At 46.8% G+C, this 72,089-nt stretch overlaps 1 protein-coding gene across 1 annotated transcript; it reads left to right on the top strand.

Moving 5' to 3' along the window:
• The first annotated feature begins 26,160 nt into the window (after positions 1 to 26,160).
• Positions 26,161 to 54,213, top strand: LOC115083874 (oocyte zinc finger protein XlCOF6-like). The gene is made up of 3 exons (XM_029587926.1): positions 26,161 to 26,414; positions 26,696 to 26,822; positions 51,560 to 54,213. Exons 1-3 carry the CDS (start codon positions 26,268 to 26,270, stop codon positions 53,467 to 53,469), a joined length of 2,184 nt encoding a protein of 727 aa, XP_029443786.1. The 5' UTR covers positions 26,161 to 26,267; the 3' UTR covers positions 53,470 to 54,213.
• Positions 54,214 to 72,089: the final 17,876 nt, after the last annotated feature.

Here is a 72,089-nt window from a genome sequence, read left to right as displayed (position 1 = left end):
CATCTCAAAAAAGATATAGTTGCGATGGAGAAGGTACAGAGAAGGGCAACCAAAATGATAAAGGGGATGGAACAGCTCCCCTATGAGGAAAAGCTGAAGAGGTTAGGGCTGTTCAGCTTGGAGAAGAGATGGCTGAGGGGGGATATGATAGAGGTCTTTAAGATCATGAGAGGTCTTGAACGAGTAGATGTGACACGGTTATTTACACTTTCGAATAATAGAAGGACTAGGGGGCACTCCATGAAGTTAGCAAGTAGCACATTTAAGACTAAGTGGAGAAAATTATTTTTCACTCAACCCACAATAAAGCTCTGGAATTTGTTGCCAGAGGATGTGGTTAGTGCAGTCAGTATAGCTGGGTTCAAAAAAGGTTTGGATATGTTCTTGGAAGAGAAGTCCATTACCTGCTATTAATCAATTTTAGTTAGGGAATAGCCACTGCTATTAATTGCATCAGTAGCATGGGATCTTCTTGGTGTTTGGGTAATTGCCAGGTTCTTATGGCCTGGATTGACCACTGTTGGAAACAGGATGCTGGGCTTGATGGACCCTTGGTCTGACCCAGCATGGCAATTTCTTCTTATGTTCTTATGTTTTTGAAAGGAGATCCAGGAGTAAGAAGTTTGTGACAGCTGGAGACCCCCTCACCAGAGTCTTTGCCTTGGACACAGGGCAAGGACAATTTTTTTGAAGATCTGGAGTTCACCTGTTTGGGGAAGGGATCCCACTGCACTTAGGATACCGCACCCACCTGGGACACTTATCTCTCCAAACCCTGGAGGGTAAGAATATCCCAGGACCCAGTGCTGAGTGTCACTTTTACAGAGAGAGAGAGCGGGGAAAAGTTTAAGGAAATACCCCAGTATGGAACATGGAGGTAACTGGGAACAGCTTTGTGCAAATCCATTAAATTGAATTAATCACATTCAAGTTTTAATTTGGAACACCCAACGTGCCTGTTCTGCCTGCTCAGTTTACTCCACCCCCATTTAAGTAACATCAAAAACATGCAATGAAGAGGTTTCCACCCTTACACTTTGGGGGTTTGGAGGGTCAGCCTCCCCCTAATCGAGAGAATCCACACCCCGGGGGGGGTGAAAGGACAGGTGACTGTGAATTCGGACTTAGCCCCGGGACTGAGTGTGACTCCTGCACATTTCAGACAGCACCCTGAAATGGGGGAGGGAGGGGAGGGGGCGACACTGGGTTAAGAGGGTCTGATCCCAACCCCCTTCATATACCTTGCAAATAAAGTCTGGTTAAATTCCCACCACCCTCCGCCCCCACCTTGAACCTTTTAAGGCACTTAAATTTTGGCACTCACTAAACCTTGGGCAAGTCACTTTACCCTCCGTTACCTCAGGTACAAACTTAGGCCTGGGTTCATCATTCCTCTATAAGGATAGCCATGGCCGGAAAAGGGGCGGGGGAGGGGCGATAGCGTGCAGCTGGCCGCGTCGCAGCGCTGCGTTTTTTTCCCCTTGCCGCGGTTGTGGCTGCACCACGCACTATAACGTGTAAAGCATTGTCGCCTGCAGCAGCACTGTCAATAACATTTTATCCCCACCCAAACCCCGGGCCTTTCCTTCCTTTGCACGGTAAAGTTGCGATGTGGTGGGTATCGCAGTGCGTTCGGGCGTTATCCCGTGTGATAATGGCATATCGCGTTTTAGACTGTGAGCCCCCTGGGGATAGGGAAATACCTGCGGCACTCCAGGAGAGAGGGGGAGGTGCCAGCATGGCCATTTGGCTAGGGCCTATAATGTTCAAGGGGCCTACTTTTGTTGGGAAAAATTTTAAAAAAAGCTAAATATATCTATTTCTAACATAAAAATTTCAATTGTAATTGAAGAATTTGCTAACAAAAAAGCTCGTAAAGCCTTCTTAAATAAATAAAAATTATATGGGAAATTTAGAAAACTATTTCTCTTATTATCACATCAGAACCTTACATCGGGGCCTACTTTTCTTAGCTGCCACGGGCCTGATTTCTGCTCTCTCCCGCCCTGACCTGCAGTATTTGGATGTAATCCAATCTGAAGTGCCAAAAAGCAGAATATAAGATATCTAAATAAATAAGCCCTTTTGGATATTGACCTCATTGGCTTTTAGGGCTCTATAAATATAAGCCAACATGGATCCTCAGACAGCCAGGATTCATTCATGCCTTATCTTGGCATACCAAATTGTTGGGAGCTCAGTACATTATCTCTGCTCTTGGTCTTTTCAAACCCACAGTGCCAGCATTTGGTGCAAGAGAGAAAAATACTTTTCACCCGTTGTTTCCACCTGGTACTGCCAAGTTATGCACAGACAACCTGGGAGTTGATTAAATATTCTAGTCAGAGCCATCGACGGCAGGAAGCTTGAGCAGAATTTCCATAACGTCGTTAGCGAACCAAATGTGATGGGTGGAACAGATTGCACACATGAAGCTTTTATTATGCCATCTCACGAAAGTAAAAGATGCTATAGGAACAGGGAAGCCTTCGGTTCTGTAAAGTTTCAATGGTGTGCGTGTGATGCTCACAAGGGAATACTGAAGATGGTGGCTAAAATGCCAGGTCCTTCTAATCATCAGCGGAGGCCCCCCTCCACCCCCCCCCCAATGGATTAATAATTTATGCAGAGGTCTCTCCCCACGGGCAAATGACTTCAGCCAGAAGTTCCCTCTGGAACCCTTTTTCCAGATGTTATTGTAATCCAGAATTTCCCTTGGGAGAGCAGGGTGCCGATTGCCGCGAGGGCAGTTTCCCAGGTCTTCAGGGCTTCAGGTAATGTGTCAGATACAGGTATAAGGATCTGAACGTCATCCGCATATATAAAGTGCGGAAGGTCTAGCTCAGAAAGGAGATGGCAGAGCGGAAGGAGGTGTATATTAAATAGGGTGGAGGATAATGAGGAGCCTTGTGGGTCGCCTTGTGTCAGGTTAGTTGGTTTGGATTCACAATTTCCAATTTTTACTCTGTATTGTCGATCGCTAAGGTATGATTGAAACCAGCAAGTGCGATGCCGGAGATGCCAATTTCTTTAAGGCGTTCTATTAGTATGTTGTGGTTGACTGTGTCAAATGCGGCAGATATGTCTAGGAGGGCCAAGATGTATGATAGGCCTTTGTCCAGGCCTTTCAGGATGTGGTCAGTAAGGGATAAGAGGAGGGTTTCGGTGCTGTGGTGTTTTTGGAATCTGTATTGGGAAGGGAAGAGGATGTAATGCTTGTCTAAGTAGTCTGTAAGTTGTCGATTTATAGATTTTTCTAAGATTTTTGTTATAAAGGGTAAGTTGGATATGGGGCGAAAGTTGGCAGGATCGGCAGGGTCAAGGGTAGGTTTTTTAAAAATGGGTTTTACTGTGGCTTGTTCAAGTTGGTTCGGGACTGTACAGAGTGAGATGGATCTGTTGATGATGTTGGATATAGGTTTGGAGATGATGTTGGGGATGGTGAGGAGGGCTTTTGTAGGATGGTGTCTGAGGGGTGTTATGAGGGTTTAATTTTCTTTAGTATGGATTCTATTTCTGTTGGAGTGGTGGTCTCGAATGAATTAAGTACACATTGGGGTTGTTTGTTTGGGTTTTGGTGAGCGTGGTTGTGGCCGAGAAGCATGACATAATTAGGTCTATTTTTTTGTGGAAGAATATTGCAAGGTCTTCACATTTGGCCTTGTCGTCCGTATCTGGGGTGGGGGTAGGGATAGTTTTAGTTAAGTTTGTAACTTATTCAAAGAGGGCACGGGTATTGAATTGGAGTTGGTGAATTCTTTGGGCATAGAAGTCCCTTTTAGTTCTGTTTATGGCTTCATGATAAGTGAGGAGATAGGATCTAAACTTAGCCAAATTTGTAGGAGATGGATCCTTGTGCCAGCTTTTTTCTAGCTTTCTTAAGTTGTGTTTCATTGTTTTCAGCTCAGGTGTGTACCAAGGATTTTTCTTGCTATTTAATGGGTTAATTTCTCGAGATTGTGTGGGGCAGATATTATTGGCAACAGTGCTAGTGAGTTGAGTCCAAGAGGAGAGTGCAGTGTCGGAGTCTGTTAGGTCAAGTTTGCAGAGTTTGTTAGAGAGGGCTGTGATGAGGTCATCTCTTTTGCAAGGTCTTCTGAAGTGAATGGTTTTTTTTGGTGCATGGAGGAGAAATAGTATTTTTTATGGTGCACGTGGTTTCGATACGGAAATGGTCGGACCAGGGGATGGGATTGCATGTAGGAGGGTCTGGTCGGATTAGGGAGTTGGTAAATATGAGATCAAGAGTGTGGCCTGCTTTATGAGTGGGCTTAGAGATTATCAGTTTGAATCCTAGGGCATTAAGTGAGGCTAGAAGGGAATAGCAAAAGGTTGAAATAGGAACAGCGTCAACGTAGAGATTGAAGTCTCAGGAGGTGTACCATGGGGCTTTGTATTTTGTGGCTGGTTTGATTTCTTTCTTGATGATGGGCATTTGTTATCTGCTATTTATTTATTTTATTTATTTATTTATTTAACACTTTTTCTATACCGGCATTCATAGGACACATCATGTCGGTTTACAATTAACTGAGAAAGGAAAGGAAATTACAATGAACAGGGGAGGGGGTTAACTGGAGGATATGCAAAAGTACAGGAGAGGAGAGTCATCAGGCAGCGTTGCAGCTATTTACATTCCATTAGCATTAGATATACAAAAAAGGAACTAATATACAAATTAAGGTGCATGTGCACTTGAGACACTTAACATATGAAACTTATTTACAGTGAGGGAGGGGGCAGGTGCACGTAAGTGCGGTTAGCATTTGGTGTAGGGGGGGGTAGGGAGGGAGGGAAGGGGGTAAGGAGAGGAGGGGGTGGAGGGAACTGAGTACATAGGGTGAATGTATTTTCAGTGAGAAATTGAAAGAGGGGTGAGGGGGTGAGGTAGGGGGAGGCTAGGGGCGCTAGGAGAGGGTGCAAGGGGGGGGAGGAGGGATGGTCGAAGGGGGGTGCGGAGGAGGGGAAAGAAAGGGAGGGAGTGGGGGGTACTGGGATGGTAAAATGAGGTCGGGGAGAAAGGAAATAGGCTAGGTTGGGACTGAAGCGGTTCCAGGAGGACATTGGTTAGGATTGGGTGGAATTGGGGTAGGCTTGTTTAAAGAGCCATGTCTTGATTCCTTTTTTGAACTGGCTCAGGGACGGTTCTAAGCGGAGTTTGACAGGTAGGGAATTCCAGAGGGTAGGGCCCGCAATGGAGAAGGCTCTGTCCCTAGTAGCGGTGAGGTGCCCAATTTTAAGTGAAGGGGTAAGGAGAGTGCCAGCAAGGGAGTTTCTGAGGTAATGGTGATCCAGGAGTTTATGGCAGAGTTTATGTCAGTCTTATTTAGGGTTTTCAAGATGTCCGGTAGTATTTCAATTAAATCATCACTGGAACAGGGTTTGAGAAATTCAATGTATTTATTTTGCTTATTTTGCTCATTGTGAGTATATTCCAGCTGTAGTTTTGTTTATATGAGTTTATGGTCTGACCAGGGGAGTGCAGAGGCTGATGGTGGGTCCTTATTTTCAATTTTGTCATTGATGAATATGAGGTCCAGAGTATGACCTGATCTTTGGGTGGGGGTGTTCACTATTTGTTTGAAGCTGATGGCTGTCATGGAGTCCAGTAGGAGTTCACTAGTGACTGAGAGAGAAGTTTTATCGACGAGTAGAAGAAGGGCAACCAGAAAGGTGGAGGGTCTTCGTCGGATGTCATACGAGGAGAGATTGAAGAATCTAAATATGTACAACCTGGAGGAAAGGGGGAGCAGGGGTGATATGATTCAGACTTTCAGATACTTGAAAAACTTTAACGATCCAAAGACAACAACAAACCTTTTCCATCAGAAAAAAATCAGCAGAACCAGAGGTCACGAGCTGAGGCTCCAAGGAGGAAGACTAAGAACCAATGTCAGGAAGTATTTCTTCACGGAGAGAGTGGTGGATGCCTGGAATGCCCTTCCGGAGGAAGTGGTGAAGTCCAAAACTGTGAAGGACTTCAAAGGGGTGTGGGATAAACACTGTGGATCCATCAGGTCTAGAGGACGCGTATAAAGAGGAGGCAGCAAAACACTGCATGGAGCGGCAGTAGCCACAGAGGCATTCATGGAGCGGGATGCCAGTGGCCAGTGATTGGTGTTCCACCTTCACGGAGCAGAAGGATGGAGGGCTGCCATCTCCCAATTAAAAAACAAAACAAAACAAAACAAACCAAGAATGGGTTCATGGGCTATAGGTATTACCAATTATTAGGCTTATTCAATTACCAGTTATTAGGCTTTTCAATATTTGATGATAATTAATGTGACTTTCAAGGCATACTTCACTTTCAATGCATATCCAGCATAGCTCTCTGCTTCAACGACAGGGGAGAAGAAAAACTAATACTTCACGCATATCCAGCATTGCTCTCTGATTCAACAGCAGGGGAGAAGAAAAACTAATACTTCACGCATGTCCAGCATTGCTCTCTGCTTCAACGGCAGAGAGCTATGCTGCCGCTTATCTAACTAATCAAACTTAATATTTCACTTGGAAGCAGCTCCATCACTGCTCTCTACATTAATGGTGGGGGTGAAAAGGGAAATAGAACCTAAGGTTACTAAGAGCCAAGAGAAACAGATAAGTATGAGAAAAAAGAAGTGTGAAGCTTGCTGGGCAGACTGGATGGACCGATTGGTCTTCTTCTGCCGTCATTTCTATGTTTCTATGTTTCTATGAGTAGGTTAAAATCTCCTAAAATTATTGCAGGGATGTCCATGTTAATGTTGTTTATTATGACTTCAATTAGTAGAGACAGGTTGTGTTCAAGGAGCCCTGGTGGGGCATAGAGTAGAATGATTTGTAAGTTCTTTGATTTGTAAAAACCAATTTCGAACGGGGGAGGTAAGCTAATATTGTGGATTCTAAATTTGTATTTTTTTAAAGCCATAAAGAATAGCCCGTCTCCTTTTCTTTTTGGTCTGGGCAGTGAATAGATATCATAGATTGATTTGGGTAATTGGTTTATTAGTGCTATATCTGAGTCTTTTAGCCAAGATTCGGTTATACAGCAGATTTCTGGGCGTGAAGTATTGGTATTTTTTTTGCCACTGATTGAACATTGAGAAGGATCAAGGTTAGGACCATTAGTGCTGTCATGTGAATGTTGGGGTTAATAGATATTGTAGTAAGGTTTTGTGGTCTGTTTGGGCTTATTGTTTTTCCTTTTATATTATTTCTCTTTTGGATCAGTATTGGAATTTTGTTGTTCTGATCCATGTTGTGGGTTCTGTGATGGGCGGTTGTTGATTTGGAAAGTGGATCTATATGGTGTTGCTCTTGGGGGATGGAGTTGCTGGAGTCATCTAAGTATACAATTACAGATGATTGGAGCATATCCCAGAAGACCTCATTCATGAGGATCTGGAAAATCGCCTGGCGGCAGGCGCCCCCTGAATCCCTTCAGAGGGCTGTACCTATCCTGCGGCAGGCCAAGGGTCCACCTTCAGTGCAACAGGTTGCCGAGGCCATGGACTCGGCGGAGTCCTCCTCCTTGCAGGCTATTCCAGGCCTGGCTACAAGTGTCCGGGAGCAGCAGCAATACCTTGAGGCATTGGCCACCTCGGTGGAAAAGATAAGGCCACAATTTGAAGAGTCCACCTGGGACTCTTACCAGTAGCACTTCTTCTGGTTCGTCGCCCTCACGGGCACCGCTGGACCTCCCAGCTCCTCCCTGGTACAATGGGGATCCTCGTCTCTGCCAAGGATTCGTGAACCAGTGTTTCATGCAGTTTGCGCTACAACCTTCTTCGTTTCCGGACAAAGTGACAAAGATCACTTTCATCCTCTCATGTCTGGAGGGGAGAGCCCTGGCATGGGCCTCCTCACTCTGGGAGCGTTCTGATTCCCTTCTACAGGAGCTCCCTCACTTCATATCGACGTCCCGCTGTACCTTTGATGACCCAGGCCGGCAGGTGGTCGCTGGACATCATCTCCTCCATCTCCGCCAGAGGTCCCACTCTCTCACAGAATACACCATTGAGTTCCGGACCTTAGCCACGGAATTGGCATGGCAGAAGGACTGCCTGCGGGCACTCTACCTTGACAGGTTGTCTTCTCCCCTGAAAGACGAACTTGCAGCCCGCATCGTTGGAGGACCTCAGCTCTCTGGTGGGGCAGATCAACCGCTGCCAACAGGAACAGAATCGGGAGTTAAGAGCCGTATGAAGAGTGGTCTGGGAACCATCCCAGTCAGCCAGTCCCAAACAAAGGGCACCACCGGCGGCTCCTCCGCCGACGAACCAATGCAGATCAACCACGGACGCCTTATTCCGGAGGAACGCCTCCGAAGGTGGAAGTATGGTCTCTGCCTCTACTGTGGAGGTCCAGGCCACCATATCCAGACCTGTCCGGTGCGTCCAGGAAACTCCAAAGCCTGAGCCTGGCGGGGGTCCCAAGCTTGGGCACTACAGTTACAGGTCCTCAATTATTGCTTCAAGTCTCCCTCTCCCGAGAAGCACTCACATTCGCCACCACCACCCTTGGGGATACAGGAGCTGGTGGTTTTATTCTTGAAGAACTAGTAAACTTACTCCAGATCCCTACTCGACCTATTGAGGTTCCACTGTGGATAGCCTCCATCTATGGAGAACCATTACCTGACCGCATTACTGATAGAACCATTGCCATTCGGCTGACCGTAGGGTCTCTACATGATGAAGAAATCTCCCTTTTGGTCCTGAAACGGTCAGTGCATCCCATTGTTCTCGGCCTACCCTGGCTGCAATTACATTCCCCACACTTTGATTGGGATTCGCTCCAGCTCACCGAGTGGATTCCTCAGTGCCAGAAGCATTGTCTACGACGGGTGTCTCCACCCATACCTCTCTTAACATCCATGACTCTTCCTGGGCTTCCTATGCCCTACGCAGACTACCAAGACCTTTTCTCAAAGACACAAACTGACATCTTACCACCTCTCTGGAAGTTTAACTGCCCGATCGAGCTGTTACCTGGTACCACACCTTCCAAGGGAAGGACATACCCACTCTCGCTTCCTGAGACCCAGGCTATGTCAACCTACATCAAAGAGAACCTAGCCAGAGGGGGGCACGCTGACGTCACACACCAAGATGGACGCATAATTCAGGAGCTCCCACAATCTCCCGCTATATGTAGCAGTATCTACACCCATCCGAGGCAGCACGCGTTTTAATTGTGCATTGTTGGCAGCGTGAACTACCAGCATGACCGCCAAAAAGAAAAATGTGGATCTTCAGCGTTTTTCCTTTTCGAAAGACGGAGCCCGCACCCTTTCAGCTATGCCTGACCGCGAGGTAGGGGATCAAGATGGCGCCGAGCCGGGCTCTCCTGACTCTGACCTAACTGGCGGCCCAGGCGAGTCGCTGCCTGCTCTCGATTCGGCCCACCCCACCCGTGCGGAATTCCGCGAGTGGTTCTCCCTCCTCCGTGCCGATATTAAAACCTACCGTAAGGAGCTGTACGAACGGATGGAGGAGATGAGGGAAGACCTTACAGGCCTTGGGCGCAGGGTGGACGAGATGGACACTCGCATGGAGGGTCAGGCCGAGATAACCGCTGCCAATAAACAATCCTGCGCTACCTTGAGCTCTGAAACCCTGGCTCTCACTACTAAGATAGCGGACTTAGAAAACCGTATGAGGCGCAATAATCTCAGATTCAGGGGATTTCCTGAGGCCGAGGGCCCCGAGAACTGTGCGGATTTAATTATTAAATTCTGCTCTCATTTATTGATGGAGTCAAACCGCTCGGATGACTACGTTCCCCCAGCCATACGACTCGATCGGTTGCATAGGGCCTTGAGAGCTCCGCAACCGAATCGCTGCCGGGATATCATTGTGTGCTTTGCAGATTTTACCATCAAGGAACAAATAGTGCAGGCGGCCCGGGAGCGCAACGCATGGGCCTGGGAGGCACACGATATCCTTATCTTCCCGGACCTCTCCGCCGCCACCTTGCAAAGCCGGCAGTCATTTCGCGAGATCACCACCTTCCTACGCAGCAAAAACACCAAGTACCGCTGGCTGCACCCCTTCGGTTTGTCCTACACCATGGAAGGCATAACCCATAAATATATTCACCCGTCGGAGGCCGTACCCCACCTTTCCTCCTGTGGGTTTGTTGCCTCCTTAACTTGCCCAAGTCATCTGGAGAGCGCTCTTCTCGGCTGTCTGTACCAGCATGGCAGAGAGTGGGCAAACGCAATAGTAGGCTCCGACGCCACTCTGGGAGCTCCCACTCCCGCCAAGATCCAACCTGATGCTCCTGCCTCCTTTTACTGAGCCATCTTACTGCAAGTGCTGCAGGATCACCTAAAGTCATTGGCTCATCAGTTTTTCCCTTTTGCGCTTCTCAATAGCTGTACTTTTTCTACCAAAAGCGTATTATTGGGTTTACATATCGATTTCTTCATGTTTGTATGGGTGTGCTGATTACTATTTTTGTTTTACCCTATGAGATCCGCTGTAATAGCAGATGCGGGAGAGGGTGCTGCTCCTTCTCCTCATTTTCTTTTGTTTTCATTTTTCTTTTTCAGAATCTGGTTGTGCCGTTATCCCCCCCCCACACAGGGGGTGTTTTACACCTACATGGAGGATAAGGCAGGTGTTTGTTCTTCTTCGAGGACACCTTTTAGTCCTCAGGGGTGTCATGCTACTCAAATTGTTTCTTTTGTACAGTCCCATGTCAGGTATTGCTTGCTGGATGTGCTTACTCCCTATGCTCTGCTGCACGGATGGCTTACCATCTCCTGTTGTCAGTGTTCACTTATTATGTTGCGCCATGTATTGGCGGGGGCTACCATTGATGGTATTCCATTTCAGTTTCCTTATTATGGGCGCTTGCATTCCGCGCTATGCCCCTCTCATCTCAGGTTATGGCGAATCTAAACCTTCTCTCAGTAAATACTAAAGGTTTAAACTCGCCACAAAAACGAGCCTTGTTTTATAGAGAATTGGCTTCTTCTAAACCTGATGTAGTTTTTATACAGGAGACCCACCTTAAGGCCCGACATGAATCCCTTATGAAGTCCCACCAATTTAACCATCAATACTACTCCCCGGCATCTAAAATTGCTAAGTATGCTGGTGTTGGCATATTATTTGCCTCTCATATTGCGTTTGAATGCAAATTCTGTCTTCGAGATCCTGGGGGTCGATACCTACTGTTATGTATTACTATTCATGATTGTGATTTTACATTGGTTAATATCTATGTACCAACACGGGAGCAGGCTGCTTTTTTCCAAGCTTTACGCCCCCTCCTCATTCAACATACAGTAGGTCACCTAGTGTTTGCAGGTGACTTCAATGTTAGTATATCTCCTTCCCTGGACAACTCTAAGGGCCACTCCCACACATCCCCGATTCATACTAGAGCTCTTAAGGATCTGATGGAGGCTCATAATCTGATCGACCCTTGGAGGGTGACATACCCTCATTCTCGTTCATACTCCTTCTACTCTACAGCCCATAATTCATACTCCCGTATTGACCATATCCTCCTGGATAAATCTTTATATCATGTGGTTACATACTCTGATCTGGGCATCATTTCCTGGTCAGACCACGCCCCCATACGCCTCACTTTGAGACTGCAGGGGGATGATCACGGCACCCGTTTTTGGAGATTAAACGACTCCATCTTACAAGACCCATTATATATACAGTCCTCCACGCAGCTTATTCTGGACTACTTTCAGGATAACATACACTCGGTACAATCCCCAGTCCTCCTTTGGGAAAGCTTTAAAGCCTTCATCAGAGGCCACTTTATTTCCCGAACCTCCTATCTCAAAAAGCAGAGAGAAGTGGCCTGCTCCACCCTTCAGGATCGAATCGCTGTGCTGACCGCCCGACATGTCAGTGCAGGTACTCCCTGGATTCTTGCTCAGCTCACCAAAGCCAGGGAGGATCTTCATAGGTTGGAGGTCGACCATATAGCACACGCCATGAATATTACCCGCCAACGTTACTTTGAGGGTGGCAACAAAGCTGGGAAACTGTTAGCACATCAGCTAAAGAAAGTCTCCTGTCAAAATCACATTCTTAAGATAAAGGATGCTCAGGGTTATTTGCAAACTACCAACAAAAATATCACGACCCAATTTCTTAATTTCTATAAAAAACTATATGCAGCTGAAACACAAATCCAGAGAGCAGATATCGAACAATACTTGCAATCTATTGATCTCCCCTCCCTGACCCCGGAAATGCGGGACTCTCTTAATGCTACAATTACGAGTCCCGAAATTCTACAGGCTATCAAAAACCTCACGGTGGGCAAGGCCCCGGGTCCCAACGGCCTCACGGCTAAATTTTATAAACTCTATGGTCCGGCTGTGGTCACATACCTTCAGAATCATTTTAACTACCTTCATGAAGGGGGAGCCCTATTACCCGAATCCAATAAGGCCGGTATCTCCATCATCGCTAAACGGGTCGTGATCCTACCTTGTGCGCCTCATACAGACCCATCTCCCTGATCAATTTAGATCTCAAACTATTAGCCAAAATCCTCGCCGACCGCATGAATGGTTTTATTGGCCAGATCATTCATCCGGATCAAGCCGGCTTTATACCTGGTCGCATGGCCAGCGACAATGTGCGCAAGATCATGGATATTCTTTGGGGCGTCTCTAAACAGGATCAGGCTCATGTACTTTTAGCTATTGACGCCGAAAAGGCATTTGACATGGTCCACTGGCCTTTCCTGTTTGGGACCCTCACTCATATGGGATTCGGCTCTTTTTTCTTTAATTGGATTCAGGCTCTCTATTCCTCCCCCTCGGCCTGTCTAAAAATCAGTGGTACTTATTCAAATTCCTTCGTAGTTCAGAGGGGAACCAGACAGGGGTGCCCCCTTTCTCCCTTGTTGTTTGCCATATTTCTCGAGCCCATGGCCATACGTATTAGACATAACTCCCGTGTTCAAGGGTACTCCTTAAATTCTCATCAATATAAGTTGTCATTATTTGCTGACGATATTATGTTTACTGTGAGTGATCCCCTGAGGTCCCTAAAGGAAATTGAAGACGAACTGGCCCGTTTTAGTATTGTATCTGGTTTCAAGATAAACTGGGATAAGTCCGAAATTCTTAATATCTCTTGCTCTCCGGATTTGGTTCAGACGCTCCAAAGTTCCCATCCGTTTAAATGGGCCCCTGCTAAATTAAAATATCTAGGCGTTAATATTGGCCGGGACCTCTCTAATTTATTCCAGCTTAATTACCTACCTCTTATCCAAAAGATTGATCACGATTTTATCCGATGGAACTCCCAGCCCTTGACCTGGCTGGGTCGTCTTGCCACCCTCAAAATGAATGTTCTCCCCCGATTCCTGTACCTCTTCCAAACATTACCTATACCGATCCGCCCGGATATCCTGAAAACCTGGCAACGGAAGCTGTTACGGTTTTTATGGAGGAGCAGACCCCCTCGCGTGGCACGAACGGTTTTGTACCAGTCCAAAGCGCAGGGAAGTTTGGCTCTGCCCAACCTACTCTGGTACTACGGGGCTGCCCAACTGCGGCCTCTTATTGATTGGCATCGCCCACTCGACGACAAGCCCTGGGTTCAACTCGAGCAAGCTTGGCTATCTTCTATGCCATTGTCGGCGTTGATTTGGCAACCCAATAAAACCTGGAGGTCGCCTGTGACCCTTACCCCCTGCGCCCGACAAACTCTCAACGTTTGGCGTCAGTGGAAATGTCAGCTGGTGGGTCCGGAGCTCTACTTTTTACAGAGTTCTCTCTTCCATAACACTCTCTTTCCACCGGGTCTTCCACGTCACGCATACCTAACCTGGAAAACGAGAGGTATCTCCACATTCTCCCAGGTACTCCACCACGGCGCAATTCTCTCCTTCACTCAATTGCAGGACATTTTTCACCTATCCAGTGCCGAATTCCTACCCTACATGCAAATGCGCCACTTTCTACTTCAACTACAATCCCAGGGGTTGTTATCGACTCGGCGCTCCCTCTTTGAAGGCTATTGCTCCACTACTCAGCTACCAAGGGGATTTGTCTCTAAACTTTACAAGCTATTGGCGTCCCGCCCTACGACCAAACCGGCGCACCTAAGAGCTTGGGAAGCGGACCTGGGTAGGTCCCTCTCTGATGAAGAATGGGACATTGTCTTTCTTCGAATGTCACGGGGTCTAGTCTCCGCTCGGATATCGGAGGCTAACTACAAGCTCCTATATAGGTGGCATTTCACCCCTCTGCGTCTCCACCGCTTCTCAACCAATCACGATCCCAACTGCTGGCGCAATTGCCGTCACTTAGGCACTTTCTTTCACATGTGGTGGGACTGTGCCCTGATACAGAAAGTGTGGACCTATGTTTCGCAGATGGTCTCTGAGATCCTGGGCCGAACAATCGCTCTTCAACCTGCTCAGGCCCTTCTTCATCTCCCAGATGAGGACCTCCCAACGCCGGCGCAGACATTTATTCAGCTGGTGTGCACGTCGACTGCTATGGAAATTGCCTACTCATGGAAGAGGGCTCAACCGCCTACGCCCACTGAGATACTGTCACGTTTGGATAAGACGTGTACTTTGTATCGCCTAACTGCGTTTAAATGTCATCGCCTCGCTAAATTCTATCACATATGGAACCCCTACATTTCGTGGAGGCCGCTCCCGCTACCGCCACTTTTCTACCATTCCTGACTGCCTGGCTGGATGCTGCACGGCCTGGAGTACACTGCCATCCTTTCCATCCTCAACGCAAGCCTGTTTTTTCGGACTTTTTTCGGACTTTTTTCCTTTCTTGTTTTTACTTCTACTTTTCATTTCACATATATATATATATTTTTTTTTCTCTTATGATACTGAGTAGCATGACGGGGGGGAGGGGGGGAGGGTGACCATTGTAACTTTTGTAAATCATGCCATGTACCCATTGTTCTTGTACTTCTTGTTTTCACATTGTTCTGTTGTTTGGATATGGCAATAAAAATTATAAATTAAAAAAAAAAAAGAGAACCTAGCCAAGGGGCTCATCAGACCCTCTACGTCCCCTGCTAGCGCCGGTTTCTTTTTTGTAAAGAAGAAGGACGGCTCCTTAAGGCCATGTATAGATTACAGTGGCCTGAACGCCGTTACCCCGCAAGGACCGGTACACTCATAAGTGAGTTGTTCGATCGGCTCCAGGGGGCCCAGATTTTTACTAAATTGGACCTTCGTGGGGCCTACAATCTCATCCGTATTTAACCTGAAGACATCTGGAAGATGGCGTTCAATACGCGAGATGGGCACTACGAATACATAGTTATGCCCTTTGGGCTCTGTAATGCCCCGGCCGTTTTTCAACAAATGATGAATGAGATCCTCCGAGACCTCCTATACTCCTTTGTCGTAGTCTACTTGGACGACATCCTGATTTTTTTCTAAAGACTTGGAATCCCATCGCTCTCACGTCCGGACTGTTCTTCAGCGGCTTAGGGACCATCATCTCTATTCCAAGCTTGAGAAATGCCTTTTCGAATAGCCCAGTCTCCCCTTTCTGGGCTACATCATTTCCCGCCAGGGATTCACCATGGACCCAGAGAAACTCCAAGGAATTTGTGACTGGCCCCAGCCTGTTGGTCTACGAGCCCTGCAAACGTTCTTGGGATTCATGAACTATTACCGTCACTTTATCGCAGAATACTCCACGCTAGCAGCTTCACTCACCGCCATGACTAGGAAAGGATGTAACCTCTGGGAGTGGAGCCCTAAAGCCCAGTCTGCATTCCAGGCACTTAAAGAGGCCTTTTGTACTGGTCCCTGTCTCCGCCATCCGGACCCAAACCACCCCTTCATCGTGGAGGTCGACACATCCGCTATTGGCGCAGGGGCGATCCTTAGCCAATACTCCTGTTGCGTCCGTCGGTATCAGACGGCTTCAACCTATATGCCTCACCTTTCTTCCTTCTCTCTCCTCAAGCCTTGGGAAGATGGCTGCTGCTGCGTCTTCAAGCCGCTCTCTCTGGTGTCCCCGGATCAGCAACGGCGATGGTGTTCACCATGATTTTCCTGAGGGCCTCCTAGGGCACGCGCAAGCACGCCACCCACGTCTATATTCACATCATGGCAGGAACCTCGGAGGCATCCCCTCCGAGTGACGTTATCCCAGTCAGATATTTAGCCTGCCTTGCTTTTGCTAACAAACCGAGTTAGCAAGGATTGGACTGCTCCAGTCTAAGCTGCTCTGCCACTTCCTGCTATTGCTGGAAGCCTTCTCTGCCCTTCGGGGTAATCTCTCTAACCTGGGTACCCGCTCCTCGGGGGCCCTTCTTCTTTATTTCAGTTACCTATCCTGGGACACCGGGTACTCGCTCCTCGAGGGCCTGCTCTCCCTATTCTGGTGCCTGCCATTGAACAACTTCTGCCTGACTGGAAATCTATCACAGCTTCAGCTTCAGTGAGTACTAACCTTCTCAGTCTGTCTTCAGCTTCAGCTCTCCGCTCTACATCCGGGACCTGTTCCTGCTATGCCGCGCTGCCTACCATCTACTTGAGTGTGAGACTGGTCTCCTCTACTGAGAATCACTGGACTGCTTCACTGGGTTACCTCCACTGCTGCCCACTCCCCAGGCAGTGCCATCAGCTGTATAATAAATTTAACTTCTCTGTGTTGTCATGTCTTGAGTCTAGCCTAGTACTGTGGTTCCTCATGGGGCTCCTCCCCGTGGGAGTGGCCAAAACCGTGGTACCCAAGAATCCATTCCAACACCTCAAAACCACAACAGATTGCTAACTCCAAGGATTCGGCTCAGCTCACCGCTTTGCAGGCCATTCTGAGCCTGGCCCAGCAAATCTCCGAACAGCAGAATTTGTTGGACAATTTGACTGTTGCCTATAACCAGTTACACGCACAGATGAATACACCAACTACCTCAGGTAAAGAAGTTACACCACCAGAAGTGACGGTCAAGTCTACAGTACCTCTATCTGCTCCAACACGCTTCGCGGGTGAAATTTGGAAATGTAGAGGATTTATTAATCAATGTTGCATGCACTTCTCTCTGCAACCTAATAATTTCCCTACAGCGTATGCCAAGACCACCTATATCCTTTCGTATCTGAACGAAAGAGCGCTGGCTTGGCCCTCACCGCCGTGGGAGCGTAATAACCCTATCCTGAATGATCTTGCCGGGTTTCTTGAACTGTTTAAGTCAGTATTTGATGACCCAGCCTAGTACTCGACAGCCGGATCAGCTCTGGTTCATCTAAAACAAGGCAACAAACCTTTACCAGACTTCGCCATTGAATTCAAGACGTTGGCTTCTGAATTACATTGGGACCCTAGGTGCTTGAAAAACCTATTTTTTGAAGGCCTGAACTCCTGGTTGAAAGATGAGCTGGTGGCTCCTGAGATGCCCGAGACCTTAGCTGAACTTATGAAGTTGGCAGCAAAGAATGATCGCCGAATTCATGACAAAGTTCAAGAGGTCAAGAGTCCCAGAAAACCACTCCAGGGAGAGACTCAGGTCAAGTCTGTACCCAGGCCTACACCCCCAGGTCCTGCTGCTGGCAAAGAAGAACCAATCCAATTAGGCCAAGTCATTTGACTTCAAAAGAGAGATGATTCCAAAAGAGGTCGGGACTATGCATGTATTGTGGACAAGCTGGTCCACTGGCAAGCTTGTCCTATATGTTCGGGAAACTGGTAGACCTAAGTCCTGTGGGAGGACTCTTCTTAGGTCTAACCGCACCCTCTCCTCCACTCTCTCTCCCAGTATCTTTAATCTGTGGGCCTTTGGAATTTCAGACCCTTGCCTTAGTAGACTCTGGGGCGGGGGGAACTTCATTTTTAAACGTCTAGTGGAACACTTGTGGATCCCTACCACTACTAGGATGCCTCCATTACTGTTGTCCTCTATTCATGGAGATCCCTTACCAGGTGAAGTAACTTTGCTTACAGAACCAGTGAACTTACGTACCGGTGCTCTTCATATAGAGACTATTTCCTTCTTCGTGCTAGAGAAGGCCATGCACCCTTTGGTAATTGGGTTACCGTGGCTGCAGAAACATATGCCACAATTCAACTGGACCACTTTGGAGCTTTCACATTGGGGTCCAGATTCTCATGGCAAATGCTTAATGGAAGTCTCTCCAATACCCTGCATGCCAACTACCCCGTTGTTGCCTGGGTTGCCGCCTCAATATGCATCTTACCAAGATATATTCTCAAAAGAAGCTGCTGATGTGTTACCTCCACACAGATCCTATGACTGCGCAATTAATTTGAAGCCAAATACGGAGCCACCCAAAGGAAGGGTCTATCCCCTCTCCATGGTGGAGAATAAGGCAATGTCGGATTACATCCAGGAGAATCTCCAGAAAGGCTTCATAAGATCTTCTAAGTCTCTTGCTGGCACAGGATTCTTCTTCATGGGGAAAAAGGATGGAACACTACGTCCATGCATTGACTACAGAGGTCTGAATGAGATCACCATAAAGGACTGCTACCCTTTACCACTCATCTCAGAGCTATTTGACAGGTTACAGGGAGCCAAGATATTCTCCAAGCTTGACCTCAAAGGAGCGTATAGTTTAGTTCACATCCATGCTGGCAATGAATGGAAGACGGCTTTTAATACCCGGGATGGACACTTTGAATACCTGGTGATGCCCTTCAGCTTGTGCAACGCCCCGGCTGTCTTCCAAAACTTGATGATCGACATTCTGCATGATCTACTCTACAAATATGTCATTGTCTACTTAGACGACATCTTGATATTTTCTCAGGATCTGCAATCCCACCAAGAAGATGTCAAAAGAGTTCTGCAGAGACTTCGCGAGAACCGCTTATATGCCAAGTTGTCTAAATGTGAATTTCATAAAGAATCCGTACCCTTCTTAGGATACATTGTCTCAAACAATGGTTTCCAAATGGACCCTCAGAAGCTTGAGAGTATTCAAAAATGGCCACAACCCATGGGCCTAAAAGCTCTAAGACGATTTCTGGGATTTACCAATTACTACCAGAGCTTTATCAAAAATTACTCTTCATTAGAGATGTGAATCGTGTGATCGATCGTCTTAACGATCGATTTTGGCTGGGGGGGGAGGGAATCGGATCGTCGCGGTTTTGTTTTTTTTAAAATCGTGAAAATCGTAAATCGGGGGAGGGTGGGAAAACCGGCACACTAAAACAACCCTAAAACCCACCCCGACCCTTTAAAATAAATCCCCCACCCTCCCGAACCCCCCCAAAATGTCTTAAATTACCTGGGGTCCAGTGGGGGGGTCCCGGTGTGATCTTCCACTCTCGGGCCACGGGTGCGTTAATAGAAATGGCGCCGGCGCTACCTTTGCCCTGTCATATCGTATCGTATTGCCGTATTGCAAAATGGCGCCGGCCGTATGGCCGTATTGCAAAATGGCACTGGCCATATGGCCGGCGCCATTTTGCAATACGGCAATATGATTCGAGTGCAGGAGGTCGCTCCCGGACCCCCGCTGGACTTTTGGCAAGTCTTGTGGGGGTCAGGAGGCCCCCCCAAGCTGGCCAAAAGTCCCTGGGGGTCCAGCGGGGGTCCGGGAGTGATCTCCTGCGCTCGTGACGTCGGGGGACAGGAACCAAAATGGCGCCGGCGCTACCTTTGCCCTGTCATATGACAGGGCAAAGGTAGCGCCAGCGCCATTTCTATTAACGCACCCGTGGCCCGAGAGTGGAAGATCACACCGGGAACCCCCCCCACTGGACCCCAGGTAATTTAAGACATTTTGGGGGGGTTCGGGAGAGTGGGGGATTTATTTTAAAGGGTCGGGGTGGGTTTTAGGGTTGTTTTAGTGTGCCGGTTTTCCCGCCCTCCCCCTTCCCCCGATTTACGATTTTTGACGATAAATCGGGGGAATTCCTATTGTATTGCGCCGCTAACGATTTTTGACGATTTAAAATATATCGGACGATATTTTAAATCGTCAAAAAATGATTCACATTCCTACTCTTCATTGACTGTTCCATTAACAGCTACGACTAAGAAAGGAGCCAACACTGCCAATTGGTCTATGGAAGCTGTGACTGCATTCCAGAAGTTAAAGACGCCTTTCAAAGCAAACCATGTCTCCGCCATTCGGACCCTACTCGACCCTTCATTGTGGAAGTCGATGCCTCTGATGTAGGTGTAGGGGCCGTGCTAAGCCAGACCGGTAATTCAAAGATCTTACACCCCTGTTCATTCTTTTCCCGACGCTTCTTGCCAGTGGAGAAGAACTACGGTATTGGGGATAAACAATTGTTGGCAATAAAAATGGCATTCGAAGAATGGCGCCCTTGGCTTGAAGGTGCTCAACATCAGATTACTGTTTACACTGATCACAAAAATCTGGGGTACCTCCATCATGCTCAGTGCCTTAACCATAGACAGGCGAGGTGGTCCCTGTTCTTCAACAGATTTGACTTTGTGCTGAAATACCACCCTGGTGACAAAAATGCCAGAGCAGATGCATTATCTCACTCTTTTCTCTCAGAAGACATACCTGATGAACCTCAGCATATTATTGACTCGAAGAGAGTGATTCTCACAGCTACACATCCGGTACCTCCGGGCAAGACCATTGTACCCTACAATCTAAGAAAGAAATTGCTAAGATGGGCTCATGATTCGAAACTGGCCGGACACCCTGGTCAACGGCGAACACTGGCCAAGATACAAAAGTACTATTGGTGGCCCACCATGAAAGAAGATACTCTAGCTTATGTGGCATCCTGTGCCAATTGTGCCAGACAGAAACCTCCACCTTGACATCCTTGGGGCCTGCTTCAGCACCGGATGAGCCCTGGACTCACATTGCAACAGATTTTGTGGTGGACCTGCCACTTTCCGGAGGAAACAACACCATTTGGGTTACAGTCGACCGATTCTCGAAGATGGCTCACTTCGTGGCTCTCCCTGGCTTGCCATCAGCCACGGAACTTGCTAAGTTATTCATCACTCACATCTTTCGCCTACATGGCATGCCTAAACACATTGTTTCTGACAGAGGAGTTCAATTTATAGCAAAGTTCTGGAAAGCCTTGTGTAAGAATTCGACATCACACTTGACTTCACCTCTGCGTATGATCCTCAGTCGAATGGCCAAACAGAGAGAATGAATAGAACTCTCAAACAGTTCCTCTATGCCTATATCGGTTCACGACAGAATGACTGGGCTGAACTCTTGCCCTGGGCTGAATTTGCCATCAATTCTCATCCAGTACCATCTACTAGATCTACACCATTTGAAGTGGTCTACGGACGACAACCTTTACCACTTCCACTTTCTGTGTCATCTCTGGCAGCTCAATCAACTGCCATACACATCCAGCAGCTCTGGAAAAAGACTAAAGAGATGCTTCAAAAAGCAGGACAAAGAGCAAAGAAATGCTATGATGCTCACCATAGCAAGGCTCCTGAATTCCTGCCTGGAGATAAAGTTTGGCTGTCTACCAAACATCTGAGACTTAAGCTTCCATCTGCTTGATTTGCTCCACGCTTCGTTGGACCCTTTCCTATTCTCTGATGATTGGGCTCTCTTAACTATAGTCTGCGACTCCCTCCAGCCATGCGGATCCACAATGCATTTCATGTGTCGCTGCTGAAACCACATGTTCTTAGCAAGTTTTCCACCAAGACACCTGAACCATCTCCAGTTGATGCAGAAGAAGACATCGAATACAAGGTTGATGCCATCCTTGATGATAGAAAGAGAGGCAGAGCTTGGGAATGCCTCCTGTCATGGGAGGGATACGGACCAGAAGAAAACTCTTGGGAACCTTTGGTTAATATCATGGACAAAGAGATGCTCCGACAACTTCATCGATCGCATCCTCAAAAACCTAGACCAGGTAGGGGATCTGGAGGGGGCCCTTTGAAGGGGGGTACTGTTGCGTCCGACGGGCTCAGACAGATTCGACCTCTGTGCCTCAACTTTCTTCCTTCTCTCTCCTCAAGCCTTGGGAAGATGGCTGCTGCCGCGTCTTCATGCTGCTCTCTCCAGCGTCCCCGGATCGACAACGGCGCCGGTGTTCGCCATGATTTTCCTGAGGGCCTCCTAGGGTGCACGCGCGCACACCACCCACATCTATATTCACGTCGTGGTGGGAACCTCAGAGGCGCCCCTCCGAGTGACATCATCCAGCCGGATATTTAGCCTGCCCTGCTTTTGCTAACAAACCAAGTTAGCGAGGATTGGACTGCTCCGGTCTAAGCTGCTCTGCTGCTTCCAGCTGCCGCTGGAAGCCTTCTCTGCCCTTCGGGGTAATCTCTCTAACCTGGGTACCCGCTCCTCGGGGGCCCTTCTTCTTTATTTCAGGTACCTATCCTGGGACACCGGGTACTCGCTCCTCGAGGGCCTGCTCTCCCTATTCTGGTGTCTACCTACCACTGAACAACTTCTGCCTGACTGGAACTCTATCACAGCTTCAGCTTCAGTGAGTACTAACCTTCTCAGGACCTGTACCTGCTATGCCACGCTGCTTACCATCTACTTGAGTTTGAGACTGGTCTCCTCTGCTGAGAATCACTGGACTGCTTCACTGGGTTACCTCCACTGCTGCCCGCTCCCCGGGCAGTGCCATCAGCTGTATAATAAATTCAACTTCTCTGTATTGTCATGTCTCGAGACTAGCCTAGTACTGCGGTTCCTCACGAGGCTCCTCCCCGTGGGAGTGGCCATCACCGCAGTACCCAAAAATCCACTCCAACACCTCAAAACCACAACAACTCTATGAAGGGAGCCCTAGTTCCATGCTCATTCTACTCCCACAAGTTCTCACCCGCAGAACGCAACTATACAATTGGGGACCGCGAGCTCCTGGCCGTGAAGCTCGCCCTCCAGGAATAGCGCCCCTGGCTTGAGGGAGCTCAGCACAAGTTTACCATCTTCACAGATCATAAGAATTTGGAACACCTTAAAGAGGCCCAGCTACTGAATGCATGGCAAGCCCGCTGGGCCTTCTTCTTTGCGCGGTTCAACTTTGAGTTGCATTACCACCCGGCCACGAAGAACCTCTGCGCCGATGCGCTTTCATGCTCGGTAGATCCTGAAGATACCTCCGAAATTCCAGCCCACATTATAGATCCCGCGTATATCTCCCTCACAGCTACAACCACCGTGCCACCCGGGAAGATGGTGGTGCCCCGTCGCCTCAGAGAGCAAGTACTGCGCTGGGCCCACGATTCTAGACTTGCTGGCCACCTTGGTTGGGCCTGGACCCTTGAGATGCTCCACAGGCATTATTGGTGGCCCAGTATGGTGAAAGATTCCTGGGATTACGTAGATTCCTGTCACATCTATGCCCAACAGAAGATGCCCACAGAACGCCCATGGGGTCTTCTCCAGCCTCTTCCGGCACCTACAGAATCACGGGCTAACCTTGCCACTGACTTTGTCGGGAAATTACCCCCTTCCAAGGGAAACACAGTGATTTGGGTCGTCATCGACCGTTTCTCCAAGATGGCCCACTTCATTCCTCTGCCTAGCCTGCCTTCAGCTCCCGAACTGGGGCGCCTCTTCTTAACCCAAGTCTTTCCCCTCCATGGGCTCCCACAGGAGATCATGTTGGACCGAGGTCCACAATTGACTGCTAAGTTCTGGAGGTCTTTGTGTCGCAGGTTCAATATCACTTTAAAACTGAACTCCACCTATCATCCTCAGGCGAACAGCCAGGCTGAACGGACAAATCTATCCTTAAAGGCCTTCCTCCGGTCCTATGTAAACAACCAACAGGACAACTGGGCCGACCTCCTCCCATGGGCCAAATTTGCACATAATACCCACGTTGCAGCCACCACAGGGAGCTCTCCGTTCCAGGTTGTCTACAGCCGGCAGCCCCGTCTGCCGCTTCCAGTTCCTCTGAACGTGCCCTCTCCAGCAGCTCAAGCAACCGCTCAGTCCATTCATTACCTTTGGGAACAGGTCATTCAAAGACTGGGTCAGGCCGCTGAAAGGGCAAGGAAGATCGCTGATGCCCATCGTCGTGCGGCCCCCACGTTCCTTCCTGGCCAGAAAGTATGGCTTAGCAGCAAACATATCTGACTTTGTCTACCTTCCCAGAGGTTGGCTCCGAAATATGTGGGTCCTTTCCCAGTTTTACGGCAAGTGGGGGCCGTCACTTATCAGCTTTGCCTACCTGACAGCTTAGGCATTCACAACATGTTCCATGTCTCGCTTCTCAAGCCTCTTGTCATGTCTTGGCCCTTGCAACGACAGCCACCTCCGACTCAAGTTTCCGCGGAACCGGAAGCTCACTTTCAAGTAAAGGAGGTCTTGGAAGTCCGTCGAAGGAAGAGGCGCTGGGAGTATCTCCTGTCATGGGAGGGACTCGGCCCCAAAGAAAACTCCTGGGAACCCTCTCACAACATCCTGGACAAGGAGCTTCTACGGACCTTCCATCAAGCGCATCCTGAGAAGCCTAGACCGATGAGGGGGAGGCCAAGAGGGGGGATACTGTTGCGTGCCCCGGCCACGCTAGGGCTGTGGCTGGCCCTGCTTACCTTCCAGACCCAGCCTCGACAGCTCCTCCGGTCTCTCCTGCAGTTGTAGCTAGCCGCCTGCATCCTCGGGCTTCCAGTCCCTCGGCCTCCACAATTCTGGATCCGGTTCTCTCCTGCTCCGGTGCTCTGCGGCCCTCATGGCGCGGAGAGGCCCGCGCCACGCCTTCCTCGGGGTGTTCCCTTAGGCGCGTGCGCAGAGGTTTGACCTTTAAAGGCACTGTGGCGGGAAACCGCTTCGTGGCACCCAGTAATGATGTCACCTGAGCCCCCCATTCCTTGCCTTGGCAACGGGTCGTCACACAAAGTGTGAGTTAGTTGCCTCCTCATGCTTGTTCCTGCGTTCCTGTACTTGTTCCTGTGTTCCTCTGCTTGTTCCAGTGTTCCGGTGTTCCTGTGCTTGTTCCAGTTCTCCTGAGTTCCTTCGTTGTTCCTGTGGTCCTTCCTGAGTTTCAGTGCCTGTTCCTGTCTTCCTTCTTCGAGTGGTCCTAGGTTCCGCATCCCAGGTTGTACCCTTCTCGGGCTGATACTCGGTACTGACCCAGGCTTGCCTTTGACCACGCTTGGACTGATACCTGGAATTGACCTTTGCTTGCCTTGACCACGCTCGGAATGATACCTGGAACTGACCTCTATCTGCCTTTGACCTCGCTTGGACTGGTACCTGGAACTGACCCCTGCTTGGCTGACCATCCTCAGACAGATACCCTGGCTTTGACCCTTGCGCTCCATTCGGACACTCTCTTCGCTTCCCCTGTGACCACCAGGTTCGCCTGCTTTGATGCTACCAGCGGCCTTCCGCGAGCTAGACCAATAGGTGCTACCTACCTGTCCGGAGGACCTTCTGTTCCTGCTACGTTCCTGTGGTCTCCAGTACTCTCTGTTCCGGCCTGGCTCGTCTGTTCAACGTCAGCCATACACCCTTACTCCTTGTGGGCACACCTCTCTGCCATCTCTCCGGGAGACCCCTAGAGGCCCACCTAAGCCCAGGCAGCCCGGGAATCCAAGGGCTCAACCTGCGGGGACCCCGGGCCGTTATTGGTGAAACTCCAGCTTGCCTCTGTCTCCTTGTGTGCTCTGCCTCCTGGCGGCAGGCACCCCCTGAATTCCTTCAGAGGGCTGTACCTATCCTGCGCCAGGTCAAGGATCCACCTCCAGCGCAACACCCACAGCCAGTTGGGTTTTCAGGATATCCACAATGAATATGCATGAGATAAATGTGCATATATCGAGTCTCCCTGATATGAAATTTTATCTCATGCATATTCATTGTGGATATTCTGAAAACCCAACTGGCTGTGGGGTCCCCAGGACAGGTTTGTGAAGCCCTGGACTACATATTTACCACCCTTTCTATTTACACCGATTCAATATTGTATTATAGATGTAGTTTATGCCTATTGCAGACATCATCCTATGATGTAACATGCTTTGAACTCTTCTGCTGGAAAAGCTTGAGACAAATAAATGACAATGATGCTGCTTCTTCAGGCCAGAAAAAGGTCAATATTAAAGAAGGAGGGGGCAGAGTGTGATTTGATAATCTTAACTAAAAGCCCAGATAGAAGCAGGAGCCAATTAATATTCATAAAGAACCAGAAAAGGCTCCAAGATGCAGTGACAGTGCTCAGTGTAAAGCTCCTCCCGCTCCTCTGTGATGTCATCAGGCTGGGCCCAGCAGAAGAGGAGCTCACGTGCTGCAGATGGAGAGATGTAGATTCTTTTTTTCCTTCATGCATTCATTTGTAGTTTAACAACTGGAAATCAGAAACCTTCAGTCTCAAATATAAGCTTATGCTTTTCTCTCCTGCTCCTGAAATATCTCCGGAACTGCACTGCAAGCAACAAACACTCAGCTCTTCCTCAGCCCGAGAAAGAGCCTCCAATTCATTTCTGATCCTAAAAGCAGAGAGGAGAATGCCTGCAGGAGCTTCTGTTCAGGTAGGAGATTGCCCCCCCAACTTCCTGTCCTCTCTATACAAACCTTGCTGCGGCTTTCTAATCTGCGACACTGCAGAGTCAGTCCTGACTTTAATAGGACTCCGAGCAGAGCTGATGCACAGTGTGTACGCGGTTTCCAGTTGCTATAAGCCTGCTCTATGACTGTGAATTATTTACACCCAGCAAATTCTTTCTCTGCCCTGCTGAGCCCCAGCACTAGGTGGGTCTCATGATGGAGGTGATGCAGAAGGTGCCGAGTGTGTTTCTGGTTTGTCTTTCAGATCCCGGTGACCTTTGAGGACATTGCTGTCTATTTCTCCCAGGAGGAGTGGGGGTATTTAGATGAAGGGCAGAAGGAGCTTTACAAGGAGGTGATGAAGGAGAATTATCAGATGCTCAGATCACTGGGTAAGGGACAATTTTACATAGGAGTGCCTCCAGCTTGCTGATACAACCTATTATTTTGCTGTGACTTTTATTTTCAAGTTTAGTCTGTGACTGTAGGTTGCCATGATTTGGGTGAATTTCTTATTCAAAGAGGTGGATAATGAATCTAAATAGATAATTGTGTGTTAGCAGCCTTGGGACATCTTGATAAAGAGAATCATGGTTATCCTGGTGAGATTCGGGTGAAAAGTGGGCGAGTGCTGCTGTGATCACGCAGGGGCTGTTTTAAGCTGTGGTAAAACAGCGCATTCCCATGGATTTTACCAAACCGCAGAGCCTGAGTCTCTGAATCAGGGGCGGGCAGTTCCGGTCCTCGAGGACCGCAGACCAGTTGGGTTTTCAGGATAGCTCTAATGAATATGCATGAAATAGATTTGCATAACGTGTATATATGCATATTCATTAGGTATATCCTGAAAACCCAACTGGCTTGCGGCCTTCGAGGACCGGAACTGCCCACCCCTGGTCTAAATCCTGCGTTGCTGGGGCTGGCAAAGAATGTGCCATCTCTGCCCGGGACAGCACTCGGTCACCACAGCCATGGAGCAGGGTCTTAGGGGTCCCACAAGCTGCTGTTGAACCCCTTTCCACCCCCAGGCCACGGTCCCGGTCCTCCTCTTTGTCATTTCTAATCCTTCCCCTGGCTTATCTCTCCCTCTCTTATCTAGCGCGGTGCACCGCCAGTGTTTTCATGGCCTATTTTTTGTTTTATTTTTCTTTTTTAATAAATGAACCAAACAAACTGAAATGTGAAAAAAAAAGAATTAAAAAATGGTGTCTGGTCTGGGGCCTTGATCCCTTTCTCTTCATCCCCACCCTCTCTTCATTAAAAGTGGGATTTTTTTTTGGGGGGGGGGGGGGTTTATATATATATATCATCCTCTTTCACACACACCCCCACCATCACCCGACCTCCTGCTCAGTGTCTTCCCCCATCTGTGGGCCCCCCCCCCCCCCCCCCCGCTGGTGCCATTTCCTTTTATGAAAGAAGCTAATAGTGCAGGCCTCAGGTCAGCCAGTGCCTCTCCCCTCACCCACCCAGACCTCCTGATTAGTGCCTTCCCCCCTCCGTGGGGGTCTCCATGGGACAGGAGTGATCCGCAGTCCCTCCTCCCCCGCCAGCGCCTTTTCCTTGTATGGAAGAAGCTGATGATGGTGCAGGCCTCAGGTCAGCCAGTGCCACTTTAGATTCTGCTGCTGCTGCTGCTGCAGAATAATATTCAATAATTAAAACTAATAAGGATAGAAAACAATCCCTGTTTCTCCATACCTGAGAACTTTTAATTCCAGTCACCTTGAGATGGTCATGAATTAGTTGTTCTCTAGCACACATCACCCTCATATGCTCAATTTACTCTTTCGGATAGTAGAAAGACTAGGGGGCACTCCATGAAGTTAGCATGGGGCACATTTAAAACTAATCGGAGAAAGTTCTTTTTCACTCAACGCACAATTAAACTCTGGAATTTGTTGCCAGAGGATGTGGTTAGTGCAGTTAGTGTAGCTGTGTTTAAAAAAGGATTGGATAAGTTCTTGGAGGAGAAGTCCATTACCTGCTATTAAGTTCACCTAGAGCAGAGCTTTCCAAACTTTTCACGTTGGTGACACACTTTTTAGACAAACATAATTTCGTGACACAGTAATTCAGTCTACCAGCAAACCAGAAGTTAAAGGTTAAACGAACAAAATGTATTTCAACAATTTATGTATGTTTCCTTAAATATATACATAAATAAAATGTTTCACAACACAACCTATCTCATAATAAATATTTGCAGGCTTCCACTTCCTCCATGCTGATCTCGTACATTGTGAGATCCGCATAGAGAAAGTGCTACTCTTGCACATTCCCAAAGATTACATGTGCCAATCACTAAAAAGTAATTTTTTTTTTTACCTTTGCTGTCTGATCTTAGTTTTCTAATCGGTTGGTCACAGGCTTTTTTTTCCACCTTTCCTTTCTTGTTTTTTTGCCAATTCCTTTTACAGGGTCTTTTTTTCTATTTCTTTTCTCTCCATCTGTCTTCCCTCAAACACACAATCAGGTTCTCATTCTCACACGCTATCTCACACATTCTCACACACACAGGCTCTCACTCACATGCAATCTCACACATCCACAGCTCTCACTCTCACATGCCTCTCTCTCATACATACATAAATACTGTCTCTCTTGTGCACATGCTGTCTCACTCTCACACACACAGGCTCTCTCACTCCTACATGCTCTCTTGCTCAAGCACAGGCTCTCACTGGCACATGCTGTCCCTCTGAACGGGTTGCCGAAGGATGGGCTCTTCAGAGGCCCTGATCTTCCCTGGCCGTGACATGGGATCTGCAGCGGCCCTGCTATCGGGTTTCCTCCTCTTCTCGGGCCGTCGCGACGTGGGATCCACAACGGCCCATTAATGCTGCTCTTCTTCTGTACGCAGCAGATGCTCCTCCTCCTTCCTGCCCACGCGGCTCCGGCAACGTTTTTCTTCCAGGGTTGCACAGGCAGGAAGGAGGAGGAGTGAACGTGACCCTTTTCTTCGGGCCGTGGTGATGTAAGCTCCACCACTGCCCGCCGATCTTCCTGCTATAGTTCCCTGCTTCCGCCGGCCCTGTGGACCGGGCGACACACCTCCACACTACAGGCGACACACTAATGTGTCCCGACACACACTTTGGAAAGCTCTGACCTAGAGAATAGCCACTGCCATTAGCAATGGTAACATGGGATAGACTTAGTTTTTGGGTACTTCCCAGGTTCTTATGGCCTGGATTGGCCACTGTTGGAAACAGGATGTTGGGTTTGATGGACCCTTGGTCTGACCCAGTATGGCATTTTCTTATGTTCTCATGCATACACATAGTACCCCTCTCTCACTGATGTGCTTGCTTGCTGTGACACAGATGCTTACTGACACACATGCTCTCACTCACGGCCTTATGTATGCTTTCACACACATGCTGACTCATTCACTCTCCCTCACACACATGCTCACTGACATACTCGCCCTGTCACACTCACACATGTTCAGTGGCACACAAACTCTGGCTCATCCGTCCAGTCACGCTCATACACATGCTCAGACTTATGCACACTCACACATGCTGTCATTCTCTCCCTTGCACCCATGCTCACTGACACACTTGGACTCTAAACGCTCACACATGCTGACGTGCACACCCTCACTGCCTCATACATTCAGACATGCTCACTTATGTTTGCTTTTCTCCCCCTCTGTCTGTGAATAAGTAAAAATACATTTTTACTTACATTGGTCAGGGAAAATTCAGGCAGGGCCCAAGAAAGGAGAGTCTGAGTGGGCTTTAGAGCAGTGCTTCTCAACCTTTTTTCTGTCGGGACACACCTGACAGATGGTTCTCACATGCGTGACACACTGAACACATGAACATCATAGGGCTAAATGTAAAAGTACACTTTGCTTGGGGCCGCTGCTGCCGCCGCTATTTTTTCATGTGGCATGCCTTTCTTCTTCCCGGCCCCCCCACTGCACGTCACTTCCTGTTCCGGGCCAGGGGGGCAGGTGTGGGAAGAAGAAAAGGCCCAGCTGCAGTTGCCATCCTCCACCTACATTGCTGTCGTTCCATGAAACCGGGGCTGGTGCTGTGGCGAAAATACAAAAGCAGCACTTAGGTGGATGGCTGCTGCTGCTGGTGTCCACGAGCAACACCTGTCACGTGATTGGGGTGACCGGCCCACCGGGGCATGCCCGAAGCCCCGATAGGCCAGTCCGCCCCTGGTTGCTCCTAACATGTTTCCCTTCCAACTATTTCCTCCACCCACTCGGGTTGCCAACTGGCTCCAGATTTTCAGCACAGGTTGATCCAGTCCTGGTTTTACCCCATTGCATGCTGGGACTTATTCTGATTTCCCTATTGCATTCCCCAAGAAAATAAAAAAAATTATATAAGTACCTGCATGCAGGGGAGTAAAACCAGGACTGGATCAACCTGTCCTGAGAATCTGGAGCCAGTTGGCAACCCTACCACCCCTTTTCTTATTTTCTCAACCTCCCCCCTCCCTAAAGTCCAACAGCTTACTCTCCTCCCCCTGCCCCCAAGCATGGGTTTCTCCTAACCCTCCCCCCCCAACCACCCCCCCCCCCCCCCCCCCCCCCCACTTCCAACTATTACCTCCACCCACTACTCTCCCACCACCCCTCTTCTTATTTCATCATCCTTTCCCATCCTCCCCCCATGAAAAAAGCAAGGAAATCTCCAGTTCCAAGGACTGCAAGTATCAGAGTACTGGCATCCATGAGCCCGGAGACTACCACCCTAGTGTGGAGAGAATTTAACTGCAACATGGTTGCTGAGCTTGGCAGAGGTGTGTGCTATGTGTGCTGCCTGCCCTGCTCTGAAAGCCTGGGGACCCCGGACACTAGGCTGGCAACCCCCAAAGACCACCCATACCAAGGACAGGATCCAACGCAGATATAGAACATTAAAAAAAAAAAAAAAAGAAGTAATTCTTAAAGAAATAAAACATTTATTATCAACACAGAAAACAGAATGTACAAGAACAGATATCGGAGCCTTAAACACAATTCCAGACCGTTCTGGCACAGTCCAAGAGGGAATGGTGCTGCTCATCCAAAATTGTCCGTCATCACCTTTCTCCTTATTTCATTCCCCCTTGCTGTGTGTTGCGTTCGTGCCTGTTCTCGCCTTCGCTCCATCCTCTCTACCTTAGTGGCGACTCCCTTCGGCTCTGACGGACAGATGCTGCCGCGGCTTCTCCTCGCCACTTCTCCCCAGAATCCCCGGGCTGGCCTGACGCTGCGGATCCGCCATGTTCCTGATGACGTAAGGGCGTGCCCGCACGCGCTCCAGAGTTTGTACCGGCAAGGGAGTGAACCTCGGGGGCGTGTGTCCGTCCCCCCCCCCCCCCCCCCCCCCATAGTGACATCATCCGCTTCCAACTTTAAAAGGTCTTCTTGATTTCAGATTGTTAAGACGGGATCCGGTACTCCCTCCTCGAGGGCCTACATCCCTGAATGCTCAGAAGATTCCTTACTACCTGGAAGCGATCGCAGACGTGAACACAGTGAGTTCTATTACAGATAGGAACCGGTACTCGCTCCACGAGAGCCTATGTTCCTAATCTCCGAAGACTCCCTTCTGTCTAAGATGTTATCGCAGGTACGGAGATCATGAATTATTATTGCAGATAGGAACCGGTACTCGCTCCACGAGGGCCCATGTTCCTAAAACCCTTCAAAACTCTCTTCTATCTCAGAAGCTATCGCATACCTACATCTTGTGAGTTTCTATTACAGATTGCAGATAGGAACTGGTACTTGCTCTAGGAGGGCCTATGTTCCTAAAACCCTCCAAAGACTCTCTTCTGTTCCAGAAGCCATCTCATACCAGATGTTGTGAGTTCTCATTCCAGACTGCATATAGGAACCAGTACTCGCCTACGGCTCCTGTTCCTGAATATACTGAAGACTCTTTGTTGCATAGAAGCCATTACAGATATTTACAGTTGTGAGTGTATCATCTACTACTGGTTATGTATCCAGCATACCCTGTCTACTCACTACCTATAGTCTCTCTCTACAGCTCAGCAACCCAGAGATCACAGTTTCAGGATCGGAGGGACTTCAGCCCTGCCGGGCACATCAGCTCACTACTGCCACCTCTGGTGGTTCTACTTCCTGTCTAATAAAAGAACTCTCTGTGTTTGTCTCCATACTCTAACCTAACCAGTGGTCCCTCTCAGGATATCCTCCTGGGGGCGCTGTCATCTGCCATCGGCCCAAGGATTCATCAATTTCCATTAAGTGTTTATTCCTTACACTACTAGAGCGGTATCATACAGACTGCCACTCTGAGGGAGCCAACCCACAACAGATCATTAACTCCGCCTATGGAGTATTACAAATTGCTAGCTCCTCCCCTTGGGGAAGCAGATCCATAACAGATTGCTGCTCCTCCCCTTGGGAGGAGCTGATTGATAACAGATTGCTAACTCCTCCTTCAACGGGAGTATCCAGCAGCCAGATTTATAACAGATTGCTGCTCACATCTGCTTGCTCCACCCATCAACATAGCAGAATTATAACGGATTGTTAACTCCGCCCTCCTGGCGGGTTGATCGCTAACACTGTGTTGTTGCTTTCTGGGGTTGGAGCGCACACCTCTGGCTCTGCATCCTGCTCGATGCCATGCTGAAGGGCTGTGTAGTACAGGATACAGCGTGCTACCACAATATCTGCTACTTTTTCTGGTGAGTGTTGGAGAGCCCCTCCTGCGCGGGCCAGGCACCAGAATCTACTTTTAAGTATACCAAATTACCAAATGTGCGCTCCATTACCCACCCACCCCCCACGGTTTTGTCGTGAGCCTCCTGATATTTTCTTTCAGCAGCATTTCGAGGCAGTGCCAATGGCGTCACAGGTCAAGGCTGCTGACCATAGCCAGCGTCATCTGTAGAACACACAAAAAAATACAGTTATATCTTTTCAAAAACAAAGTATGTTTTCTCTTCCTGAAAGTTCCCTGCCATCTTCACCCACCCCTGCGAGCTATCCACTGAAACATTTTGTCGTGCACGCTGGCTACCCAAGACCTGGTACACCCTTACGATTCTGCTTTAGATGCTCAGCACTGCACGCTGACACGTGTGGCATATTATTAGGCATGATAGCACCCCGTGTAGCAGACAGCATGTGTACAATGATGCCTCAACTAAAACCTGACTGTAGGCTTTCCGATACATGTTTGCTCCAATAACTACTAATCAGTTAAACCTGCCAGCTTACATTGAAGGGTCCCAGGGTATATAATACTATAGTCTTTTTTTCATGCATGTATGCAGAAATGCAGGTGAATAACCAATTTAGTAGTCACTTTGGGCATACATGTACCACAAAGCTCATACTAACTAGCCTTTTATTACCTCCTCTGCACACTTCTGAGAAATATTTACAGTTTTAAATTGCACACCCTCAACCCCACATTCTTTTTTTTTTTTTTCCAAAATAATTTTTATTATAAATTAAATTAATGCAAAACAACACAGCTTACAAATACAGAAATCAAAAACACAATACATAAACCATAGTATATCAAACAGAGCCAATACTATGAAACTTTTAGAAGTCATTCAGCTTACGTGTTCGATTGCCAGTATTACATGCAAATATTTCCCTTGACATAACTCTCTATTTTATAAACAGTCATACCCCAGTCACACACCATTCATACATTTCTCCCACCCATTACAGGAACCTCCATTTAAGACCAGATATGTTTATAACCAGTATCAATCAACCCAGCTTGTAAATCTTTTGGAAGTAACGCATAATAGGCTTGCCAACAAGCACAGTACAATTTATCAGGTTTCCGTGTGCCACTGAGAAAGTCCATAAATTCCATTTGTAGTAGTAATACCATTCTATTTGTCCACACTGCTAAAGTAGGCATAGCCATTGGGTCAGTCCAGTCCGCCAGTATGGTCCTACATGCGAGCATAATAGCAAGACGCTCAAATTTTCGTTTTGAATTATTACCAGGTAAGTCTACCAAGTGGGAGCTAGCCAACAATATATGCCCGGTAACAGGTATAGGCACATCTGAACATTTAGTAATCGTCTGAAACACAGAGTCCCAGAAGGTTGTTAATTTTGGACAGGTAAACAATCGATGGTATAACATCCCATCCGTTGTTCCACATTTACTACACAAAGAAGTAGATGCCAACTTCATTTTGTTTCTGCGAACATCATCATAATAAAAACAGTGAAGTATTTTAAATTGGACTTCCCGTAATCCCAAGTCAGGTAAAGACACAAACAGCGCCTTAAAGCAGGATTTCAAATATGATGGTGTGAGTTGTATTCCTATCATATTAGACCAGCGAGTTGCCAAAGAGTCCAAACAGGCAACTTTAATAAATTTTTTCCCTAGCTTTTTCCAACCTGCGATTGAATTAGTCATACACGCTGTATCAAATATATTTGTAGCAAAGTTTGATTCAGCAGCTAACACCTCAAGAGCTCCATGAGAAAGGTTGCAAGTAATGACGGACCTGTAAGTAAGCGAAAAATTGTTTTGCTGGGAGTTGATAAGTACGAGCCAAAGTATCATAATCCAATAAAACATGAGAAACAGGATCAAATAAATGAAAAGCAAACATTAATCCACGATTTGCCCAAGATAGATGGAACCCTTTATTCTCAATCCCAGGAAGAAAGCCACTTTTTAAAAATTTTTTATAACTTACCCGGCAACCAGCCTTCACCGTATTTCCCTTCAGCGAATTGCTGTGCCAGTGCTGACTGTGCCAGGATGCAGCAATCATGGCTGCCACCTGGGAGCTTTACCACCACGCTGGGAATCTTCGGTTCCGTGTTACGCGCCACTTGCACATTGAGGGAGAGGTAATGCTTTTGATTCCGGTGTGCCCACCCCTTTTCCATGGGGTACAGTCGAGAGCTCCCATCACGTTTGGCATACCGGCTCTATCGAAAAACACTCTCTCTTCATTTGCTGCCACTCCCGAAGCTGCTGCTGGGGGGGTACCTGATGTACTGCTTGACCCTCTTCAGCATGGCCCTCGGTACCTGGGTGAAGTGACTTGAGAACGTCTGTTGCTCCATTGCCAGCCACCACAGCCACTTTGTTCTGGAAAGAACCGGTGGCAAGAAAATGAAGGGCTCCGGGGCAGCTTCACCAGGCCTGGGGATGGCATGTCCGCGATCTGCGAGGGGGATCAATGTCCTCTCTCAGCTCTTCATACAGGCCCGTGATAGCCCTGGATCCTGGTCTGCAGGTCCTCGCCACAACCGACTCCGGCGTCCCCGGCAGCGTGGTCCTGAGGCAGCGGATATTCCGCTGCCTCCGTAACCTCCTGTGGCCTGTTCCAGTCGGAACAGCCTGCTCCTCAGGATCCCTCCTCCGCCCGCTCCCTCGTGCTCCTCTCTCTCTCTCTCTCCTGCCACGCCCTCTTGTCACCTGCCAAGCTTTCTGCTGCTGTCGTCCTATGGCGAACCCGCATCAGGAGCAGCTGGACGCAGCCAGAAATCTCCATCGTAGAATCAACGCCACAACCGCAGGGACACACAGCCACACCACACCAACGGAATAAAACGACCCTCCCCCGAATCGGCACTGCCACTTAACTCGTGCCCTGACCTCGGCGCTAAAAAAAACAAACCTCGCATTAAAAAAACCCAAAAACCCCAGCACTAGCATTTCTGTCTTTTAGCGCCGCTCCCTGCATTGCCCGTGAATAAATAATCGCTTCCTTTGCATGCCATTAGCATACACTGCTGCAGGAAAAAAAAAAACGCGGGTCGGTAAGCGTCTTTGTAGGTGCTTTTTTCTCCGCACACAAAACCCTTATTACCTACCCTTATGGGGATTTGCGCGGGGAAAACGTGCGTCCAAACTCGCGGCAGCTTCAGTGCACCTTCGTGCTTCGGGCCCCGAGGCCTGGCGGGTGTCTGATTTGTAACCTTCATTTGCCACCTTTTCTCTGCGGGCTGGATCAGTGTTACGAAGAACCGGTTTCTGAAGGCCACTGCTCGGGACTGCAGCTTCACTGGGCTTTTGCCTTGCACCCCACTAGTGCCAGAGTACTTTGGTTTTTTTTGTTTTTTTCATTCTGTGAAATGAGAATGACCAGAAACCGTGTCTTAATTTGTTTATTTTTTGACTTTTGCTGCTGTGCATGTCTTTTTTTTCTCCTCGTTATTGTTTGGACTTTTTTTTTTCCAATCTCGATGAGCAGCGATTAAGTTCGGTGGATTTACTGTTTTGTTGCCTTTTATTCTGGTGCTGGCATTTTTGGACTTACATTGAACTCTTTCTTGCATTGGGAAAGAGATTTTCTTTTTTCTCTCCTTCCCTTATTGTACATTAAATGTTCTTAGTATTGTACGCAGTCCTCTGATAACCTTTTCATGAATTTGTTTCCAGAATTTTCTCATTAGACATTTGCAAAAACTTTTTCTTTTGTTTTGGGAAGTTTGTTACATGGAGGGAGAATTCTATCCCTATTTGTTTTTTTGTTTTTTTGAGAGAGAAGATCCCACTGGCGCAGTTTGCACGTGCAGTCACTCTAGGTGGTGGCTTGGGATAACACAATAATGCCGTCCAGTGTGTCCAGCAAGTTACTGCTGCTCCATGCAGCTTACCCTCACGTTTCTGACAAGGATAGAAACTGCCGCTCTGTGCAGTTAACCCCATACTTTCCGTTAAAGTTTGCAACTGCCACGCCATGTAGCTTATCCCCATGATTCTGTTAAGGGCAGTAACTGCCAATCCGTGCAGGTCACCCCCACGTTTCTGTTAAGGGCAGTAACTGCCGATCCGTGCAGGTCACCCCCACGTTTCTGTTAAGGGCAGTAACTGCCGATCTGTACAGGTCACCTCCATGTTTCTGTTAAGAGCAGTAACTGCCGCTCCGTGCAGGTTACCCCCCACGTTTCTGTTAAGGGCAGTAACTGCCGCTTGTGCAGATCACCCCCACGTTTCTGTTAAGGGTAGTAACCGCTGCTCCATTCAGGTTAACCCCCAGTCTTATGTTAAGGATAGTAATATTTACAATCCAAATCAAGCAACTATCAAACCTATAACAAAATTACTGCTAGCAACATTTTCTATGGATGGGTTTTGGTTTTTTTTTTTTTCTTTCTGGGGGAGTTGGAGGTTTCAGTTTAGGAGATTTAGGGTGACAATTTCAGCATACACTTCTTTTGGTTTTGTTCATTTTCTGTAATTGTTGTTCCAGGTTTCCTTTTCCTGTGCTCTTCTGTTTGGAGGCTTGGGCTGGGAAGCTTCCATAGTGCTTTGCCACGCCTTTATTTCTGCTCCCTCCTTGAAGTATTGGAAGATATCTAGCACTCTAAACTGCGCCTATAGTGGCAAACCATGCTAAACGGCTCACACATTTAAAACTAGTAAAATTGCAGAACAGTCATCAAAAGTCATAGGACAAATACATTAACACAAAAATCTAACATCAGGAAAAGCTGCCTTCAGCTGATTACGGGAGATCTGTATGTCAACGGCTCGCACAGCGTCTCGTAAAAGTGTTCTATGGGGTAGGACCACTAACGAAAAAAACCCCCCTTAATTACGTGTCTCAGAGATGCGCCTTTTTAACAGTGGGAACGTAAAGAACGAGTAGGCTGATAAATTTTCAGTAGAGTCGAGAGAATTTGGGCCATCCTGTTTAATTGTTTTAAAAATCCGTCACCTCTTCGATCATATCCAGTGAAAGGGTCATAAGAACATAAGAACATGCCATACTGGGTCAGACCAAGGGTCCATCAAGCCCAGCATCCTGTTTCCAACAGTCGCCAATCCAGACCATAAGAACCTGGCAAGTACCCAAAAACTAAGTCTATTCCATGTTACCATTGCTAATGTCAGTGGCTATTCTCTAAGGGGCGGATTTTCAGAGCCCTGCTCGCGTAAATCCGCCCGGTTTTGGGCGGATTTACGCGAGCAGGGCCCTGCGCGCCGGGAAGCCTATTTTACATAGGCCTACCGGCGCGCACAGAGCCCCGGGACTCGCGTAAGTCCCGGGGTTTTCGGAGGGGGGCGTGTCGGGGGCGTGTCGGGGGCGTGTCGGGGGGCGGGCCCGGTCGTCGCGGCGTTTCGGGGGCGTGTCGGCAGCGTTTTGGGGGCGGGTACGGGGGCGTGGCTACGGCCCGGGGCGGTCCGGGGGCATGGCCGCGCCCTCCGTACCCGCCCCCAGGTCGCGGCCCGGCGCACAGGAGGCCCGCTGGCGCGCGGGGATTTACGTCTCCCTCCGGGAGGCGTAAATCCCCCGACAAAGGTAAGGGGGGGGGGTTTAGACAGGGCCGGGCGGGTGGGTTAGGTAGGGGAAGGTGAGGGGAGGGCAAAGGAAAGTTCCCTCCGAGGCCGCTCCGATTTCGGAGCGGCCTTGGAGGGAACAGGGTAGGCAGCGCGGCTCGGCGCGCGCCGGCTATACAAAATCAATAGCCTTGCGCGCGCCGATCCAGGGATTTTAGTGGATACGCGCGGCTCCGCGCGTATCTACTAAAATCAGGCGTACTTTTGCTTGAGTCTGATGCGCAAGCAAAAGTAGGCCTATTCGCGCTTTTTGAAAATCTACCCCTAAGTGAACTTAATAGCAGGTAATGGACTTCTCCAAGAACTTATCCAATCCTTTTTTAAACACAGCTATACTAACTGCACTAACCACATCCTCTGGCAACAAATTCCAGAGTTTATTTGTGCGTTGAGTAAAAAAGAACTTTCTCCGATTAGTTTTAAATGTGCCACATGTTAACTTCATGGAGTGCCCCCTAGTCTTTCTATTATCCGAAAGAGTAAATAACCAATTCACATCTACCCATTCTAGACCTCTAATGATTTTAAACACCTCTATCATATCCCCCCTCAGCCGTCTCTTCTCCAAGCTGAAAAGTCCTAACCTCTTTAGTCTTTCCTCATAGGGGAGCTGTTCCATTCCCTTTATCGTTTTGGTCGCCCTTCTCTGTGCCTTCTCCATCGCAATTATATCTTTTTTGAGAAGCGGCGACCAGAATTGTTCACAGTACTCAAGGTGCGGTCTCACCATGGAGCGATACAGAGGCCTTATGACATTTTCCGTTTTATTCACCATTCCCGTTCTAATAATTCCCAACATTGTTTGTTTTTTTGACCGCCGCAGCACACTGCACCGATGATTTCAATGTGTTATCCACTATGACGTCTAGATCTCTTTCTTGGGTTGTAGCACCTAATATGGAACCCAACATTGTGTAACTATAGCATGGGTTATTTTTCCCTATATGCATCACCTTGCACTTATCCACATTAAATTTCATCTGCCATTTGGATGCCCAATTTTCCAGTCTCACAAAGTCTTCCTGCAATTTATCACAATCTGCTTGTTATTTAACTACTCTGAACAATTTTGTGTCGTCTGCAAATTTGATTATCTCACTCGTCGTATTTCTTTCCAGATCATTTATAAATATATTGAAAAGTAAGGATCCCAATACAGATCCCTGAGGCACTCCACTGAGATAGTGAAACAGTTTTAAGATTCTTCAGCAGCTGAGACCTCATGATGTCAACGTTGCATTGCTTCAGGAAACAGAGCTTTCTGCTCTAGAACCTGTCAAACTGAAACACCAGTGGGCAGGCGATGTTGGCTTTGCCTCTTCTGAGTCTAGCAAGGCCAGGGTGGCTGTTCTAGCAGGTAAAAAACATGTCTCTTCAGCTAGTGAAAACTGCTAGAGATCCAGAAGGCCATTTTCTTGCTGTACAAAGTGAGCTTATATGGTTTATCTATTGTACTTTGCAGCTTTTTTTTAAATTGAAATTTTAACATTAAAAATTACAGGATTGTCAGATTATCTCATATTTACAATTCAACAATTAACAATTATCATAAATAAGATAGCACAAGAGGTCTTAAACCTTTCTTCTACCATTATTTAAAATTATTATTTAAAACTTAAAATCCTTCAAAAAAGACTTAAAACCCTGGCTTCTCAGCCAATCTTTTAAAGATAGCACTCAATGACTTTAAAATTCTTTTATATATTCTGCCATTTTTCAATCTTCAATCTCCCTGTTACAATGATACAGATGCCCTTCAATGCTTCATGAGATATATGTACATCTATTCAGGGTTCTATCCTGTGTTATCTTGTTATACATTCTCCTGTTGTATTTACTATCGTTAATTTTAAATTGTAATCTTCATACATCGTTCTATGTAACATGTTGTTTCTGTATGTAAACCGGAGTGAAGGCAACTCTGCTATACCTCGGTATATAAAAAAATGCTAAATAAATAAATAAATAAATAAATTATTATAATCCTCACGTTACTCTTTTTAAAGTCAAACTTATTGCCAAGTACATATTGACACAGAGCTAGCAGAAGGTACATATCTAATAATAACCATAAATTAAATATTAACCTGAGTCCTTACCCAGACTACATAAAATTCTGCTGCTCCGGATATTAAGAAACTTACCATGTTAATTTCTAAGTTATTCTATTTAGAGAAATGCATTAAATTAAAGTGACCGGGGAAATCTGGATGATTTCAAAAGGGTGATAAACGTGAGAGAGATGAAAAACAGTAGTGTCTAAAATTTTATACTAAAAAGTTAAAATAGGTCCAGCTTCTATGCACTAAACACCTATTCTCATAATTTTTTTTCAAACGCTTTCTCAGTTGTTAAGCTCTCATGCTCAGGCAGTTTATAACTGTGCTCACAATGTATTTGTTGGCTGGAAGTTTATCCACTGGTGAGTCACAGCGGGGAAGGCTCAAGGGTGTTTCTTGTTTGTGTGCTTCTTTGGAATTGATTGATTCTTGGGGTACCTTCCGCCTGGTCTCTAGAGCCCAGAGCAGTCAGTCGAGCCCAGGGGTTCTCAACCCAGTCCTTGGGCTACATCTAACCACTCCGGTTTTCAGGATATTTACAGTGAATGTGCATGAGGTAGATCTGCATGCACTGCCTCCATTGTATGCAGATCTGCTTCATGCATATTCATTGTGGATATCCTGAAAAATCTGACTAGCTAGATGTGTCCCAAGGTCTGGGTTGAGAATGGAGGTAGTATCTGTCACTCTCTCAATCTTTTTTTTTTTTTTTAACTTCATATTTATTACATTTGATTTATTTATTTATTTAGGAGCTTTTATATACCGAGGTTTAGCAGTTAGCCTTCACCCTGGTTTACAGTATAACACATTGTTACATCGAACAGTTAATGGAACATAGTAGAACATATATTGATCAATTGAATGAGGGACGAATATTGGTTAACTATGATTTATAAGCAGCCTAATACTAATAATAAATTTCTAAACGCAAACTATAAAACAGTGGGATATGAGTTGAGTAGGGGGAGGGAGGATAGGAGGATCATTCGAGGTTCACGTTATGCGAGGAGAGCGGAAGTGGAAAGCAGAGGAACGGAGAGGTGCGGGGGGGGACGGGGGCAAAATGTAAGTTTAGTGTGTTCAGCTGACATGTAAGTTGTTGGTGGTGGAGTTAAGTCGTTTAACCCACGCCATCTCTGAACGTTTGGCTGAACAACCATGTTTTTAGTTCTTTTTTGAAGGATTTGATGTCGTTCATTGAGCTTAGGTATTGTGGTAAGGAGTTCCATAAGTTTGGTCCTGCTACGGAGAAGGCTCTTTTTCCAGTGCTCGTGAGCTTCGCCATGGGAAGCGAGGGTATGTTTAGGAGTAGTTTGCAGGCAGTTCTTGTGTTTCGTTGAGGTTTGTGTTGCTGTAACATGTTGTTGAGTGCGTTGTTATCTGTATTGTATATGGCTTTGTGCACTATTGTAAGGGTTTTGAATTCGATTCTCTGTTCGATTGGGAGCCAGTGAAGACTTCTCAGAACAGGGGATATGTGTTCAGTTTTCTTCTTGCCGGTTAGGATTCTGGCTGCGGCGTTTTGTAGCAGTTGCAGTGGTTTTAGCGTAGATTTAGGAAGGCCTATCAGGAGCGAGTTGCAGTGATGAATATAGAAAGCTACACAACTTGCATAAGAAAATTAAATGGGCTTCTATATCGAGAAAAAACAGAAATAACATCAATACAATAAAGTGACAATGAAAAATGTATAGTGCCCATCCTCAGATTATAAAGTAAGGGGTAGATTTTCAAAGACTCGCGCGTGCGTCCACGTGTGTGCGGTTCCCGACGCGGCAATTTTATATCATGCGTGGGTCACTGCACGCATGCTATAAAATACGATTCCCGCGCTCACGTGCATGCGCGAGCGGGTGGCGTCTTGAGCGCGTTAGTGGGGGCATTTTTAAAAAAATAATAGCGTGCAGCAACACAATTGGAGCAGACTGGAGGGAACTTTCCAATCCCCCTGTCTAGCCTTCCTTCCTCTTCCCCTCTCCTCCCTGACCCCTAAACCTACCCTATCTATCATAATTTCTTTTGTTTTAGAGCTTACCTGCTCCTCCGAGCAGGAGTAAGTTCCATGCGCTGGCTGCTGTCCCGGTCGGATCCCAGCCTGCCCCTTTCAAGGAGCCCCTGGTACTTCAGTGCATTATTAGGAGATACGTGCATGGCTGGGCCTTTTAAAATAATACGCACTGCCCAGCCACGGGCGTGTCCCCCGGTTTTTGCACATGCCAGGCTTTTAAAATTTGGGCTTGAATGAGTGGATCAGGAAAAATACATGACAATTGTTTCATTAAATCTTGTTCAGAGATAAAGGAAACAAGCAACATGGAGTGCTCTATAATCTCCAGGCCTAAATTTTTTAAGAAAATGTGTTAAATTACTCATATCATTAGGAAATTGCATACTTTGAGGTTGTTGAATATTAACTCGAGCAGGTACTGGTAAAAAATGAACTCTGTTAACAGAAGGAAGTTTATCAAAATGAAGGCCCTTGAAGTTGTTGGGTTTTTTTTTTTTTAAGGTAAGATATGGTATCACCTTAGGGAAGCTCACAAAACGAAGGTTCAGATGACTGATATGATTTACCAGGGATTCGGTCCTCCTAGACAAGACATATTCCCATCCTTTACAACAGTAGAATTGAAGGCCTGCATGTCCTTAATAACTACCTTTATAGCCGACATCCAGGTTTTGATATCGCAAATCTGGGAGTCATGATTAGACCCTGTTGACTCAAGTTTGTTAGATAAAAGATCTATTTTAGTAGTACAGTCATTCAGAGATCTCCCAAAGCCCATATGAAATCTAGGGATACAACTGCAGGCTTTGCTGGCAAACTGAAGGACTCACCAGGGGAATCACGCTGTTTCTGTGGAGGGGGAAAACTAACCAGCGATGATCTCGACATAGCCGACAACTCCTCACAACCTTCAACAGGAGAGGAGGAGGCCAAACGCATACCAAAACCCTCTCCGTCGGAGCCCCTCCGATAGCGGAGAAGGTAATCGCTGTACAAACTTTGAGTCTCCATAGGCCCCTTTCCACCTCAGTTGCGGGTGTAGCGCATCCTCCGGCGCCACGGGCCTGTTGTGGTGAAGCACGTCTCTCATCCAGGGGACTGAGTGAAACTTCTCCTGGCAATTCGGGTGCTTCCTCACGCATATCCAGCATACCTCTCTACTTCAACGGCAGGGGAGAAAGATTGATACTTCACTTTCAATACATATCCAGCATAGCTCTCGCTTCAACGGCAGGGGGGAATGAATAAAAGGGGATCTATATACAGACAACAACCAACAAGGACTGAATTACATAGTCTGGGTAAACAAATAAGCATGGGTGTAGTTTGCTTATTGCGGCACTTACTACCCCTAACTAAGCTAGATATTTCACTTAGATGCTGTTCCAATACTGTTCTCTACATTAATAGCAGGAGTGGAAGGGAAATAGAACCAAAAGGTTACTAAGGGCCAAGAGTAACAGATAAGTATGAGGAAAAAAAACAATTTGTGAAAGCTTGCTGGGCAGACTGGATGAGCCGTTTGGTCTTCTTCTGCCGTCGTTTCTATGTTTCTATGTCTTCCGTCTCTTATTGCACAGCTAATCGGGACATAAAAAATGATGTAGCCTGCTTACCAGGTAGGAGAGGAGTTTCTGGAAGGAAACCTGAACCTTTCCTTTACGCTTGGAAGCATAACAAAGGAAGTAAGGTAATCAACCATAGAATGAAATGGAGAGCAGTAAATACGTCCAAGTTCATGCCGCCATCTTGCACCCCCCCCCCCCCACCCCTCCCCACCCCGACAATCTTTTGAATAAGGAATCTGAAGTTCAAATAAGCCCTATGGCTATCTCAGACTATTTCTTGGTGTGGCTGCAGTTGGAAGGTTTTTGTGATCCTTTCACTAGAATGTGGTGGCGTTTTTTCCTTTCTTGTTTTTATACCGGGACCAGAATTTTAGGTCATATCTCTTTGATAAATGGAAAGATTTTGTTCGTCACAATCACAGTCATCAACAGTATCCCTTCTTGTTCTGGTAAACTGCCAAAGCAGTTCTTCGAGGAGATATCATAGCTTATGTTGCTCAAAAGCACAGAGAAATCAATAAAGCTGTTGTTTGTATGCTTAGATAAGCAGCTACGTCATGATCAAGTTAGATATGCCACTAACCGTTCGCCTGTTAATAGAGCTAAATTCATACAAATACAGGTTACATTGAATTTACTGATTCATCAATGTACAGAGAAGAGCCTGTTGTACTATAAATATATATTTTGTTTTGTTTCTTTCAATTTGGAAATAAAACTGGCCGCCTGTTAGCTAACCTTGGGGAGGTCCTAGTTACATTCCTGTTTTGAGGGATGTTTCTGGGAAACTTGTTAATTGCAATGAGGATATATTATTGATTTTTTTTTTTCTCACTATTTTTTTCCAACTGTATTCTCAAGGACTCGGCGTTGAGCCATACAATATCCCAGAACCTGTAATGCTTAGGGGGACTCCAGTGCAGGTGCCGATCACTGCCAATACAGCCGTCCAAAATGGTTGAAGGGATTGGCAAGCAAAGATCCTATGTAGCAGGATACCCTCCGTCATGCCACACTTAATACATAAAGGGGACGTGGTCAGCCGCATCCGGAACCGGCGAACGTCATCGTAATAAACACAGTGCAAGATTTTAAATTGCACTTCACGGAGGCCAATGTCAGGAAGCAGTCTATACAGATTAGTAAAGGAAGCAGTTAGCTGAGCCCCAGTAATAGGGGAGTCCATGTTTTGGACCATCGATTGGCCAGGCGGGTCACACGATCAACAGTGCGAAGCTTCTGCCCCAAGGTTTTCCATCCAGTGATAGTATTAGTTAGATAGGCGGTATCGAGGATGGTATTCGCAAACTTGAGTTCTGCCTCCAACTCAGCGGGCGTCCAGGCGAAGGACTGCAAGTAGTGGCGGGCCTGAAGAAAAGCATAGAACCGTTTCGTTGATAATTTATAGGTGCGCACCAACGGAGTAAAGTCCATCAAAAGACAAGAGGCAGGGTCATACATATAAAATGCAAACATTATCCCACTGTCCGCCCAGGACTGAAATGTAGCACCACTTTTCCACCCCGGTAGAAATTCCACATTTTGTACAAAAGGAAGCAACAGGGACCGAACTCCAGACATATTGCTCAGCTTAGGCAACCATCGCCAAGCCCTTATACAGGAGTAGAACAACACAGTAGGGTAATTTACGCTACAGCGCGCTCCAGAGCGTGATTGAATTATGCTCGAGGGGGAGCCGGGGGCCGACATACTTGCTATCATCCCCGCTGCACAAAAATGGTAAGATCCCGTAAGCCATTCCCCTACAAACCGAAGTTGGCAAGCTGCATTGTACAGACGGAAATCTGGCATATTAAGCCCTCCCTGCTCCCGAGGTGGATCTAATACAGTAAAGGCAAGCCGCGCGCGTTTCCCTTTCCATAGGAACTTCTGTATACTGGAGCGCAGGCGCCGGATATCTCTCCCCGTCAACCAACAAGGTACCATCTGCAACAGATAAAGAAGTTTAGGCACTAGCACCATTTTAACCAAAGCGCATCTGCCGAAGAGAGACAATGGGAGGGGGGTCCACAAGGCCAATTGTGTCTTTAGCTTAGCAATACGGGTCGAAATATTTAGAGCGTATAATTGTGTTAAGTTCTGTGGGATCCACACTCCTAAATATTTAATTCGAGCAGGGGCCCATTGAAAGGGGAAGGGGCCTATCCAAGTACCAGGTAGATGGGCATTTAAGGCCAAGGCCTCCGATTTAGTGTAGTTGATTCGAAGGCCCGCCACTACCTGGAATTGATCGAATAAGTGAACAATAGCCGGCACACTAGTATGCGGTCTACCGACGAACAACAAAATGTCGTCCGCAAACAGCGCCACTTTTAAAGGGTGGCCCCCCCCCACACTGATACCACTAAAATGTTTCCCCCCCCCCCCGGCAAACGGATGGTCAAAGGCTCCAGGGCCAGGACAAACAATAGGGGGGAAAGGGGGCAGCCCTGTCTAACCCCACAGTGTATGGAAAAGGCCCTCGTAGGCGTCCCATTAAGCAGTATAGTGGCACTCGGGTTACAATAAAGGGTCTGTATCCATTGTAGATAGGGATCAGAAAGGCCATATTTTTGTAACGCTCAGAAAATATACTCCCACGATAACGAATCGAAGGCCTTATCGGCATCTAAACTCCGGATCAGTGCTTCCGCTTCGGCTTGCTAGCTAAGTGCGGCCAAAAGACGCCGTATATTGCGCATTCCCTGGCAGCCAGCCACAAACCCGTTTGATCCTCGTGTATTAGAGCAGGTAAAATAGTGTTTAACCTGGCTGAGAGTACCGAAGCAAAAATCTTAATATCGACATTAAGCAGCGAGATGGGGCGATAAGATCCTACCTCCAAAGGGTCTTTCCCGGTTTGGGAAGGACCACAGTAACGGATTGGTTGGCGGCCTCGGAAAGGGAGTTAGTACCCAATAGACTCCCAAAGTAGGTTTGCAGGGACGTGAGAATAGAGAACCAAACCCATCCAGCCCAGCGGCCTTACCAAGCTTCAAGCCCTGAATCACAGAATATATTTCCTGGGTAGTAATGGGGTGATTTAAGGCTGTAAGATCATCAGTCTGTATACGGGGCCATGAGAGCCCTTTGAACGATGCCTCAGCCACCTCTGTATTCATAGGCTTTACTCCATACAGCTGAGTATAGTACTCTAGAAACAGAGTCGCTATTTCGGCAGGGGCAGTCTGGTGGATGCCTCGCCCGTCCTTAATACGCGCTACTGACGTCCGTACCCCCCGTCGGGTGCACCAAATGGGACATTAGGCGGCTCGCCCAATTTCCGTATTTGTAAAGTTGATACTGGTAATATCTAAGGGATTTCGAAGCTCGAAGATACAATAAACTATTTAGTGCTTCCCGAGCCGTATCCAGGGAAGCCTTGGCTTCTGGCAACATAGCCACCATATGGGCACTCTAGGCTGCCTTAAGGATCTCAGTGAGCCTAAGAATTTCCGCATTACATTGTCTGTTTCTTTTAGCCACATAAGCTATTATGGCCCCCCGCATCACCTCCTTCCCAGCCTCCCACACCGTCCCAGGGGTAACATCAGGGGTATTGTTATGGTCCATGTACTCTTTCCAACAATCCTGTAAGTATCTGCAGAACTCCTTGTCCAAGTAAAGATCAGGCCGCATTCGCCATGAAAACGGAGGACAAGGTCCCTGTCCACATTGTAGGGTTATAGTAACTGGTCTGAAAGGAAAATAGTTCCAATAGTGGCATCTTTTACCTTGGAGAAACACTGATCCGAGACCAACAAGTAATCTAATCTGGAGTAGGTGTGGTGCGGGTTAGAGAAATCCCTATCTTGAGGGTGAAGGACCCACCAAACATCCAATAAATGTAATTCAGTACACAGAAGGTTAACTCCCGTGGTCAGGTCAGATACAGAGGTAGGTTTGGATGGGTTAATATCTAGATGTTTATTAGCTACAATATTAAAATCACCGCCTAATATCAAACTATGGTCGGCAAAATCCGCTAGTAAATGGAGCAGGGTGGCAAAGAATCCAGGGGAGTATACATTTGGGGCATAGACATTGCAGAAAGCAATTTTCTGCTGGTATAGAGTACCTGCCACGATAAGGTAGCGGCCTTCGTCATCCCAACAGGTGCGTGTCAGCTGAAACGGTAGATTCTTATGAACAAGGATGGCAATTCCCCTTTGGCGCCTATTGTAGGAAGAATAATAACATTGGCCCACCCAGTCCCTCCGCAACTTAGCGTGTTCGCCGTCCCCCAGTTGGGTTTCTTGTAGGTACGCAACCCGCGCTTTCAAGCACTTAAACAAGGTGTTCAATTTAGTACGCTTTATCGGGGAGTGGATGCCATCCACATTCAGTGAGATAATTTTAACATTTGCCATAATACAAAACCAATATTATATATAGTAAACAGAGCCAGTTAAGGTCCCTCAGCACAAAACCTTTGGAATCCCCTCGGCCTCCCAGCCTGGGCCTCAGGGAACAAATTACCAACAGTGGAACACGATTTACCAAAAACTCAAGCTTACCACCCAACATACTGTCCCTTCCCCAAATCCCCCCCTAACCCTCCCATACTAGCACACACATCCACAGTCATACCTCTGCCCGTATACTCACTAACACCAGGAGAAGAGAACACATAACCCCTATCCTAATGGGCCTCCACTGGCTACCCATCCACTTCAGAATAATCTACAAGGCCATTCTCACCATATACAAAAACATCCATCAACTAGCCCCAATTGACCTTCATTTCCCCCTCCGATTACACACCTCAACAAGACCGACAAGAGATGCTTACAAAGGATCGCTTCAAGTACCCCCAGCCAAAACTACCAGACACATTACGCTAAGAGATCGGGCCTTCTCTACAGCCGGCCCTACCTTATGGAACTCCATTCCCCCAGATCTTAGAATGGAACCCAGCCTCTCAACCTTCAAGAAAAGACTCAAGACCTGGCTGTTCTTGCAGGCCTTTCCTAACTCCAATATTATTTAACTCCTAACAATCAACACACATCACCAGCAATATCATTATTAGCTACCTCTTACAATGTAATTATATGTATTTATCTGATCTTCCTTTTCCTTCTTACTCCAAGTTCTTCTTTCCTTGTTACATGTAACTGCTTTTTGCACTATTGTTCAAGTTTAAGTTTATTTTGCACTCCTGTTTCTTGTGAACCAGCATGATGGGACTATCGTCTTGAATGTTGGTATATAAAAAACTTAAATAAATAAATAAAAATAAAAATACCAACAGCCACCCACGCTTACCCTTAACTAATACTACAACCTCTGCTCCAAGAGGTAGAAGTGAACCCTAGCTGACTACTCTGCCGGAGCCAGGGACCCCCTCCTCCAGCCCCACTCCTCCCCCCAGCCATCGCCCAAATCAATCCATAAAAATAAGCAGGCAAATGTCTGCTAAACCTGTCAGAGTTATATCCGTAAGTGTCAGTAGTTGAAGAAAAAGAAATTGCATGTCGCAGTGAAAAGTGAAAAAACGATGTCTTCAGCATGACCAAGAAGCCGGGCGATGGGACGTAGGAGACAGTTGTGTGCAAGGCCTGATCACTTGCCAGAGTGCATCCCTTCACCTTCCTCATGGCACCTTCACAGGGAGACGTATCCAATTAGCCCTCGGAGCGCAAGCCTTAAAGGCCGCCGTTGAGATCAGAGGGAGAAGCGAAATCTCCCGCACAACTAAAAATACTGAAACAGGTGAACTAAGCAGATGAGATAGCAACCTCTCCCTCTGGAAGCACTGGCCTCTTCAATCCGCTCCGGCATGCGGTAGAGTTGCAAGGAACCTGTCCGCTTCCTCTTTTGAAGTAAAAAAACCAAAGTTTGATTTCCATGATGGACTCTTAGTTTTGCTGGGTATAGCAAGGCAAACTTGACGCCCCGTTTTTATGTCGCGCCGTGCAGGCCGGGGCCATTAATTTCCATTGCGCCGCTGACCCAGCAGAGAAATCATTGAACAGCAACAACAGACAGCCTTTGTGTTCCAGCACTTCCTTCTGCCGATAAGCCCTCAGGAGCTGGGTTTTGTGATCCCAGTTTAAAATCCGAGCCGTAACAGGACGTGGCCGCCCCTGGCCGTCGCGCAGGGGGCCCCACCCGGTGTACCCGCTCGCACTGAAGGCTCCCTGCGGTCAGCTCCAGCCCAACCTGCCGTGGGAGCCAGTTCTCCACCAGATCTTTGAGCTCTCCCTCCTTCGCTTCCTCGGGCAGACCAATAATTTTTAAGTTATTTCTCCGGCCCTGATCCTCTTGCTCCTCCATTTTGGCCATTAACTCCCTCTGATGGCCCTGCAGGTCTGCCACGTGGCGTTCGGAGGCTGCTAACCGGTCCCCCAGATCAGAAATAGTACCTTCAGCTGTGTCAAGGCGTTTGGAGTGCCCCTCAACTGCAGATTTTATGTCGTCCATTGCAGTTTGCAGCCGAATTAATCGGCTATCCAGGGCATCGGAGACACACTGGGAGATTTTTTTGTAGCGCCTCCTCAGTTACGGTAGCCAGCACGGGTTTGGCAGTAGGGGCCATTGCAGCCATTTTGGCGGCTCACGGGCGATGTGGTCAACGCTCTGATTTGCCGCTGGTGCCGGTTTTGCGCATCCCCCGCATAACTGCACTTAATGGCGGGGGCTATAGCGCATCCAGCAGCCAACTGGGGGTAAGAGAAGCGTCAGCGAGCAGCGAAAACCGGTTTAATTTGAGGTATTTGGGAGCATAAGTGTTTATGAGCATACCTGCATTCTTATTTAATTCTTTGGAAAGACTTGTATCGCAATGAATAGACTATGATGATAGCAGACATTCTTGAATCGAGAAAAGGAAATGCTGTAGCCACTGATTTTTGCCACCATTTCATACTATTGTCCACTCACTTTCAAAGTTTTCCCCCCACCCAATATTTTTGCATCTAATCCATGACTGCTTGTTTGTAAATGTGAAGTTGATAATCGGGCTTTTTTTTTGTATTTTGTAATTTTTGAAAATTGTCTTCCATGATCATTAGAGACAGAAAATATTTCTGTATCCTGTCCCTTTTTCACATGCAAGAGGACAAGCAGAATGTTACAGGCCAATGTTAGGATACAAACTTTCACACTGTCTTCTTCAGGAGAGTTTCAACACAAGAAGAATAAACAAAATGTTATTGCATTACTGAACTCATTAAACTGTCCTATAGTAATTCCCTATGTTTACTTTTTATCTAGAAAATGATGATCTCAGATATGATAATACAGAGACATATCACTGGGAATTTGGTGAGGATCCAGAATGGAACACAGTGTTATCAGAAAGAGATGCAGAGGATACCTTTTCCTGTTCTGAGTGGGGAAAAATCTGCAGGAGTAAATCCATCAAAAAAAGGAAGCAAAGAAATTCAACAGACTCTGCTCTGGGTGAGCAAAGTGCCAGACTTATCCCACATACAGGGGAAGAGCAGAGAAATTTGACAACAGAAGAAAGATGTATATGTGATGCATGTGGGATATTCCTCAAGGATCCTGTGACTCTGAAATCACAGCAGAGATCTCACAATGAAGAGAGACCATCCACATCTGCAGACTGTAGGAAAACCTTCACTCACAAGGGAGAACTACAAGTACATCAGAAAACATGCACAAGAGAGACACCATTTACATGTTCTGAGTCTGGGAGAGGTTTCAGTGATAAACAAGAACTAATGCAACAACAGAAAATCAGCAAAGGAGATAGACTGTGTACAAGTGCAGAGCATTCAAAAAACTTTATTAATAAAGCAAACCTCACAAAATATAAGGAAAGCTACACAGAAGAGAGAACAGTTTCTTCTACTGATGGTGACAAAGAAAGCTTCACAAAACATCCAAAATTCTGCCAAGGAGAGGGACAAAATCTAAGTTATGAATGCAATAAAAGCTTCTGTCAGAGGAAAGTCTTTTCAAAACAAACAAAAACCCATACTGATGAGAGACAGTTCTCCTGTACGCACTCTGAAAAATGCTTCAGTAGGAAGGCAGACCTTCCACAACAGATAATCCACAAAGAAGAGAGACAGTTTACATCTACTGGATGTGGTAAAAGTTTCATGCAAAAGCCAAAACTCTCAAATCGGGGAAGAACCCACACTGCATTGAAACCAGATACATGTACTGAGTGTGGTAAAAGCTTTAGTCGTACAGGAAACTTATCAACACACATGAGAATCCACACTGGAATAAAACAATTTACATGTAGTGAGTGTGGCAAAAGCTTCATTCAAAAGAGATATCTCACAAGACACCAGAGAATCCACATTGGAGTGAAACCATTTACATGTACTAAATGTGATAAAAACTTTAGTCATATTGAATACCTCAAGCTCCACCAGAGAATACACACTGGATTGAAACCATTCGCATGTACTGAGTGTGGTAAAAGCTTTACTCGGAAGGCATGCCTCACCAACCACCAGAGAATCCACAGTGGAGTAAAGCCATTTACATGTATTGAGTGTGGTAAAAGATTCAGTTGCATAGAGTCTCTCACAATCCATCAGAGAATACACACTGGATTGAAACCATTTACATGTGCTGAGTGTGGTAAAAGCTTCAGTCGGAAAGCATGCCTCACAATCCATCAGATAATCCACACTAGAATGAAGCCATTTACGTGTACTGAATGTGGTAAAAGCTTCAGTTACAAGACAAACCTCACAGTCCACCAGAGTATCCACACTGGGATAAAACCATTTACATGTACTGCGTGTGGTAAAAGTTTTCGAATGAAGGCACACTTCACAATCCACCAGAGAATCCACACTGGCTTGAAACCATTTACATGTGCTGAGTGTGGGAAAAGCTTTAGTCGGAAGGCACACCTCACAAGCCACCAGAGAATCCATACTGGAGTAAAACCATTTACATGTACTGAGTGTGGTAAAATCTTTAGTCATAAAGGAAATTTAACAACACACCAGAGAATCCACACAGGAATAAAATCATTTAAGTGTACAGAATGTGATAAAAGCTTCAGTCAGAAGAGATATCTCACAAGCCACCAGAAAATACACACTAGAATGAAACCATTTGCATGTACTGAGTGTGGTAAAAGCTTTAGTCAGAAAGCAAATCTTACAGTCCACCAGAGACTCCACAGTTGAGTAAAAACATATATATGTACTTAGTGTGATAAAAGTTTTATTTGGAAGACATACCAACCACCAAAAAATCCACACTGAAGTAAAACCCTTTAACTGTATTGTGTGGTAAAGTATTTTGCTGGAAGGTATCTCTCAGAAGCCAACTGATAATCCACTTGTGAATGAATCCATATATATGTACTGAATGTGATAAAAACTTAATTTGGAACGCAGACCTCATATTCCACAACAGAATCCACACTGAGTGTGGTAAAAGCTTCACAAACACAGAATCTATGAAAATTCACCAGAGAATTCTCACTACTGTAAAATCATTCACATGTACTGAATGTTGTAAAAGGTTCACTGAAAAGTCATATCTCAGAATCTACCAGAGAAACCACACTAAAGTAAAACCTTTAATTGAGAGAATTAAAAGCATCGGAGATCTCACACAGGACTAAAGACGACTTTCCATAATGGAAAATTCAGCAAAACTGAAAAAATCTCTCTGACTGAGGACTGTAGCATAAAAGAACTTGAGAAGGAAGGCATATACAATTGTGCATGAAGGTGCCCTAATTCAGCACAAGTTACTGCGAGAAAAAGCTAGTAAAATGTACTACAGAACAGTGATGGCCACTTCTGGTCCTTAAAAACTATGACTAGACTAGATTTTCAGGATATCCATAATGAGTATACATGAGATAGATTTGCATGCACTACCTCTGTTATATACAAATGGTAAATTTTCCCAATGGAGAAATGTGAATAGTGGAGTGCCCTAGGGATCTGTTCAGGGACCGCTGTTTTTAATATGTTTATAAATTACCTAGAAATGGGAATAACAAGTGAAGTGATCAAATTTGCCAGTGCCACTAAATTATTCAAAGTTGTTAAATCACAAAGATTGTGAGAAATTTGCAAAAGTGGGAGACCGAGCATGCAAATGAAATTTAATGTGGACACCTGATATTAGGGAAGAGGAACCCAAATTATAGCTAAACAATGTAAAATCACACATTAGGAGTCACCAGTCAGGAAAAGGATTTAGGTGTCATTGTTGATAATACATTGAAATCTTCTGCTCAGCGTGCAGCAGCAGCAGCCAAGAAAACAAATAGAATGCTAGGAAGTACTAGGAAAGGAATGGAGAATAAAACAGAGAATATCAAAATGCCTCTTTTGCTCCAAGGTGCGACCTCATCTTGAGTATTGTGTGCAATTCTGATCACCACATCTCAAAAAAGATATAGCAGAATTAGAAAAGGTACAGAGAAGGGCTATCAGACTGATAAAGGGGATGGAGCAATTCCCCTATGAGGAAAGGCTAAAGAGGTTAGGGCTGTTCAGCTTGGAGAAGAGACAGCTGAGGGGGGATATGATAGAGGTTTATAAAATAATGAATGAAATGGAATGATAAATGTTAGTAAGTTGTTTATTCTTTTGAAAAGTACAAAGTCCAGGGGACACAAAATGAAGTTATTGGGTAATGTTTAAAACTAATAAGAGAGAATTTTTTTTTTACTCAACACATAATTAAGTTCTGAAATTCGTTGCCAGAGAATGTGGTGTAAGTTATTAGCGTAGCTGCATTTAAAAATGGTTTGGGCAAGTCCATAAACCATAATTAAGTTGGAGTTGCAGAAATCCATGGCTTATTCTTGGAATAAGCAGCTTGGATTCTTTCTACCCCTTGGGATCAAGCCAGGTACTTGTGACCTGGATTGGTCACTTTTGGAAACAGGATACTGGGCTTGATGGGATCCTTTGATCCAGTATGGTAAGCCTTGTGTTCTTATATAATATCCTGAAATCCTGGTCTAAGTGTGGCGTTTGAGGGCCAGAGTTAGTATCATGGAATTACTTAGCCTGAGTCTGACAACTCTGGCTAAGGATGTATTCAGAAGTTAGGCCTTCATGTCTCGGAGGTCTCACACTAGCAAACAGTGCATGACTGTAACAAGAGTGAGAATAGAAGAAGTAAACACCAGATGTGCAGAATTACTAGAAAGCCAGTTGTGTGTGTGGTGGAAGTGGTGTCTGGGTGAGGTAAGACCTGTGCCCAGAGGCTGGGGGGGGGGGAAAGCCATGGCTAGGACCAGGTCCAGAGGTGAACTCTCTCTCATAAACACAAACTCTCACACATATACTGTATATGGGAACACACTCTTCCCCCTCCTTATCCCAGTGATCCTTCATCCCCAGCCCATACCGGTGCTCAGTCCCCAGATATTTTTCACCTACCGGTGCTCAATAAGCACTGGTGGGTGAAGAACAACAGGGGAGTGGGGGTTTAAATACTGTTGTGGCTGCAGATGGAGAGAGAATGGGATGAGGCGGAGGAGAGGAGAGAAATGGGGCCTTTTCTCTCTATCCCCCTCCTCCTCCTCTCTGCCGTGGTGATTCTAGTTCTCCACACCCACGATTCCTCCAGTGATACTCATCTTTCCCCAGTGGTCTTAGAGCCCCTAAGTCTCACCCTAACCCTTGGTGGTTCTCGAGCCTTCTTCCCTCCCGATGATCACTATTTCCTCCTTTCCTAAAAAATGATCCTCTACTACAGCAACTCTGCTCCTCTCCCTCCTTGGCCATTAAGGCAGGCTCCTTCTCTATGAACCAGACTCAGCAGGCTGGACACTGCCTTGGGGGGCAAAACAGATTGGCATGCACCCACTCGCTCTCCTCAGCCCCCATCAGGGTGGAGGAGGATCTGGAATTCAAAAGCGCATCCTGCTCTTTGCCTCCGCCGGGGAGAAGTAAGAGAGCCGCATCATGTTCTCCCCCCACCCCTCCTATGCCTTCTGCTTCCCTCATTCACTCTTTCCCTGCCTCCTCCTATTACCTCAGTCAGACTTGCCCTCCCCCCACACTTTTCTCTCACTGATATCTCACAGTCCCTCTGATCCCCTCACACTCTACAGTTTTGTTCCCCTTACTCATTCCCTCTGCACAACCCGTAGCCCCACCCATTCCCTCACTCACTTGCCCTCCAGTCTTCTCATTCTTGTACCCCCATCTCCTCACTCATTCTCTCGCCTTTCCTCCATCCTCGCTGTTTTCCTCCAGTTCCTTTATTCATTTTCCTGAATACTCCCCCTTCCTCACCATCCCCTCATTCGCTGTCTTGCCCCTTCCCCCCTCCTCTATTGAGATCACCAGTGGCTGAGGCAGCAAGGTCTGAGAAGCCAGCATGATAAGCAAAACCTGGCCAGGAAGATGACCCACCCAGTAGCAGCAGCAGCAGGATTGATGCTGACAGTCATTCACCTCATGACTCTTGACACTGGAAATCAAGGGCATGTGATTGCCCCATCTCAGGCTAAGCAGCTCCAGCACACTGCTTTTCTTCCGGTGGGGGCCTGCTGTCCATTGCACAGGACTCCCGAGGCAGGCAGAGCCCCGGAGACTCAATGTGTAGATAAGACTATGGCGCAGGGAAGAGGGCTTTAGTTTTTATTAGGAACTGGGAAGCATGTTGTGGAGGGGCTCCACTTCGACCAGGGTGGAACCAGGCTGCTGGTGCTAATCATCAGAAAAGGGAGATAGAGCAGCTTTTAAACTAGAACATGGGCGAAAGCCGACAGTCGCTCCGCACGTGGTTCAAAGAGGGGTAGGGCATTCTGAGAGAGAGGTTCCAATAAAAGCAACAGTAGCCCATGTGCCTATAAGTAAAGAACCACCTGAGTTAAAAGAATCCAAAAAAACCCTTTCAAGTGTTAAGCAGATTGTTAATACCAATAAAAAAATAATCCCAACACTTTGAAATGTCTGTATGTTAATGCCAGAAGTCTAAGAAGTAAGATGGGAGAGTTAGAGTGTATAGCAGTGAATGATAAGATAGACTTAATTGGCATCACAGAGACCTGGTGGAAAGAGGATAAGAAATGGGACACTTCTATACCAGGTTACAAATCATATTGCAATGATGGGGTGGATCAACCTAGTGTGAGGATGGTGCTTATAGCAGGAGTGGCATAGAGTCCAACAGGACAAAGATCTTGCAGCAGACTAAATGCACATTTAAATCCCTATGAGTAGAAATTGTATGTGTGATAAGGAAGAGTGTAGTGGTAGGGGTATACTACATTTTACCTGGCCAAAATAAACAGACAATGAATTTCTTACAGAGTTTAGGGAAGCCAGCACAGTAATAATGGAAGATTTCAATTATCCCAATATTGACAAGATAAATGTAACATCAGGACATGCAACGGAGGTAAAGTTTCTAGATGAAATAAATGACTGTTATATGGAGTAATTTGGTTCAGGAACCGACAAAAGGGGGAGCCATTTTAGACCTAATTCATAGTGGAGCACAGGATTTGATGCAAGGGGTAATGGGACCGGGGGGGGGGGGGGGGGGGGGGCCACTCGGCAACAGCGATCAACTTTGACTTAATGAGTGGGAGGACATTAAGGAAATCTAAAATTCTAGCATTCAACTTTCAAAAGGGAGACTGATAAAATGAGGAAAATAGAAAAAAAAAAGAAAGGTGCCGATTACAAAGGTTAAGAGTTTACATCAGGCATAGTCAGTAGTAAAAAAAATTCCATCTTAGAAGTGCAGTCCATGCATTAAAAAAAAAATGGAAAAGAAGGCCAAAGCACTGGAAGCATGGTTAAAAAAGTGCAATGAAAGAGGCTATTTTAGCCAAAAAAAAATGTTTTCAAAAATTGGATAAAGAATCCATCAAAGGAAAACAGGAAAAAGCATAAGCATTGGCAAGACAGATGTAAAACATTAAAAAGAGAATTTGAAAAAAAGTTGACCTTAGAAGCAAAAACTCATAATAAAATTTTTTTTAAAATATATCCGCAGCAGGGAAGCCTGTGAGGGAATCGGTTGGACTGTTAGATTATGGAGGGGTTAAAAGAGCACTTGGGGAAGATAAGGCCATTACGGAAAGAATGATTGCAGTCTTTGCTTTGGTGTTTACTGAAGAGTATGTTGGGGGGAGATACCTGTGCTGGAAACTGTTTTGAATGTCGATGATTCAGAAGAACTGATACAAATCGCTGTGAAGCTGGAAGATGAAATAAGGCAAATCACCCAGATCAGATGATTTGCATGCCAGAGTTCTGAAAGAACTCAAAAATGGAATTGCAGATCTGTTACTTGTAATTTATAACTTGTCATTGGGATCATCCACCCTTCCCTGAAGACTGGAGAGTGGTCAATGTAACCCCAATCTTTAAAAACTGCTCCAAGGGTGATCGCGGCAACTATAGACCGGTGAGTCTGATTTCAGTGCTGGGAAAAATTGTGAAAATTATTCTAAAGAACAAAATCACAGAACATATAGAAAGTCATGGTTTAATGGGACACAGCCAGCATGGATTTACCCAAGGGAAGTCTTGCCTCACAAATCTACATTTTTTGAAGGGGTTAATAAATGTGGATAAGGGTGAGTCGGTGGATGTAGTGTATTTGAATTTTCAGAAGGCAGGTGACAAAGTGTCCCATGAGAGACTCCTGAGAAAATTAGAAAGACACGAGCTAGGTGGCAGTATCCTATTATGGATTGCAAACTGGTTAAAAGATAGGAAGCAGAGACCAAATAATCAGTTTTCTCAGTGGAGAAGAGTAAACAGTGGAGTGCCTCAAGAATCTGTACTGGGATCGGCACTTTTTAATATATTTTATAAATGATCTGGAAAAGGAAATGAGTGAAGTGATCTAATTTGCAGATGATACTAAATTATTCATAGTTGTTAAATCACAAAGTGGAGTGTGAAAATTACAGTCTTATGAGACTGGAAGACTGGGTATTCAAATGGCAGATGAAACTTAATGTGGATAAGTGCAAAGTGATACTTATGGGGAAAAGTAACCCACATTGAAGTTACATGATGTTAGGTTTCATATTAGGAGTTACTACCCAGAGAAGGACCTAGGCATCATAGTGGACAGTATTTTGAAATCCTCAGTTCAGTGTACAGCAGAAGTCAAAAAAGCAAACAGAATGTTAGGAATTAGGAAAGGAATGGCGAATAAAACAGCAAATGCCATAATGCCTCTGTATCGCTCCATGGTGATGCCACATTTAGATTACTGGGTGCAGTTCTAGTTGCCACATCTCAAAAAAAGATGGAAAATGTACAAAGAAGGTTGCCCAAAAATGATAAAGGGAATGGCATGGATCCCTTATAACAACGATGGCAAATTCCAGTCCCCAAGTGTCTCAAACAGGCCAGGTTTTCAGAATATGCACAATGAATATGCATAGAAAATATTGGCATGCACTGCCTCCATTGTGTGCAAATCTATCTCGTGCGTATTCATTGTGCATATCCTGAAAACCTGGCCTGTTCATGGCAGTTGAGGACTGGAGTTCGCCATCACTGCCCTATAAGAAAAGGCTTAAAGAGGTTAGGGCTGTTCAATTTGCAGAAGAGATGGCTGAGGGGGGGGATATGATGGAGGTCTATAAAATAAAATCATACGTGGAATAGAGCTAGTAAATGTAAATTGGTTATTTATTCTGTCAAATAATGCAAAGACGAGGGGCACTCCATGAAGTTAGTTTCACAACAAATTGGAGAATTTTTTTTTTTCATTGAATGCACAATTAAGCTCTGCAATTCAATACCGGAGGATGTGTTTAAAGAAGTCAGCATAGCTGGGTTTAAAAAAAGGTTTGGACGCTGTTTATCGCTGTGTGATAGTAGCATGGGGTCTATTTACTTTTTGGAATCTTGCCAGGTACTTGCGACCTAGATGGGCCACTTTTGGAAACTGGATATTGGACCTGATGGGAGCCTCTGTCTGACTCCGTAGGGCAAGTTTTTATATTCTTAGTGTGAGAAAAACACCAGACACCCTGAAAGAACCCATTCAGCTATTGTCTTTACTACGTCTGGAACATGGTCTGTCACTAAGAAACCTGGGTTTCAACTCCTGGCTCTCTGGTCTAGCTGCCAGCCCTCCAGCATCTCTCCAATTGTTGATACCACATTGGCTGGGATATGGGCCCTCATCTGTAATGTGGATGTGCAGGAAAGCCCAATTACACCCTCATACTCATTCCCCTCTCATGCTGCTGCCTGCCCCTTCCTCAGCCAAGTGCCACCAGTGTGCCTTCAGAGAGAGGAAAGATTGTGAAGCATTGGTGGCAGTTCAGGTTTTGCTGATGAAATGCCCACTGCTCCCCTCTGCCTTAGCAAGCAGTGCCTGGATTGTAGAGGCTGGGGATGATGTGGGGCTAACGCCTGCAGCAAACACTTGAAACGCACATCCACTTGTGTTCCACTCCCTGCCGGGGCTGGTCATCAAGGGTAATCCTGTCCCTGATTTTACAACTTTGGGTGCTGCCTGCCTCTTTCCCCGGGATGGTGCTACGGACCGCCGCCCCATTTCCTGCATCGTGGCTTGCCACATGACCAGTTGAAGGAGCCGGTAGCATGGGATCAGCTTGCAGAACACTCTCTTTCCCCTTTTAAAACACCGTCCTCTGACTGGAAGGCGGGATCCCCTGACTACTACTAATGCTACCCCATCCTCAGCTGCCAGTTGTGGTGGGTGCTGCTTCTGCAGGTGCAGCAGTGGTAAGATGTCCCACTTGGTTGCCACGGCTGATATCCTCGGCACAGTAAATGCACCAAGTCAAGCGCAGGTCCACCCTGCCTTGGAAGCACCTCCAGGTCCCAGATTTGTTTTGTGATCCCCTTCTCTTACGCTTGGGAGTGCACGCTGGCACTGGTATAGAGGTGGAGTCGGCTGGTCCCTGAGAAACAGTTCTGGGAGTTTGTGCAGTTTTGGTATGGCAGTTTCTGAGTAACTTTTTGCAAGGCTTTGTGTTATTTCACAAAGTGTCTTGTAACGGAGGGACTTTCTGTCACTGTTACTGAAGTGACACATAATTTGAGTGTTTTTCCTATGGTGAGTACTAAGAGGGGGAAAAAATTCCAGTTCAGTCCAGCCAGCCATTTCAGAAATTAATTTCACCCAATGTAATTTGAATCTTTTAATTGAAAAAAAACAAAAAAACAACATATATATGCATACTTTGCACTTACCCCTCCACACCAATAGTCTACCACTTCCTCGATTTCGATTTCTTTTAGCCCTCGACGTCCTCTAGACACAGATCCATTATAGCATACTATGTAAATATTCACTGTAAATGCGTTTTACTATGTAAATATTCCTGTCCCTTTCTCTCGTTTCCTCCTATCCCAGTTGTCAACTTCCTTGTTCATTGTAACTATTATTTTCCGCACCAGTTCAATACCGCTAGTTCTATGTTCAATGCACGACTTGTTAAATGTAAACCGACTTGATGCAACCTCTGGTCGTGAAAGCCGGTATAGAAAATAATAAAATAAATAAATGCACAAAAAAACAAAGTTTAATATTTTAAAGTATGACATCCGATTATGTCATTTTACAGGATTGTTCTGGGAAGGGCTGTGTTGGGGACATAATGATAGCTGAATTTATTTATTTATTTATTTGCTTTTATATACCGACATTCGTTGGCGTACATCACATCGGTTCACAAAACAACAGTTGGAATAGTATGACAAGAGGTCGTACTATTTTACATTTAACATAAACTGGTTGGAACTAAGTATACATAGAAATGAGAAATTAGGAACCAACTTTAATAAACGAGTGGCGGTAAGCCTTGAGGGGGCACATGTATCCAGTATATACAATTAGGCAGGAGAGACGGTGGGTGTTAAAGGGGGGGGGGGGTGGTTAGGTGGGGTGTTGGTAGGCGTTTAGGAATAACTAGGTTTTCAATTTCTTTTTGAAAGAGTGGATGGAGGGTTCCAGTCTGAGTTGGGGGGGGAAGCTTGTCCCAGAGGGTGGGGCCAGCTACAGAGAAAGTGAGTTGTCTGGTGGAGGAAAGGTGTGCTAGTTTGGGGGGAGGGATGATAAGAAGGCCTGTGTTTTGAGATCGCAGATTTTTCTGGCTGTGGAGTAGTTGGGGAGGGTCGTTGGTCCACTTGATGTTTTGGTTGTTGATGGTTTTATGAAGTAAGGTGAGAATTTTGTATTGTGACCGGTGTCGAATGGGGAGCCAGTGGAGTTCTTGTAGTATAGGAGTGATGTGTGCTGAGCGGTTGATGATTATTAAAATCTCGGGGGGGGGGGGGGGGGTGGCTGTGGGCCTGACATTTAATTGGGGAGAGGGCGCTAGGCTGAAGGACGTGAGGAAGAGCCTGTCCCGGGGGGTGTCCCCAGCCATTCAGGTTTTCAGGATACTGCAGTGAATAAACTTGAAGTGAGCGAAGGCTTGGGGGTTGCCTCGGGGCCTGTGGGTGCGGGGACGGCTCGCAGGCCTTGTGCTGATGTTAAGTTTCTACAGCTATTGCTGCAGAAAGATCTCCAGCATTGGCACCCAAGGAGCATAGGAGGGAGGAGAGACAAAAAGGAAAGGGGGAGATTAGGGGGGGTGAAGGGATGAAGCCAAAGAAGAGGCAGGAGGTTGGGGGGTGGGGGTGGGGCAGAGAGGGGAGTGCTGCTTCTGAGCAGTGCGGTGGAGGAGAGGGAGCTGCTGCTGCTGAGCAGAGGTGTGGAGGGCGGGGGGCCTGCAGCTGCTTGGCAAGAGGTTGTGGGGGAGAGGGGGGGATGCTGCTGGGTATGGGGATGACAGAGGGGGACTTCTCCTGCTGGGCAGAGGGCTGGGGAAGAGGGGTAGCTGGATGGGCAGTAAAGGGAGAAGGGGCTGCTGCTGGGCAGGGAGTGGAGGAGAGGAGGGAAGCTTTGGGGCAAGGGACGGCTGGGAGAAATGAGGGATGCTACTGGGGGAGAGAGGGAAATGCTGGACAAGTAGTGATGGGGGGGGGGGGGGAGGAAGAAAGGGGAGCCCATGGCAAGTGGTGGGGAGAGAAAAAGAATGCAGGTCATGGAGTGGAGTAAGAAAGAGAAACAGCAGGATGCAAGGGAAGGAGTTGGAAGAGAGGAGGGGTTTTGAAGAGCACACAGTAGATTGGGGCATTCAGGGGAAAGAGTGAAGGGGTAGAGAAAGATATGCTGGTCAAAGGGTGGGGGAAGAGAAAGAGGGGGAGGAGAGATAGGGGGGGGTGCCTTGCTGGAACTGCCACCACCAGAGGGACAGTTAGTTTTGACTTTGCAACCAAAGGAGAAAGTGCTGTGCCAGAGCCACTGGAAGTCAAGAGGGGGTGGGGGTGTAATTCTGAATATCCGTCCTGGATGCAGTAAAAGCTGGTCCCGGCCCTGGGGGGGTTGGTAGGGATGTGCATTTGTTTAAAATGAATGGCACATCCAAAACAAATGGACCCCTTTTATTTCATTTGTGGGGCCCACAAAACAAATGAGGTCCTTCCCATGAACGAAACATATCCTATTTATTTAGCTCTCACTAAATTCTATGGCTCATTAAAGTCTATCAAGCCAAAAGATTCTAAGGGAGATCTTGCATAAGCCCTGGTTATGACTCATGTATAACTTCATAGGCTTGTTATGGAGTGGGCAGGACCATCTCGGCAAGGAGACCAAAATGCCAACATATCAGAGTGAAGCATTTTTCTAATTTAGCCTATTGCTGCTCTGTGGATTCAGTAACACTGCTCTTGGGTTCTGAGCATGTGCAAGGACTCAGGACTGTGCATTTCTTCTTGGACAATGTCTAGGAAGGTAGTGCTTCTGGTTGAGCTCTCTCAGAGCGTTTACTGTGCTTTGCCTTTTGTTAAAAATTATAAACATTAAAATCCTTTTGGCTGTTATATCCTTCTGCATTGATCTCACTGTCACACTCATACACTGAGAAAAGGAAGCCTTGTGACAGGCTGCTAGCACTGGAGATTTGGCACAGCTTTTCCTATCCCTTTAGGGAGGGTGCAGGGCAGACAAGGTTATTCTGTGGATGTTGTACCCCCAACACTATACCTAGTCAGTTCCATTAAAAGCAATAAAGAAAAACTCCCTGTTATCAAAATCCCCAGCAAGCACCGCAGTGACAAATTAAATCACAACATGTCAGGGAAAGGCAGAGGCCAAGGGGGCCCTAAAACAGGGAGTCCCCCACCTAAAATAAAAAAGGGACTTTTTCAAATAAAAAATGGCAGGAGGGTCAGGCAGCTCCAGCTAGAAGAAACTGAAATTTGGAGAGGATGTGCCAAGACCACCACCTGTTTCTCTCCCTGTTGTTTTAGAGGGGAGGGAAAGGGCAGGCAGCAACAGCCGGGCAGGAGAGGAAGTGGAAGTCCCAAAGCCTCCAGCAGCGCAATCTTCCTTAATTAGCGCTGAAGAGACAGCGGACTCTGAAGAGGAATCTCCTTTTCCAGGATTCCCTGCAGAGGAAATTGGAGAGCTATGAGCTGAAGAAAGTTTTGCAGGATTCATTGCCAGAATCTTGGTGTCGCTTCGGAGACGGAGGGGAGAGAGGAAACGGACCACGATGGGGAGGAATGCGCAGGCAGCAGCGAGGTTAGAGAGCAATGACTGATGCCCCTGGCATCAGTCATTGCTCAGTCATCACAGGGGACTCATCAGTCATCACAGGGGACTCCCTGTTTTAGAGCCCCCTTGGCCTCTGCCTTTCCCTGACATGTTGTGATTTAATTTCTCACTGCAGTGCTTGCTGGGGATTTTGATAACAGGGAGTTTTTCTTTATTGCTTTTAATGGAACTGACTAGGTAACTGCACAAACTCCCAGAACTCAAACAGCAACAACTCTGTATGTAAGGGACACTTCAATTGTTTTCTAGAGATTTTTCCCTATTTCCATCTCCCTGCACTTTTTGACCTTTCCTACCAGGGCCAGTGGAAGTACTAGGCGAACTAGGCGGGGGTCTAGGGCGCCAGGGTCCCAGGGGGAGCAGCCATGGCAGCAAGAAAGAAGAGACAGCCGCTGCCACGGCTGCCTCAGCTGCCGGCAGGATATTTCACCGATGAGCAACCCATCCGTCGCGCCGCCCCCTACCAGCTCGAGTCAAACTAATTTGACTCAAGCCGATGGTTGGATCAGTCTCCATCACCAATAAACCTTCCATATCACATCAAACTCTCCAATCTATCCTTCAAAGCAAAGGTCACTCTTTCCATTACTGCTACATCTACCATCACTGTCTCCCAATGAGAAGCCAAAAGAGTGGATCTACAATAATATGCAATCATTATATGTGCTGCATGAAATACGTGCAAATCTAGAATCTTCTGCTGCTTATTTAAATTCTGATCATCCCATTTACCCATCAAACGTTAAATGACAGTAAGCCGAGTATTCAAATTAGTGATAGCTTGCACGGTAATTTCTAACAGTTCCCAAAAATCTGTCACGATCTTGCAATCCCCTCCACACGCAAGTAAGATGCTGGAATACCACAACCTCTCCAATAAGCGGACTTGCTGCACTAAACCTAGCAAAATATAGAAGGTATCAATATTTTCTGTGTAATGAGTGAACATTCTCTTACCTTATTGCACCTGGAGAGGGTGAGAGTGGCACTGCATATATCTCACCGGTCATTACCTCATCAAGAGGTAATGACTCTCTGTAAGAGAATTTCTAGGCTCAAGCACTTTAGACCCATCCTGTAAATCTACCTTATAAATGGGCTCTGACCGACGGCCCGCAAATGCGCGGTAGAGAGCAGCTCTACCGCGCATGTGCGGGCGAGCACGTCGGTCAGAGAGGAGCGTCAGCTCTTAAAAAACATGGCGGCGAGGCGAAGTACCGGCAGCGGCGCGTCGGTCAGAGAGGAGCAGCGCCAGGAGGAAATGGAGCCGTGTGAGGGCTGCGGTGAGGCGCGCACACGAGAGCGAGAGAGCGAGAGAGACCCGCGGCTCTGACAGACGGCGAGAGAGCACGTCGGTCTGCGGCGCCGGGAGGAAATGGAGCCGTGTGAGGGCTTCGGTGACGCGCGCGTGCACAAGAGAGAGAGAGAGAGAGAGACCCACGGCTCTGATGGACGTGCATGCAAGGGGAGTGCAAAGGGACAGAGGGTGGAGGGGGAAGAGGATAGTAAGAAGAAAGGGGAGGGCCAGAGGAGGAGAAGTGGGAGAATAAGGAAGAGAAGGGTGCTGGACAGGTGAGGAGCAGTGAGGGAAAGTGGAGTGTAATGGAAGAATGAGGGAAGAGGGGGGCTGCAGGGGCAGACCAGCGGGTGATAGAATGGGAAGGGGCTGCAGGAGAGGACCTGTGGAAGAAAGGAGGAACATTGGGAGAATGAGAGATGAGGAGAAGGGAAGGTGGGAGGGGCTTGGGGAGATGGGGCAGCAGGACAGTAAGAGGGGAGGGGAGCTGGAGGAGGGAGCATTGGGTGCAAAGGGAGAGAGGATGGAGGGGGAAGAGGATAGTAAGAGGAAAGGGGAGGGCCAGAGGAGGAGGAGTGGGAGAATAAGGAAGAGTGAGGAGCAGTGAGGGAAAGGGGAGTGTAATGGAAGAATGAGGGGAGAGGGGGCTGCAGGGGGCAGACCAGCAGGTGATAGAATGGGAAGGGGCTGCAGGAGAGGACCTGTGGAAGAAAGGAGGAACATTGGGAGGTGAGGAGGAGCAGTGAGAAAGTGAGAGGGGGAGGGGGTTGGGGAGACGGGACAGCAGAAGAGGAGAGGGGAGCTGGAGGAGGGAGCATTGGGTGCAAGGGGAGGGCAAAGAGGGTGGAGGGGGAAGAGTACACATCCTGACACCTCCACACACAACACTTGGCTGGCATTTGGAGCAAACGTCTCGCCCGTTTTAACGGGCTTAACGGCTTGTAAATATATAACCTGTAAAATCATTTTAGAAAGATATTTTGTCTGGGTCAGTAGAGATTCCAACCCTGTGTGTGATCTTAAGGCCACGATGTTCCCGGCAGATGGAAGAGCATCTTGGCATAGGCTGGAGTAACCTCGGATCAGGAAGGATTACCTTTCAGAGATGACATGGAGGAAAATCCCAGTAACTGATTCACAGTATGCCAAATTTTTAAGGTGTGTGACATAATTGGACTGTTTCTCCCTATTCTGGCATAAGTGATTGATGTTGATAGCATAATAAGTAAAGTAATTAATTCTGTACCGTCAGATTGTGATCGTTCTAAGGAAATCCAACTAGGAGCACCAACATAATTAAACCACTCTTTTATCCCTAGTCGAGCTGAGAATTAACATTAAAACAGACCAGGGACAGCTAGTCCTCCACAGTCCGTCGGAAATTTTTAAACAAATAGTTTAATATGAGGAATAAAGGAAGATCTTGATCCATTCAGGTCTTTAAAGGCCCTCTGTGGAATGTTACAAGGCAAATGTTGAAAAAGATACGATAGTCGTGGAAGAACCACCATCTTTACCAAATAAGCTCTACCCAATAGGGAGGGGGGTGTGAACAGGGGACTGTGGGTCCTTTAAGATCACCGACCGGAGCTGTGATTGCCTTGGGCCACACACTCCTTGCCAGCCACTGCAACCCAGGAGATATTAAACTGCAGTACTCCCATCAGAATTTCACCATAAAAATCACTCTTACCAAAGATTTCGTTTATTGTCCCTAAACTGATCAATGCAGCACTTGCTCACATTCTCATTTTTTAATATGAAATCACGGTAGGAAAACCTCACATTCAGAAGAACTGTATTCGTCGTGCTGTCCCAGGGGTGCTAATAAAGCTGTAAAATAATCTTTTACAAAGTGAGATCGGGGTCTGATCATTCTCCTTGATCACAGCCCTGCAAAGTTCCTTCTGGCCTTCTTTTAAACTCTACCATCTGTTTCTCCCAGGAGGAGTGGGGAAGTCCTGAAAGGTTGCTGGAATGATGGTTACCTGAAACCCAAACCCTTTCATGCTCAGCACCTTCTGCATGACATCCAGCAGGAGACTGGGGGTCAGCAGGGCTGGGGGAGAGGTTTCTGGGTGTAAATAATTCACAGTCACAGAGCAGGATTATAGCAACTGGAAACCAATTACACACAGAACCTGGGACACAAAATCTCAATTTGTGGGAATCCTGCTCTCTCTCCTTCCACTCTGAAACATCCAAAAATGCATTTTCTGCACCCCAGTTCTGCTCAGGGTCCTCTTAAAGTCAGGGCTGACTCTGCAGTGTCCCGGGTTAGAAAGCTGCAGCAAGGATTGTACAGAGAGGGCAGGAAGTTGGGGGCAATCTCCTACCTGAGCAGAAGCTCCCGCAGGCATTTTCCTCTCTGCTTTTGCTGCTCTCAGGGTCAGAAATGAATTGGGGTCTCTTTCTCAGGCTGGGGAAAAGCCGAGTGCTTGGGCCTCTTGCAGTGCTCAGGGTCTGTGCTAATGGCGCCTCTCAGTAGGACACAGCTCAGGAAGTTACGCTGATTCCTGATTCTCAGTTCCTCTTTCTTTCCTTACTCTTTAATGTAGACTGTATTATCAGGCCTGGGAACTTTGGAGTTCTGCTCACCCAGAGATTCGGGTCACTTAGCAGGGGATGTGTATAATGTACAGGCCCAGAGGAGGATTATATTTCAGGGGCCCTTAGATCACTGGGGATTCAGCAGGGCAGAAGAAGAGTTCTCTGTATGTGCATAATCAGGGCCAGATTTAAAATTTAGGCACCTACAGCACTGGGGGAGGGGGGGGAGGGGCGCGCTTCCTCCCAGTAAAATCATCAGCGAGGGTGTGCGTACGGGAGAGTCCCCCCCTCCCCCCTTCCCCCCGAAAACATTGAAGGGTGTAGGGGCTCCTGCCCAGATCTTCCCCTTTTCCCTTGGCCCTACTGCAGCACTTCTACCCTCAGTCTGCGACTGCTTTCTCCTTCCTCGGGGAACCCATGGCAAGAACTCGAGCTAAACTCGGTGCCCGGCGTGCGAGTCGGTAGGCGATGCTCCTGCAACCCCTGCGATGGATGAACGCAGATAACAGGTTCCAGAGGCCGTAGCTCACGTTTCTATTTTAAATGGAAAACTGTTATTCTGCCAGAAGATTGTACATCCAGGGTTGTGTGTGTGTGTGTGTGTGTGTGTGTGTACACAGAGGGGAGTCTCACTTTGCTTTCCGCAGCCCCGCATCTAAAGTCTTAGCATACAGCATGGAGGATCACAGCACAAAGAAGCAGTGAAGTCACTGCTCAATGGAAACACTTAAGAGCTATTTGGAGGTTTCCAACATTTCTCTTTCACGGAGAAGGTACAATGATGAGCTGATATCTTTGTAGCTGTGCACTTCTCTTGTTTAAGACGATACGAGTGCATTTTAGTACTTTTGTGGCTTCTTACAGTCTTTCTTAGATGAGATGCCTCTTCCATGTAGATCAGTCCTTCAAATGACTTGATTTCTTCCGTCCTATTGATGAATACAGGGCAAAGCCATGGTGCTTACCTCCCAGTGTAGGTGAAGCATCAAAGGTATATGTTGAAGGTATTTACGGCCGATGCGATAAACATTAAAAAAAACAAAAACGTGCGTCCAAACTGGGCGTGTGGGGTCTCTTTTTTTTTTTTTTTTTAACGCGCGCACATCCGATGCAATTTGTGAATGGGCCGCCGCGTTGAAAACGGACGCGCTAGGGGTAAATTGTGCGTCCCTAGCACGTCCATGGCATCGGGCGCCCAGGAGACGTGGCTGTGCGCGGGTTAGGAAAGTAGGCGCTCGATTTACAAGCATCTGGGTTTTTTTTTCATGCGGCAGCTATTTTACTGACAAAATATGCACACACAATATACACGGCCCAGAGCTTGTATATTTTGGGAGTACATTGTGCGTGCAGAAATCTTTTTTTTAATGTCGACTTTTTTTTTTTGCATGATGCTGCTTTCTGTGGTTCTTCCTACTTAATATCCTGATAATACTAAGTAGGAAGAACCACAGAAAAGCAGGTTTTTATGTTTTTAAGTTGAGCCCTTGACTTGCGGGAAGACTTTATGCCTGCTCCAGGACAGGCGTAAAATCTTACGGGTTTAAAAGTGCGCCTGGACGCACTGGATATTTTGCATTGCAGGGTAATAACTAATAGCCTCATCTACATGGCACTTACATGTGATGAGCGCTATTAGCTACGCCTTTGGGCGGGCATTTTGGATGCACTGATCCCCTTATTGCATCGGAGGTGGTGGTTGTACATCCAAGATGGCCGCCCAACCACCCTTAAGCTGTGCGCTAGGCTGAGCACCCTTTATTGCATTGGCCCCTTAGTCTTTATCTCTTACCTCCTCCCTGTATCAGGGCAATACCTTTTATTCCTCTTCTCCCAGTCTCCAGTAGATGTTCAGGGGCCTTGGATGGGGTCCAACTCCTTTGACGGAACAAAGCAAAATGAACGTAACTCTGATTTACTTAAAGAGAAGGAGCTCCTTGCATTGCAGGATGGACATTTTTGAAAATTGTATGAGTCAATTTAATTTATGACTTCCGATTCATTTTCCCAGCTCTCCACTGATTGCCCCTTTGGAACAGCTTAAGAAATTTGATTTGGAGGTCCTGCAGGTTCCATCTGAATCCTTCCCCCTATATCTAAAACTTATTATTTCCCAGTTCAAGATTCTGCAACCCATGAGGTTAGTATGGAAAGGAAATTAGTACATTCTGAAGATTTAGAGCTGACTTGTTCCCTTCAGGATTTCAATGTGGGTTCTAGAGCTACTTCAGATAAGGATGGATGCTAAAAATTAAAATGGATGGCAAAGTTAAAATGTTTTCGGGTCATAGGGTAGCAGTAGTTCTGGATGTAACCAGAATAAGTAACACAGGCCAGGAGGAAATCTTTTTTGTTGCTTAAACAGAAAGTTGAATTTTATTTTGAGCTTTCCTTGTAAATGTCTGGTGAGTCGGGAACTAGCAAGTAGTATATATTCTATGATCCCAAGCAGTTAGAGGTTTTTCTTCAAGGAAGAGCTTTGTCCTCTATTCCTGTCCATTAAATACCCGGGGGTTTAGGAATTATTCACTATGGGGTAGATTTTTTTTTAAAATACGCACGCGTGACCATGTGCGCGCGCTACCTGGCACGCAAGCGGGGGTGGGGGGTGTAATTTTGCAAATACGCGCAGCGACGCATCGGGGCCTTCCCCAGTTCACTCCCAGTCCATTCCAATTAAGGAGCGGAATGGAAGGGAGCTTTCCAACCCCCTAGCCTAACCTCCCTTCCCCTTCCCCTATCCTGCTCTCCCTCTATCCCTATCCTAGCCACCCCATTTTTATTATATTACCTTTTGCTACTGCAAAGGAGCAGGAGCAAGTTGCGCGCACCAGCACACTGCCAGCGCGCGATCCCCCAACACAGCAGCAAATTGCCTTTATGTGCATGGCCGGGCCTTTTTGAAAATAGGCTCGGTGCGCACTGAGCCTGACCACGTGCGTAAAGGCTGGATTTTACGCGCGTGGCCTTTTTAAAATCTGCCCTTATATATTTTGTTTCCTGTACTCATTTTTTTGTGTCTTCCTCATGTTGAGGTCTATAGTTTGATAATTTTGAATGTGATTCTTTAATTTACTTTTTTTCTGTTATTTATGGAATCAGGTATTCTTGATATGTTAAAATTAATAAAGGTAGCTATATATATATATATATAATGCAGAGGTGGTGTGTCTTTGTCTGCAGCAGAAGACTATAAGAACATGCCATACTGGGTCAGACTGAGGAACCATCAAGCCCAGCATCCTGTCTCCAACAGTGCTCAATCCAGATTACAAGTACCTGGCAAGCACCCAAACATTAAATACATCCTGTGCTCCAAATGCTGGAAATAAGCAGTGGCTGTTCCCTAAAGGCCTGATT

This window comes from Rhinatrema bivittatum, chromosome 2, assembly GCF_901001135.1.
Source record: "Rhinatrema bivittatum chromosome 2, aRhiBiv1.1, whole genome shotgun sequence".
NCBI lineage: Eukaryota > Metazoa > Chordata > Amphibia > Gymnophiona > Rhinatrematidae > Rhinatrema > Rhinatrema bivittatum.
The sequence above is the reverse complement of the archived record's forward strand: the minus strand, read 5'-3'. Positions and strand labels throughout refer to the sequence as shown.

Bases quoted from the DNA above. Each gene is read 5' to 3' on its own strand.
- LOC115083874 (XM_029587926.1), top strand. From the start codon at position 26,268: ATGCTTTTCTCTCCTGCTCCTGAAATATCTCCGGAACTGCACTGCAAG. The intron at 26,415-26,695 runs GTAGGAGATTGC...TTTGTCTTTCAG, and splicing joins CTGCAGGAGCTTCTGTTCAG to ATCCCGGTGACCTTTGAGGA. The intron at 26,823-51,559 runs GTAAGGGACAAT...CTTTTTATCTAG, and splicing joins TCAGATGCTCAGATCACTGG to AAAATGATGATCTCAGATAT.